At 33.0% G+C, this 72,089-nt stretch overlaps 4 protein-coding genes and 1 pseudogene across 5 annotated transcripts in view; 2 read left to right on the plus strand and 3 right to left on the minus strand.

Moving 5' to 3' along the window:
- Window positions 1-3,454: 3,454 nt before the first annotated feature.
- On the plus strand, window positions 3,455-4,675 carry LOC115985016 (phospholipase A(1) DAD1, chloroplastic-like). The gene has a single exon (XM_031107992.1). It carries the CDS (start codon window positions 3,455-3,457, stop codon window positions 4,673-4,675), a length of 1,221 nt encoding a protein of 406 aa, XP_030963852.1.
- Window positions 4,676-21,501: 16,826 nt separating this feature from the next.
- Window positions 21,502-39,225, minus strand: LOC115986658 (protein VASCULAR ASSOCIATED DEATH 1, chloroplastic). Its single transcript, XM_031109888.1, is given in 19 exon segments — window positions 21,502-21,880; window positions 24,070-24,368; window positions 24,485-24,527; window positions 24,634-24,695; window positions 25,633-25,732; window positions 26,382-26,448; window positions 28,866-28,920; window positions 29,113-29,199; window positions 29,327-29,414; window positions 29,545-29,585; window positions 30,643-30,827; window positions 30,919-31,019; window positions 32,168-32,278; window positions 32,280-32,309; window positions 32,411-32,506; window positions 33,334-33,399; window positions 33,714-33,764; window positions 36,011-36,070; window positions 38,831-39,225. Coding segments are annotated over 19 exon segments (1,980 nt in total). The 5' UTR covers window positions 39,020-39,225; the 3' UTR covers window positions 21,502-21,631.
- Window positions 39,226-47,779: 8,554 nt separating this feature from the next.
- On the minus strand, window positions 47,780-48,409 carry LOC115985017. Its single transcript, XM_031107993.1, has one exon. The coding sequence runs from the start codon at window positions 48,407-48,409 to the stop codon at window positions 47,780-47,782; it is 630 nt and encodes a 209-aa protein (XP_030963853.1).
- An 8,464-nt stretch (window positions 48,410-56,873) lies between these two features.
- LOC115988016 lies at window positions 56,874-58,052 on the minus strand (annotated as a pseudogene).
- Window positions 58,053-71,370: 13,318 nt separating this feature from the next.
- LOC115986515 (serine/threonine-protein kinase D6PKL1) overlaps window positions 71,371-72,089 on the plus strand; it is a 5,374-nt gene continuing 4,655 nt past the window's right edge. The window contains exon 1 of one of the 2 annotated variants that reach the window (XM_031109632.1): window positions 71,371-71,552. The gene's annotated coding sequence lies outside the window, so the exon portion shown is untranslated. Of the gene's footprint in view, window positions 71,553-71,741; window positions 72,019-72,089 lie in introns of those variants that run through there. The other variant, XM_031109633.1, reaches the window with a different exon arrangement.

Here is a 72,089-nt window from a genome sequence, read left to right on the forward strand (position 1 = left end):
CTATGCCTACACCTACACTTGCACCCATTCAAATTTATAAACATATTTGGTTATCCATAGAAATTAGGACAGATTTGAATATATTTTTTGCAATCAAACCCGTTGAAAAAAACAATTATGTGGGGTCAATTATGAGAGGCTTGCTGAAACAATTTAAAAACATATGGACATATTAAATAGAAAAGAACAAAAAACCTTTTATAAAGGTGGCTCCCGCATACAAAACAACAAACCAAATGTCTATATGGTAGTAGCTTCAAAAACTGTTTTTTAGAATGGAAACAAAATGTTTTTTGATATTTTTAAAATAAAATTTGTATTTGGGCAGATTCATTTATTTATTTTTTTTTTTCAGAATAATAACCTAAAAATTTGTTTGATATAAATAATAGTAATTTAAAAAACCCTAAACACTAACACCATTTTGGTTCCATCCTAACACCATTAAAACACTAATCAATATGAATTATCCAAACAATTTTGTCAAAACAAAAACTGAAAATTTTCAAGATACACAAAAACAAAAAGCATTGTCTCATAGAAATTTTTTGATTGACAATAACCAACAATAGAATAGACCCATAAAAACCATCAAACCAAAACCCATTACCTCATAAAACTCATCCCATATCAAAAAATTCATTCAAACCAAATCCCTATCCTTCTCATCACGCAATATCGAAACACTCAAACTGGTGATGCATGGCCAATAACAATATTGACACTGGCGGTTCGATTCACACACAACAAAAAATTCAAAGTCACCCACAGACCTCATAATGAGACTTCTCTAACAACATGTGAGACCCACACATGTGAGATAGATCTCTGATAAGATAATTTGATAAGAAAATTTTCTCGGTAAGAAATGAAGAAAAAATGATAATATGTGTCTTTTACTCCCATTGTTTATCAATGGGTTTGGCTTCAATATTGGCGTTGTTTGTGGCTTCGACTTCAAGATCTCACACCCATCGAATGATGTAAAAAAAAAAAATCAATAAATAAAAAAAGGTGGGCACAGTTGGAGAAACGATGAAGAAGAAGAGAAAATAGTAGGGGGAAAAAAAAAAAGGTAATGGGCGCAACAAGATTCGAAGGCTTGGTGGCTTTTATTTACAATTATGACACCATGTTTTGAGATTTGTGTTCTCTCCATAATAAAAATGGAGTGATTTCATTTTAGAGTTTGGTTTCATTTGAGGGGAAAAAAAAGATTGATTACTTTTTGTTCTTTTTCTTTGATGTGGTGCCACACATATGTTAACACTCCTCATTTGAAATGAATTAATTTCATGGTTGAAATAAAATATTGTAAATTAAAAGTGTATTTAGTATCATGTCATTTAAAATTTAAATGATGTGGTACTACTATATAGATCATCAATAAAACCGTAATTGTGAAGTAAATTCTTTTAACTTTAAGTGAAACGAAAATAGAGATGATTCTATTCTCTCCTATGATAATAAGTGCATTCAAACATCTGGGTTAATTTGATTCACATGTGGTAGAATATGTTGATTACTTATAGTTGCACAAGCTTTTTTATTATTATTATTTTAATAGGAGCAAATTATGATATTAAAGGTTTGTTTGGGATTCGCTTATTTTGTTAAAATTGAAAACTTTTTGTTAAAAATACTATAGATAAAAGTAAAAATTAGCTGAAATAGTACAATGAGACGCATGAATAGTATCAAAAAGTGCAGTGAGACTTATGAATAGTAGCAAAAATAAGCTAAATACTAAAATAAATTGGCAAAATTAAGTCATGCCAAACGGACACTAACTGTCTGTTTAGAAACAGCTTATTTAGTTAAAACTGAAATTTTTTTACTGAAAGTACTATAGATAAAGCTAAAAGGTAGCTAAAATAATACAATGGAACCCATGAATAGTACTAAAAAGTGTAATGGGACTCATAAATAGTAAAAAAAAAAACGCAACCTTAGTGTGCGTTTGGCATTGGCTTAAAAGACTAGTTTATTTTTTACTATTCAGCTTATTTTTGCTATTATTCATGGGTTCTATTACACTTTTTAGTACTATTCATGGGTCCCATAATACTATTTCAGCTACCTTTTAGCTTTTTCTACAGTTTGTTTGGGAATAATTTATTTAGTTGAAACTGAAAACTTTTCGTTGAAAGTACTGTAGAAAAAGTTAAAAGATAGCTGCAATAGTACAGTGATGCCGATGAATAATATCAAAAAGTACAATGAGACCTATGAATAGTAGCAAAAATAAGCTCAAAACTAAAATAAGCTGACTTTTTCAGCTATCCTGAGCACAACCTAAGTGTGCAATTTTTTATTTTTTTTTTATTATATAAACAAATTAAGTGTGCAATTAGCTGTATCTCTTGAATTATTATAAAACCATATTATAATTTTTTTTTAATATACATTTTTTCAGTTTTTTTAATAATTTGATTCAGGAATCAAGATACTCTGAGGTGGCATTTAGATATTGCGTTTCTTGCATTGCGTTTTTTGCGTTTTTTTTTTTTTTGTTTTTTCCTGGACGCATATCTGGCATTGTTCATTGTCCATGAATGACGATTTTAGGCTTATGAACAGTGTCAAACGCATAAACATTAATTTTTTTAATTTTTTTTAATTTTTTAATTTTCAACAAAATAAACCGTATTAACGACCTGAGTTTAGCTAACTGTAGACGAATTAAGTGTGCAATTAGGTGTATCTCTTGAATTATTATAAAACCATATTATAAGATTTTTTTTTTTTAATATACATTTTTTCAGTTTTTTTAATAATTTGAGTCAGGAATCAGGGCACTCTGAGGTGGCGTTTAGATATTGCGTTTTTTTTTTTTTTTTTCTTCTGGACACGCGTCTGGTATTGTTCATTGTTCATAAACAGTGATTTTAGGTTTATAAACAGTATCAAATGCGTGAATAGTAACTTTTTTAAAATTGTTTTCAGGCAAACTAAACGGTGTACAAACGGACCTGAGTTTAGCTGACTGTAGACGCGTTTTGTGAAACGCAAGTGCCACAGCAAGTTCAATTGGTCGGAAAGTCAAATTGGTTAGTACTTTACCTCTTTTATTTTTATTTTTTTTAATAAATTGGGACCCACTAGTCAAATAACCCACTTCTGAGCTCTGGTCCACTGAACTATCTGTGATCTATCTCCCTCTCTTACACTCACATTTTAAAATCCCATAGCCGTTTTTCAGTTATTTCTTTTTCATGTATATAATCTCTCACATCAAACAAAATTACATACATCATACATACAACACCACCGTCCACACCCACACACTCTCTCTATAAAACCCATTCACCACTTCAGTGTCACGATGTGTGAGACAGAGTGTAATAAAACTATAGAGACACCCCACCACACAAAAACAAGCAAAGCTAGGCTCTCTTTAGAGAGAGAGAGAGAGAGAGAGAGAGAGAGAGTAACCCACAAAGAAGAAAAACAAATGACGCTTGTTTTTGGAGCTGTTCGTCCATGCACACCAACTATATCAAAAAACATAGTGGCCACCATGCACTACTACTATGCCATTGCCAACAACAACAATAATAAACGTAGCAGAAGCAGCAGCTTAGAAATCTCTTGCAGCTCACTCAAGCACGGTGCCTTAAAACGAAGCCTCGCAACTCAGTCAGCTAAGCTTGGAAAAAGGTGGATGGAATTTCAAGGACTCAACAACTGGGAAGGCTTGCTCGATCCTCTTGACGATAGCCTACGCAGCGAAATTCTAAGGTACGGCCAGTTTGTTGAGGCAGCCTATCGCTCTTTTGACTTTGACCCGGAATCCCCGACTTATGCCACGTGTCTCCACCCCAGAAGCTCACTTTTTACTCGGACCAGAGTTGGGGAAACCGGATACAAAATCACCAAGAACTTGAGAGCCACTTGTGGGGTCCAATTGCCACGTTGGATCGACCGGGCTCCAGCGTGGCTGTCCACCCAATCTAGCTGGATTGGATACGTGGCAGTATGTCAAGATCAGAGAGAAATACAAAGGCTTGGAAGACGTGACGTGGTGATTTCCTATAGGGGAACCGCCACGTGTCTAGAGTGGGTTGAGAATTTACGTGCCAATTTGACCAATGTGGGTCCCAATCAATTGGGGTCCATGGTTGAGAGTGGGTTTTTGAGTCTATACACTTCGGAGACTGCCATATGTCCAAGCTTGCAAAAAATGGTGAGGGCTGAGATTGAGAGAGTCATAGAAATGTACGGTGATGAGCCACTAAGCTTCACGATCACTGGTCACAGCCTTGGTGCGGCATTGGCTACGCTCACTGCGTATGATATCACCACCACTCGTGAAAATGCACCAATGGTGACTGTGATTTCATTCGGTGGGCCACGTGTGGGTAACAAAGGGTTTAGGTCACAGCTAGAAAAGAGTGGGACTAGGATACTCAGGATTGTGAACTCCGAGGATGTCATTACTAAAGTGCCTGGATTTGTGTTCCGAGATGATGACATGGCGAGCAAAGAGAGTGTCCACGTGGCGGCTGGGATTTCAGGTTGGGTTCAGAAATGCGTGGAAGACATGCAATGGGTTTATGCTGATGTGGGACAAGAGCTTAGACTTAGTAGCAAGGTCTCACCGTACCTCAACAAGAGGGATATGGCCACGTGTCATGACCTCAAGACTTACCTTCACCTTGTGAATGGTTTGTGAGTAAATTAATAGATTGGTGCAACTTTGTATAGGATTTGTACATATACTGAGTTACTAGTGTAAAAAAGTAAGAAAATATACTTGTTAATAATTCATGATTAGAATATAGTTTGTTAAGTTTTGTTGAATGAGGCAATTTTTGACACGTAGAAAATATACTTGTTAATAATTCATGATTAGAATATAGTTTGTTAAGTTTTGTTGAATGAGGCAATTTTTGACACGTCTCTTGATCATATATAAAGCTTGAGTTTGTAGATTATGGTACTATATAGTTTACCTTTTGATAAAGCAGAGAGATATGGCTTTGTGTTTGTGAAACATGTCCATATTCAATACCCTTTTGTGAGCGGAATTGGCCTAGGCCAAGCAAGGTAGAATCATCGGAACAAAAGTCTAATTAGATGTGATAATGTGAAAGCAAAAGGATAGAATCCAAGATTTAGGCTTTGTTAGCTTAGGTTTGATTTGTCAAAAAGCTAGATTTATTTTGTGGTGATTTATAATTTGGTAGGCCATGATAATAAAATAAGTGGTGGTGATGTGGATCCAACTATCAATATAAAGATGACGTAGGTATGAGGCGGATATCTTATCATTTGCACCTACTCTCATTTTGAGGTGATTCTTTTTTTTTTTTTTAATCTCTGCCCAACTCTAACGGATGCTTGCATGTATCAACCCGTTCCATCAAACACAATTTTTTATATATAATTTATTAAAACCTGATTTAAAATATATCATTCAATAAATTAAAACTCTTTAAAAAAAAAAAAACTTATGGCATTGCAAAATCTTATTGAAGAATAACAATACAATAATTTAAAAAAAAATTAAATTAAATCTTAAAACAGAAAACATAAAAATATAATTTTCTTACAAAAAAAACATCAAAAGAACCATAAAATTTATAGCATAATAAACTAATCAAGGACATTATGAATGGAAATAAAGGGATAGCGAAAGACCTTCTCTTGTGCTTTGTTCCATGTATCTAATGAGCCCTTTTTAAGCAATCTTTTTGGAGGCAATATTCACAAGACTAAAATGACTTGAGGCAAGTATCAGCCGTCTTAATTAACCACGAGGGGAAATTTCTTTTGTATCTTCTAACCATTATGGTTGTGAGAGATAGTGATTCCGTTCTTTCATCAAACACTTTGGTTCTTAATTAAGACATAATATAGGGCAATTAACATTCATGATTAGAAGTAAAATGACATAGATCCATTTCAACAAAATCATTTTTAATCAATGATTTCATAATATAGTAATTAACAGTTCTCCAATCTAGGCTTATAGGTGAGATTAATTATTGGAAGAAAAGATAGATGACACGAGTATCACATAAAGAAATTTCGAACATTCCAACAATTGAAACTCTGCCCTACAATTGACAGCAAGGAAATTTATGGGACTTTTAGGCCAAAGTGACAAACAGTGATAAGAAGTGTGTAAAATATGCTTAGATGGGTGCATGGTGGTCTCGTCTGAGAAATCGATGTCATTTTTGTACTTTTTGGACTGACCATTTGTGGGTATTCCGATTCATTGAATATAAGCTCTGCTTCAGCAAAAAGAGTAAAAGCTCTGGTTCTGAATTACCTCTATATGGAACCTCTTGAATCATGTGTTTGTATCTTATAATTAATACCTCGTTTTAACTCCTACTCTGCAAAAGAGTTTGTGCAAACGTAGCAAGCTAGTTCAACTAGGTGCCTGTTTGCATAATAAACAATGGGATTTTATGAGGCCCTACTTTGTAGAAGTAGAACTTTAAACCACCCTCCCAAACATTATATAATTCTGAATTTTGCACGTTGTAAAGAACCAATAGTAATCCTTTTCATCTGAACAATTAAATATTTTTTTCTTTTTTTATTTTAACTAAAATTGGTGAAACTTTTTGAATTTGTCACTATAGACTAGAAAAATTTTTGTTAAAAGAGTCATAATAAAATTTTACCATGCGGTCGGTTTGTTTTCAAATGTAAAATACTTTCAATGAAAACATTTTTAAGTGTTTGATGTGACATGTAAAAATTTTTCAAGTATAAATCACAAAACTTGTTGATCTATTTAGAGCCTCCAATATGGTGGTTTAGTGACCGACTACCATCACCAATCTAATTGGAGCCACAGATTTGATGGCCGAAGTTGGTGGTCTGGTGACTAAACCGCAGACACCGGCAATCCAACCATTAAATGAGAGGGAAAGCTACTATTTATTTTTTGTAAAATATTATATTAAAATTTTTAAAATAAAATGTTTTACAATATTTTATAAAGTATTTTACGTTTAATGGAATTTCTTTTTTCAAATTTAACCAAATTTTACAATAAAACAAATACAATAAAATGATAAAAATATTTTTTCCGTAAAACATTTTATAACAAAATAAACAACTGTAAAAGTAAATCTTGTTATACAATTACACCTTTAAATATATATATATATATATATATTTTGTGAAATCACCTTTAAATAACTTGTGATAGGAATAGAATATATTAGGTTTTTTTTTTTTTTTTTTCTAAATGGTCAAAAATAGAAATGATTGGTACGCATGGACGGTCTAACTATGCGAGTGGAACGCGTTAGCTCCGTGGTGACTTTTTTTGAAGGAAAGGAATTGCTTAGAATGGAAACCAAATGCTTACACTTTTTTTTTTCTCTGATGCCAAAAAATGAAGACCAAGTGCTTGCTCTGATGTTGCACTATTGGGAACGAATTAAAAGTTAAAACTCTCTTCCAATTCTTTACGCAAAATAAGAACAATGTGGAAAATGCCACAATAAGAATGTGGTAGATTTTCATTCCAAAACAAAAAGCCAGCAGCCCTTTTGTTAATGAAGCCCCCACACAATCATTCTTTTTTTCTCATCATCCTCAAGAATCTTTTTTAGCACCAATACCGACAAATATAATGAAGCCAAAAAAAAAATAAAAAAATCATAGAAATTAAACCACCTGCTCTGTTTTTTTTACTTGAATAGAAAAATGCAAGAGCTGTTTGTATAGGAAAATTTAATGGTCTAGGGGTATAAATTTACTTGGTAACTTGAAAGATTATCCCATATCAATTAAAGACACCCCATCTAGCTAGAAAGAAATCAAACCCCACTTTGGTGTTTCCTTTTCTTCTTCTTTTTCATGTGTAAAGCCCTATCTTTTGTGTGAATCTTCAACCTTTTTTACCTTGGTTTTGAGGGAGATGATTTATAATCAGCTTGGTTTGAGGGGAGGGAGACAATGAAAGGTTGTTAAAACTGAGCCTAACCCAACTTGATTGGGTGCCCATGGGTGCTTGATATATAAAGCTATTTTCATGGGTTCTTTCTTAAGAAAAAAATATATTTTTTGTTCATATTATTAATTTATTACTCATTAATTCACATGCTGGTTTTTTTACCTTTTGATGGTAATATTATTATTTCATGTGATTTTCTCCATATTTTATGTGAAGAAAATGCATGAACCATATTTTATATGACACATAAATGACATGTAAGAATGAAAATAAATTTCATCTCCATCAAAAAAAATTAATTAATAAATTATATCTTTATTTTTCCTATTAATTTATGTGATGAAAATTAAATAACCATATATAGTCGAAACTTCAAGCTCCACCCTCCTTTTCATACCCTCTATATATCTCTTTTATTTTCTTTCTATTTATTTGTTCAATTTTCCCTTTTTTCTTTAGGTTGAAAGTTTCTTTCTTTGTAATTGTTCATGGGTTTGGGGAATTGGTTGATTTAGGTTATAAGGGTTTGAAATATGGAATTTGTATTTGGATTTAGGGTTTCAAAAGAAAAATTTTTCGTTTTGGGTTTTGGGGTTTGGTTCAAAATGGGTATCTATGTGTATTAGTTTAAAATGTAGCCTTGTGATGTGTGTGTACATATGAACTAATTGTATAGTGGAACATGGAATGATCTGCTTGTGTTTGATCCACTTTCCATCCTTTTGCTTTTCTTGCTTTTTTGCTATGCCCCTTTATTGTTTGCTTGACATTTTTAGAGAGAAAAATGAAAGAGTGGAGAGAGAAATATCACGTGGGTAAGAGCAACAAGAAGAATACTGTTACCATTTTTAAAAAACATACTTGTGGTTGTGGGTTCCACTTTTTTGAGTTAAACTTGAGTTTTTAAGCTGAAAACTAAAGCCAATATTTGAGCCAAACACATTGTTGAGTGAGTTAAGAGAAAAGTAGAGAATACAATACGAGATATAAGTGATGTTTCTTTTTTCTTTTTCTTTTTTTTCTTTTTTTATTTCTTCTTTACTTGAAAAGAAAAATCCAAGAGCTGTTTGTATGGGAAAATTTAATGGTCCAGGAGTATAAATTTACTTGGTAACTTGAAATTCACCCATCTCAATTGAAGACACACACCATCTAGAAAGAAATCAAACTCCACTTCGGTATTTCCCTTTTTTTTTTCTTTTTTTTTCCTTTCATGTGTAAAGCTCTATCTTTTGTGTGTGAGTATTTAACCTCTTTTTACCTTGGTTTTGAGAGAGATGATTCATAATCAACTTCGTTGGAGGGGAGGGAGATAATGAAAGGTTGTTATAAATTGAGCCTAACCCAAAATTGGGTGCCCATGGGTGCTTTCTTAAGAAAAATATTTTTTTTTTTCATATTATTAATTTATTACTCATTATTCACATGCTGATTTTTTTACCTTTTGATGGTAATATTATTATTTCATGTGATTTTCCCCATAGTTTATGTGACGAAAATGCATGGACCATATTCTATATGACACATAAATGACATGTAAGAATGAAAATAAATTTTATCTTTATTTTTCCTATTAATTTATGAGATGAAAATTAAATAACCATATGCTAGAATCTTCATTACCATGCACGGAAAAACATCATTTCATGTGAAAATTTTCATATTTTTAATGGAACAAATTTTATTTACATTCTAAACATATTGATTCAAAGACCTATGAATCTATTTTAGTCATCTACACAAAGCCCTAAATTAACACATATGCGATCATGACTTAACAAATCTATTTCAAGAGACAAATCTATGACTGTCATAAATCACTTATTAACACATATCATAACTTAAAAGGTCAAAGTTAAGACAAGACATTTTTCATTTTTTTTAAATTTTCAATTAATTAAACTTATCAAAAAATATCTATACAAAAAACATAATGCAGAGTAATAAGGAATTAGGAATAATTACCTATGAACATGCATGGCTCCTCCAACCATTACCTATGAAGCTGAGATGTCCTTCAATCTTAAGCTTCTCAAACAATTTATATGACTCATAACCTTATTAGATATGTTGGTCATATCATAGATTTTTCGGTATGGATATGAAGGATGTTTCTTCACACCTGAATGTTGTAATTCTAGCCGATACTGAATAATGGGTAATGGGCTCGATTATTGGGCCTAAGCTCATTCACGACAAAAAAGAAGTTCAATCAAAGTTTAAATTAGGGTAACTAATGGCCAACCACAAGACATAGAACTTGAATTGTGTTACATGGGTTGGGGCTATCTAAGGGAATGTTTTAAAGGGCCTTTACATGTAGGTAAAGGTTGGCTTTAAGGTCACCCATGAGTTAGGATGTTGTACCTCACAACTTGTGATGCAAGAAGTATCTTGTTGGTTCAAATGATATAATTTTTCCTTCAATATACCTAATCAAGAGGGTCAAAGACTCAAATGATACAATGTAATGATGTGGTAGGCTCACCTTTGCGATTTGTGACTACTACTAGTGGGCTTTCCGGCTAGGCATGCAAAATCAACTCTATTTACAAAATATACATATGCATGCATGAACATACCAACAATGACATTTATGGATGAAATCGATTCACCTCTCTCTCCCTTCGTAGGAGCCTTTTCTCTCCACAGGAGCCCTCCCTCTCGACCATACTCGAGCCCCCTCCCTCCTGTTAAAGGCTCTTCCTCCACCCTATATTCCCAATACCCACACCACCTAAACCCGCATCATCCCAACCATTTCAAAACATCTCTCAGCCTTATACAAGCATGGATCTGACTGTGTTAGAAGATTTGCAACACCTTCGTCTCACAAAGGACAAAGAAGAAGATATTCAAATCTCCTCCATGAACAGATTTGACCTTATTGAGGAGTGTGCTTTAAGTCTTTTTGGTAAACTCCTTACAGACAGACAGCAGAATCAAAGAGCCTTGAAAAGCACCCTTAGAGCTGCCTGGAAGATGGGTTCGAACTTGCGAATAGTAGACATAGGAAAGAACATCTACCAGTTCAAGTTCTCCTCAGAATATCAGTTGGAATGGGTAGAAAAAAAGGGTCCTTGGAACTTTGACAATAACTTGCTTCTTCTCTACAGATGGAGAAAGGGTCTTTCGGTCTCAAACATTACTTTTACTCATGTGCCATTTTGGGTTCAAATTTGGGGCCTTCCTTTTGAAAACCTGTATGAGGATGTTGGAAGAGACTTGGGTAACAGCTTAGGAAGATATTTAGAAACGAATAAGCGCATGTGGCTAACGGAGCAAGCCAAATTCCTAAGAATCCGGGTTGACATCCCACTCAATAAACCACTTCACAAGGGCAGCAATATACTCAACCTTGATGAAGAAAAAACCTGGGTCAATTATAAATATGAGAGGCTGCCTTCCTTTTGTTTTTGGTGTGGCTTTTTGGGTCACGATGAAAAGCATTGCCCAAACCCACCTTGTAATCCCGATTCTCCTAAGCAATACGGAGAATGGCTGAGGGCAAACGGCAACCAGAAAAATGGTGTTAACAAACAAAAGAACTCAAACAGTTGGGGTTTCGACGATGAAAGATCAAGCCGCTCAAGTGGGAGATCCGAACCGGCAATGAAGAATCTGTTAGACTCAAACTCCAATCCAAGGGCACAATCGGAATTTCAAGAAAGTCTCCAAAGCAGAGACGTTATGGAACCCAAGGACCTTGACAAGAAAGAAAAAGTAACCTCACAAACAGCGAATTTCTAGGGAAGTAATAGGCAAGGTACGATTGTCAAGCTTCCCCAGTCAGACTGCCCTTCATGCGACAGAGACAGGTCTAAAGCCGCAGGCAAAAATGCTAGAGACAAAGCTTCAACTGTGGGCTTAACCTCTCATACTCTCCATGAAGCCCAAGAAGTCACTAGACCAATAAAACCCACCACTAATGACCCCAACCCCAAGTAAAAGCTCAACTCACCACCGAATATTACTCTGCCAAAAGGAAAAGGAAACATGAAGAGAATAGCCCGTGAAAAAGGAAAACAGGCCCACGGTGAACAAAAAGCCAGCCTCTTAGGTTCTAAAATGTCTGGTAAGTTAGTTTTCACTAAAGAACTTGATGAAGCCCTCCCACAAAAAAGGTTGTGCGAAACGCACATCCAAAGCACTAATCCTTCCCTTGCATTATCGGCGATGGCCGCTAAGCAGCACCGCCGGGCACAATGAATGTCTTATATTGGAACTGCCGGGGAATTGGGAACCCCCGAACAGTTTATACGCTACGCAATTACGTGTGACAGTGGACTCCCTATCTAGTCTTCCTAGTGGAGACCAAAGCAAAACTAAAACATATGGAGAAAATAAAATTCAACCTTGGCTTCTCTAACAGCCTAATAGTTCCCAGTCAAGGAAGAAGTGGGGGACTTGCTCTATTCTAGTCAAAAGATGTCAAGCTAGAAATCAAATCATACTCTCAAAACCACATTGATGCTACCATCACAGAGCATGAAAGCAACTTCACCTAGAGATTCACAGGGTTTATGGCCATCCAGAGGCTCACTTAAGAAAAGATTCCTGGAAACTCCTCTCTTATCTTAACAACCAATTTTCTTTGCCTTGGTTTTGTTGCGGTGATTTTAACGAAATTCTATCCTTGTCTGAAAAATTAGGTGGCCCTCAAAGAACTCGGCGTCAAATGGATGGCTTTAGGGATGCGGTAAATAACTGTGGTTTTCAGGACCTTGGTTTCTTAGGGCCCCAGTTTACCTGGTGCAACATGCGTGAAGGAAGTGACCGGGTTTACCTTCGCCTGGACCGGGTGTTTGCAAATTCGGATTGGTTTAACAAGTTTAGTAATTGCAAAGTTCACCATGTTGCTGACTCCACCTCCAACCATTGCATTCTGAGAATCACTGACTCAAGGGCCCCACCCCCTCCTCGGAGACACTGTTTTCATTTTGAAGCTCTATGGGCCAAACGTGACGACTGCCATGGCATTGTGGAGGCAGCCTGGAACAGGGGTTGTCTCTCCAACACCCCCTTATGAAAATTTATATGACTCATAACCTTATTAGATATGTTGGTCATATCATAGATTTTTCGGTATGGATATGAAGGATGTTTCTTCACACCTGAATGTTGTAATTCTAGCCGATACTGGCTAAGTTTATTAATAAAGGTTTTCAGCATTTTCTTCAATAATGGGACAATGGGTTCAATTATTGGGCCTAAGCTCGTTCACGACAAAAAAAAAAAGTTCAATCAAAGTTTAAATTAGGGTAACTAATGGCCAACCACAAGACATGGAACTTGAATATTATTACATGGGTTGGGGCTATCTAAGGGAATGTTTTAAAGGGCCTTTACATGTAGGTAAAGGTTGGCTTTAAGGTCACCCACGAGTTAGGATGTTGTACCTCACAACTTGTGATGCAAGAAGTATCTTGTTGGTTCAAATGATATAATTTTTCCTTCAATATACCTAATCAAGAGGGTCAAAGACTCAAATGATACAATGTAATGATGTGGTAGGCTCGCCTTTGCGATTTGTGACTACTACTAGCAAGCTTTCCGGCTAGGCATGCAAAACCAACTCTATTTACAAAATATACATATGCATGCATGACCATACAAACAATGACATTTATGAAAAGAAAATAACATCCAAGTGTAACATAGAAGAATTTTTTGACATTAAATCCTACTTGGACTCTAGCTCTCAACACACCCATAGAGTTGCGATTGTGAGAACTGTGACCCGAAATGCGAGGTCAAATGGGTCTTAAAATGGTTACTCAATATAGATGCCTTACCCTTTATATTCAGGATTTCATAATTTCAAGTTGCCACTTCATTATTTATCCATGATTATTTAAGGATAAAATGAAGGAAAGAAAAGGGAATAAAAATACATCTTTAATTATCCTGATGACCTGTGACTGGTCCCAATAAAAAAGGAAGACAAACCAGCTCTGATTGATTGGTTTTCAAAAGATTATGTAATCTTTCATTAAAAAAAAAAAAAAAAAAAGTCTAAAAATTACATGGTTTTTTTTCTCCAAATTAAAAACTAAAACAATTACACCCCTTTCACTCCTAGTTAATTACATTCCTTTCAAAATGGAAAGACACTACTCTTTTGTTCTGTTTTTTTTTTTTTTTTTTTTTTTGGGTAAATAAGAATTTAATTTAACAAAATTAAGGATTATAAAGTCTCAGGTATGATATACTCCTAGTATCCAAAAATAACTGATACAAAATAAAAAGAGGAAATGCGAAGACAAAATAAAGCTATCATTACTAAAAGATTTCTCTTTAGCTAAAAGGTTCGCACATTAATTCCTTTCACAGTAATGTGGTAAACATGGACTATCTCAAAAAACTTGAGAAAAAATCTATTATCAAAAATTAAGGTAATGAGATGAATCAAATAAAGCATAACATGATGTGAGAATTGTAACAACTATTAGATAGGATTGGAACACTACTCAAGATATAATAATGGAAAGACCCATCTTGCCTTATCCGATAATTGATCTCCTAAAAAGTAATGACCAACTTTAATCTCATCAGATAATCTCATCTTGCCTTATCTGATGTTAATGGAGTTAACTATTGTAGGCTTTCAGCCACGAGTTTAGCCATTTTGGCTTCCTAGTTTGTCTTATTTATGTCCTTTTAACCAAAAAAAAACTCATAAAGTTCATGTCCAATAGAAAATAAAAAACACGTGAGGTATGAATAAAAAGGAAACTGAAGAAACTCATCAAGAAAAGGAAAGAAATGTTGGTTATGATATGACAAATACTATGCCTTTCAATAATGGCAAGAAAAGAGGCCCCTCTCCTCCCTGCTACTTTCTCCTACACTACAGGTCGTCTCAGAATATATAGTGTACTATGATATGATAATATCATAGCTAGCTTGATTGCCCTACTTCATCGTACGCCAGGTACATACAACAACATAGGTCCCAAAAAATTACTGTTGGTATGTTATCATTTTGGACTATTATATTTTGTAATTGTTTTCATTCACAAAGAAAGTGTCAAAATAGAACTCAAAAAAAAAAGTGTCAAAATACTGTAGAAACGGCAACTCTAGAAATCTTTTTCTTAGGAGAATCAATAAAATGATATATTTTAGAGAAGAGATAAATCCTGTCGTGTACGACTATCTTCCCTATAAATTTCTCTATGTAGAGAATAAAAAATAAATTATTGTTTCATAATATTATGAATATACTAATTGTTGATATTAAGATGAAATCTTGGAAATCGTTCATTGCTTTTAAATATAATAAACATATTTATTATTGTTACTAAGAGAATTTTAATTATTATTATTTAAAATTCTTTTATCTATTAGTTTGTCTTTACTTTTTACTATTCTTTTATTTAACAATTCAACTTAATTTTGACAATTATTGTTCTTTGTAATTGTATTAAGCGTGTATTTAGGTCTTGATTATAAGCCAACTTGCTGCTTTTTTTCCCTACTATTTGCAGGTTTCATGTGAGTTTTTATTTCTTTTATATTTTTTTATAAAAAGTTAGATAAGTTGTTCCTATACGCATACTAAGAAATTTTTTGTTGTATTAACATTTGTTTTTGTCTTCACTCAATCACTCTCAGCCTATCCCACACCCCAATCTTCACTCAACAAATAACAATTTAAAAGCATATTCAAATTCAACAACTAATATTTATTTTCAAGGTTTTAGATCAAATTGGTTTGTTATTGGGTTTTTTTCTTCATTTAAAAATGTCAAGATATTGGTAAGAGGATCATGTTCAAGGTTATTATAGTTGTGATTAAAAAAAATTAGGGTCAAAGTGTTCAAAATTTTATTTTAGATAGGTCAAAATATTATATATATATATATATATTTTTTTTTTTTTTTGCCAAGTCAAGAGATTCATTTGAGCCCTTGGGGTATGGCTAGCCCTGCCCCTAACAAGCAGCGACAAAGGTAAAATGTATTAAAGTGAAAAAGTAAAAAGAAAAAAAAAAAATTGAGGCAAAATCTATTACACTCTGTGTAACTAATAACAATCCCTAAAAAAAAGTTTGGATTTAAGAGTTGAGATTGAGAGTAAACTTTTCAAGTTTTTCTCTCATCTATTAAAAGTGGTATTATATAGTGTAATAGTCTTAATTATTGCATAGATGTCAATTTATTTTGCATTCAAAAGAGTATCAATGGGGGCATTAAGATATTTTTGTTCACTTTTACTTGGTTTCTTCGTTTGCCTTTACTATCTATAATAAACACATACACGCAGAGACACACAGCTTCTTCCTTTAATTTTAGTTATTTATTTATTTAAGCTTTTATATATAGGCATGTAAAAGTGATGCTTTATTATTTAAAGTATCATTAATTAATTTTTTTTTAAAATATTTTTATAGTTTCTAAAACCGTTATTAATTATACTCTAATAATACAATCTCTAATTTATTTAACAAAAATGTTTTGATTAAAATATTTGAAGAATATTAATAATAATTAATCTAATTAAAAACATAGATTACAAATTTTATATAGTTGGCATTATTAGTTTATAAACTTTAATATTTAAGATTCAAAGTTATTAAAAAAAATTATGGGCAAGTCATTTATCATTGATGCATATTTAAGTGGGAAAAATAAAATCAAAATCCAAAAGTTATTCTCAATCATTTATATCCCAAGTATTGAAACTTGAGTAATGCTAGAAATATAAACTTTTTTACAAAAATTTTTACAAACTACTGATGTGGTGGTAGTTATTGGTAAATAAAAAAGTGATGTTAATGGTAAGTCTAGATGAAAACCAATAAGAAGCTAGTCACATTAACAGTTTGTAAAAATATTGTAAAATAGTTTGTGACTGTAGTATTGTTCTTAAAATTTATATTCTAATCCCCTAAATTATGGGCCTCGCTCTCACACACACATATATATACACTAACATTCTGTTTGTTTCGCTGGAAAACTATCTATATAGATAGTTTTTCATATTTTCCAGTGTTTGATAGTATAAAAAAAAATATAGTCAACGAAAAATTATCTTTAGTCAATGGAAAATCCTAATAAAAATAAGGCTTATTTTTTATTAGATGTTTTCCAATTTTTTTTTTTTGGAAAACAATCTCTCTCTTACACATCACATCTATAAATATTATATTTTTCTTTACCCTCTATAGCCGTGGGAAAAAAAACTTATTTTGGCGCCTACTCTCTCACAATCTCACAGTAAGGGAGTTGGTGATATAGGTGTAGAAGCATTGGATGACTTGCCTCCGCTAGTTGATGCTGATGTTGATAACGTATCCAAAAAGAAGCAAGTTGATCCCTCACATGTGGCCTCAAATGAAACAAGATCTCAAAGGAATCAAAGTCATGCTACTATGATTGAAGATGTTGTTTACCAAGATTTGTCTAAACAACTTGATAAGGTTGCTTCTGCAATAGAAAAGATTTTTGAAAATCAGCTAAATTTTGGTAGTCTTTATGAAAAAGTTATGAAGATGGATGGGTTTGAAGAAAATATGCTTGCATCTCAATTTGACCATTTGAATGGGGATGAAAAACAAGCAAGGTCATTCATGTTGAAAAATGACAAGCTCTTTAGACAATGGCTACAAAACTTCTTTGACAACTATTTAAGCCAAACACTGGAAAATGAGATAGTTTTTCAAAAAATGTTCTCTAAAAAATGACCAATTTTTCAGAAAATATTAATGCTGAAACAAACAGAGCGTAAATAGTAGAGCGTAAATAGTAGGAGATGAGAAAGTGAGGTTGGAATTATAAACTGAAAATACTACAAAAAAATTTTATTATCACTAAGTTGAACCCGTATGGAGAATGGACCACATATATTATACTTTAATCAATATATTGAAATTTCCGAAGCTTATCTTAGATTTGCGCGCTTTATAGGATTTGCACAAAAGCTGGCAGAGAAGGTGGGAAGTATCTGCAGCAAAAATGGAGCAAAAAATTAAAGCCCTAGTAAGCTGGCCTAATGCATATCTGTGACAGTGAGTAGTGAGAAATCTAAAATATATGACCGACTTTGGTCCCATATTTAGTGATGAGGGATAGCATTAGCATGGTTCTCACCTAATTTATCCACTCAACTTTATTGTGAATTTTCTTCTGAGAAAAAAACGTTATTGTGAATTTGTGATTGCTACAGCCTACAGCCTACTTTCCGACCAATGAGCCGGAGAGAAATTCCAACATGGTAATTAGTGTTGATTTGTGACATCTAATGAAATTTCATGAGCTATAAAGTTTCAAATTTCGAATTCTTGAGATAAATGGACACTATAGTAAAGTTATGTTGCTACATGTGACACGAGCCACCTTTTATTATCTACGTTTTACATAGAAAAAAATAATTACGGAAACGAGAGAACATCAAATCTCAACAAAGAATCACTATGTTTTTTTTTATATATATTTCTTATGGTAATTTTGCATTGCTAGGGGCTTCCCAGCCTTACAACTAGGGATATTCAAGCCACGTGGTAAGCCAACCCACCAATGGCCCACTAGAGTCCAAATTTGAACCGCCCGCCACCCTCAAAATCCAACAACAATGGGTTGGTTGGCAGGTTTCTTCCTCTAAAACCCAAACCATCTGGCGATATTCAACGTGTTTTCAGCGATGAATCAATCGAGATCCATCATATTTTACGAGATCTCCGCTAGATCTAGTGAGATTCACCAAACTTGATGCATAATTTGTCCCGTTCAAATTGAATGCCTTACTGGTTAGTAGTGGGTCTGAAACTCCTTAACCAGATTTGGTTGTATCAGTTGCGAGTCGGACGTAAACCCAATTCGTGAACACCCTTACTCACATGATTTTTTAGTAAATCACGAAAGAAACAACATAAAAAGAAGTGTTCTTTTGTTTGGCTATCCAGATTGGACAAAAATAATTTCAAAAGAGAACTTTTACAAATAATTTTTTTTTTTAAAAAAAATCAAGGAGTGGACGGTTAGAGCGAGAAGGACATTTCCTATATGCTGCGCCGCCATTTTGAATGAATAGTTGGATACCCCCAAAATTTTATGTTGATGTTGAACCATCATCAAGGACTATTAATAGTTTAAAGATAGCTCCAAAAATTCAATCCCTTTTACGCAAAACAAAAAACAATGTGGAACATGCTACAAAAAGAAGTAATCTTTTTTTGAGTCAGAAAATCAGTATTGTACAACGACTTCACTCGCACTGCCGTTTTTTTTTTTTTTTTAATAAATCCATAAATGGATCTCATATTTCTGACCATAACAAGTCTTCATCCCCATCATTGTCAGAATCTTTGAGGACCAATGCAAACATTTCTGTGACCCCAAAAATTGAGTAAAGTGCAAAAGGAGTATAGGCCGTGTGTACTTTGTAGCAAGAAAATTGAGGCTTGGAAGGTCGGTGGTCTTCTCCTAATAATATTAATAGGATATTTGGGAGATACCGGATATCCTCAAATTAAGGTCACCCTTGCATATATTGATAGCTGACTTCTCTCTAACATGTACGTGTCCTCTTCAATCTTGATGCATTCTTTCTTCTAGATACAGCTATTGTTAATTTATCTATAACCTTATCTAATAGGGTCTTATAAGGTGATGGGTTCCGTGATAGAAAAGACAGAGAGTGTGGTCATTATAGAACTTCCACCCTGTGCTTTTTGAGATGGGAAAACATCATCACTATAATGCTGAAATATCAAATGGTTGAGTTACACCTATGAGGGAGTAAGGGTAATGTGCAAAGACATTGTTTTTCATGCGAAATATTATATATAATAACCATACTTTCACATCAAATATTAATATTTTATATTCGATAGAACGAATGTAAACATGATATAAAATAGTGTGGACACTGTTGAATGTGAAACAATCACTACCTTAAATATAGTGGAAAATGTCGGTTATGGTTATGGAATAAATCATTTAAAACTCAAAACTTTTTTTTTCCTGCAATCTTCATTTTCTTTCCATAGGTTTTGAGCATTTAAAAATGTTCATAAAATAAGAAAGATTTTCTTTTTCTTTTTTTCTTTTTAATGAATTTTGAGATATAAAAGATACAATAATGGTAGTGTATTGATTATAAGTATAATAAAAATTAATATGTCAACAAGAAATATAGTATATCCATTCCAAGGTAAAAATTGTGATTGTAAAAGAACCATATGCAAAACCTGGTAAAAACTGATTTGAGTGAATCTTTTTAATAATTTAATAAATAAATAAAAACACTAAAAGCTATCAATAAACTGACTGATTGGCCAAGTTAAACTACTCACTTAAAAATTAAAACCTCCGAACTCAAAATTAAATGAAAAAAAGGTTTTACTACTAAAGACTTCTTGTGGGTTAAAAATAATGTTTTATTTATTTATTAATATATATATATATATATATATATTTTTTTTTTTTTGCATATATTCAAAAATATGAATATTATGTCAATAACAATTCAAGCAAAGGTAAATCAGTTTACTTAAAACCAATCTTACATCGAGTTGATGTTGAATACAATTTTAATAATTATGATAGAGATACAATTTTATATATATATATATATATATATATATTGGTGATTTTTGGTGTGTGTAGAATTCAAACTCAGGACTCTTATTTGACAATAAAAAACTTTATCAATTAAACTAAAATTTACAACAAATTATACTATATAAACCTTAAAAATAGATGTTTCAACTTTTAAACACAAAACAAAAATTTATTTAATGAATTAATTTATTATGGTATTGTTCTAACACTAACCATATTTATTATCATGTCATTTTTTTGTAGTACAATTAGTAATATACTAATATGTTATCATTTTCTTTAAACTTTGATATTAGTAGGTGTTTAGGGCCAAAAAAAGTTGCGAAGTTTGATAGGCTACGGCACACCAATGAGCAGGTCCATCCCAAGCGACCCATCACAACTATTAAAAGCCATGCTCTAGCCTGCACTCACTTTCTTTCTTGGCATCATGGGTAAAGTTTCGTCGACCCACAGTACAATTGCTCGAACTAGATGATCAGTTCAATCCCAACATTCCCCATAAAAGGTCGACCAAAGTACCTACATCCAAAAAACAAGATTGGATGACAAGCCAATCAGAACTCAAAAGCCCTCCTCGGTCTCTCCCAAGGGGGGTGTATGGTGTCCTACCTAACACCTGAATTTTGAAGGATGGGAAATCACATTAAAACTCAACACTGGACTCAGACTTAGGAATGATCTTCATATGCCTCTAACCCTGTCAAAATTTCTACCCATAATTTGCCCCTAACCGGACGTCAATAGTACCACCAAGAAAAAGAGGACGTAGTTCATCTGGAACTCCGAGACTGACTTCCACTTTAATTTTTCTTCCACCTACATTTCTGTAGTTTATGTTTTCGCTGTTTAGGTATTTTAACTAACCAACTAGGCCACGGACCTTGCACTTGTAGAGGCTGTAATTGGCTTTTTCTCTTGAGAGAAAACTGATGCACAAACATGTATTAGGTTTTCCCCTTGAGCGTAGGTTGATGCACAAGGATGTATTAATACTGGTAGTTTTTGAATTTATCACTTGTGATCAATATGGGAACTATTTGCAAATTCAAATGGACAAGTTCCTTGTATGATAAATTTTTTTAATTACAAAATAAAAAACATTTACCATGACAAAAAATAAGGATATACAAAATATCTATGTTTGCTTACTAAGCTTTTCTAGGTCTTTCAGTTGTGATTTCAATAGTGCATGCTCATTTCGCATCCTCTCAAGCCGAGCCTCAACCATGTACATCTCATCTTTAAGATGGTGAACTCGCTTCTCCAACCAAGCAATTGCTTCAGATGATCTTCCACCTACTCCACCGCCCATGCTAGCCATGTAATCAAATTGAGGGTTCACATGGATGTGATGTGGTCTTACTAGTAGCACAACAATGCTCAACTGCAGTAATAAAAAAATATTATATAATAAAATAAACAAACTGTGACCCTGTCTCATGGAGTAGAAAGGTTCATCCTTTTAACCCTTACAATTTTAAAAAAAAGAGTATGGTTGCTACCTAAAATACTATAGAATAATTAATTCAAATTTGGGTGAACGCTGAAAAACCACCAGGTTGATTATTTATAAGTCATACACACACCAATCAATTTTGAACCCACAACCTAACATTAAACCAACCTGAAATAAGAAATTTTAAAAGCCTATTTCAATGCTGGGAAAAATGGTTCAACAATTAAAAATAAATAAATAAATGGTTTCGTGAATGCTATGATATCAAATGCTAATCCAGGCTCTTTCATAATTGATTAAAGATAAATCACTTGCTGTATGCACTGTTAGTAACTGCTTTATTAATAGCAGTGAGATTCTTTTGTTTTCAAGACAAAATGATTTGGACATAATAAGATTGTGCCTCTACAAAGGATAAAGTTGACACAAATTCCAGGAATCAAATATATACTATCAGGGTAAGATCTGGAATGTTATTGCGGCCAAAATATCTGCAACAGCCCCCTTGAGACCCCCTACCGAATGATCTCGATAACATTCAGAAGAATGCTTGACCAAAACATGTTAATTAACTAGTCAGACCAAAATTCATTAATCCCAAAAGAATATTAACATACCACTTTGAGATATGTTTGGTCTGACAAACATTAAAAGGTGATAAACTATAAATAGTCCCAAAAACTGATATGACATGGTGAATTTGATCAATTGACCATTATTTTCTAATACTTCCCCTCACATGTGGGCCCAATAATCACCCTCAATCCAACAAGTAGAATTTTAAATTTTTAAATGGGAGGTAGTCAGGTAGAGTGGAAATAGAGTTTATACTCAAGACTATTTGCTATAATACCATGATAAACTACAAACTTATTCCAAAAGCTTAAACTGATATTAAATGATGAATTTAATCATTTATCCACTGTTTCTAACAAAAGGAAACATATATATAGTGAAAATTCAATCTTTGATGATTCTTCCTTCACACACACACCAAAAAAATAAAAAAATAAATAATAATAGAAGAAGAAGAAGAGACTACATCATTTCTTTTCCTTTTTCAATAAGTCTTTAATATCATACTAGCCTCTGAGAAGGCTCTTCTATTTTTTTGGTAAAAAAAATGAATACGTGGGGTGAGTTTTATAGATGTGAAGAGTTTTAAAACTAACAAAAGAGTGATCTTATTTTGTAGGGAGTTAGTGAGTAGAAGTAGGAATTTAAATTAACGTAAAAGTAGGAGTTTATTAGAAGCAGGAAAACATTTCAACGTAGAAGTAAAAATTTATTATTTTTGTCAATTTACTATTTTAACCCTATTTTTAAGATTTAGGTAGGGGTATTTTTGACAGTAAAAAAAGCAATAACTAATTTTTTTTTGTTAATTTACTATTTTAACCCCATTTTTAAGTTGTTAATTAATTTAGGAGTATTTTTGACAGAAAAAAAAGCAATAACTAACTTTCTGAATCCTCTTGATATATACAGATTAATAGTGTCAAAGAAAATCAAAGTCGTTTAGACTGTCAATTCATTTCATTTTCCAAATATGAAACATTACCACAAATGAGGGTAAGAATTTTTTTTTCCCCACTTATTCCGGTTAGGATTTTCTTCAGAAGCTACTACAGTTGATCAAAAACAGGCCTGCATAATGTAATATATGCACATAAAATTCAACAAAGCACCTCCAGGAAAATTTAAGCTGGAAATCAGGCTTTTCTAGCTGTCCCAGCAAGTCAACCAAGATCAACCATATTTAATCCAAGAAATCCAATAACAAACTTTAAACCTACAAGGGCAGGTGTCTAATAGAAGTTTGCACAAGCTAAAAAACATGTTTAAACTATTGTTAAAATACCCAACAGCATATGTATCAGTTCTTGTAATAATTGGCAATAATCTTGTCATCTGGCATCATCAAATTGCTACAATAGACTACACTCCTAAAGACTATCCCTTACCCATTGATAAGGAGCGTAAAGTGTAAATTGCAAATTCACAGTCCCAAAGGAACCAAATCATATCAAAGTAGTATTTATTTCTTGGAGAAAACTGCTCAAATTAAATTGATCAGATGGATAGCAGAAATGTAACAAGGCTTGAAAAGTACATACCTGCATCAAGAAAATCACTGCAAAGATGATAGCTGCAAGTACTGAAACATGGTTTTGACTTTTCAATGATCTTAACGTCAATATAAATTCTCTTAACCAAGATGCTAGAGGTTTAGCATCAATGAAATTTTCTTGCAAGAGACGTCCAGCTTGTTGGTTAGCATTTGTGGAATCTGATATCTGTTGCGTTCTTATATGGTCACTTGACTCGAATGAACTTTTGGAGGATTCCCCAGTTTCTACTTCATCCTCAATATGAACTTCACCATTCTGAATCACATTAGCAGCAGCACCTCCCTCTGCTCCCATGAAATAAGGAGATGATTAGTTGAAATAAGTATGCATCTCCCCCAGGGCATAAAATTTCATGCATTGGAAAAACTCTTGTATATACAAATATCTTCTAAGGCCCAACCTTCTTTGTTTTCAAGGTTCTTCTGCTTCAACAATTCATGAGCCTGAAAGAATAATGAATATACAAATTCTTAAAGTTGACATTATTGCACTTATTAAACTGCAAAATAAAAAACAAAAAATCTACAAAATAAAACAGAAAGACAATACCATATCAATCCAGATCAAATATGCTTCTCGACATTCTTCAACAGTTGACTGCACTATTCTGCCTGTGACCACATACATCAACATTGCATCAAATCAAGTCAGTATATCATGGTAACACTTCAATCAAGATAATAGCAAGCCTCAACACACACCAAAAAAATATAAGTAAAATTAAAATTTTTAAAATTAAAAAATAAATAATAAATAAACCCACAAACCAAAAAGGAAAAGAGATATATTTTTTTTCCTATTAGTGTTCTAACATAAAGAAGAGAGAGTCTTTTAGCAAGCACATGTTCAAAATCTGCATTTTAACACAAACAAAAAGGCATTGTATTATAAGGTTTGTCAGGTGTACAAAATGAGAAAAACCCAAGACAGATTCAAATGCCTTTAGCATCCATGCTCAAACACCCTGACTAATCCAGCACACACAATGCATTCAGGAACAAGAAAAAGGTTTTTCGCCTTCAGTAAAATGTGTGCACGCTCCTGAGATTTTACTTGACATAAAAGAGAGTACTAATTTCAAGTCACTAACCAATAAAGTAGTTTGCTTAAAATCCTGTAATTGTTTATTCTGAACTTTCAACTGTCATATTTTATATACTCCTGCCTTCAGCTCCAAAATCTTATGTATATTACATCTAGGGTTGCCTTCTAAAAACTATATATAACAGTTTCAAAACAGAAAACCTCTAAGAAAAAGGTAGTTAATTGATCTAAGATTTCATTTCTTTTTTTTTTTCTTTTTTTTTTTTGAAAATTCAACAGTTACAATGGGGGAGGGAGGGCTTGAACCATGTCTCCATTGGAAACACCAAGAGATTTCATTTCAATTTTTAAATATAATTACATTGGTTCAAAACTTAGAATACATAAAAAAATAAAAAATAAATAAAAAAACCTATTTTTTAATGAAATTAAAATAAAATCACTTCTCAGTCAATTTAATTGTAGGGAACTAAATACAACAAACAAAGTATTGGCAGGGCAAACCTCTCCACACAGTTTTCTTGGAAAAGGCCACATTTACATATATACGCAAACTACAGCATTCTTTTGATCCATCAGCATCTCTTTCGACATCCCAAAGTCCCTAATATTGGACCAGGAAAAAAAAAGTAATATAAACTTAGTTACAATGTCAACGGATTATGGAAATCTTTCAGTAGAGCAAACAGATTACAATTAATAAATAAATTCACAAGAAGACGACACAACTGCACAACAATCACTTGATTGGTTGGCAAAAGGAAACCCAAATTAATTTATTAAAGAAGAAAGCTACTTAGATGTTTATAACATAGCTAAATAAGCAAGGTGTTTATATTTAAGCCTTTGGAGATTATTTCCATACAACTAATAGAGGACAGTAATCATTTTCTATGCACAGTATAGACCAGGGCGTACAATATTCTGCCCCATTAATAAACCCACATATGAACTAGAAGCATTAATAGGAACCAAATAGTTTAAAAAGATATTAAATAAAGAAGTAACTTAAATTGCAGTGGCAGTAACTAAGTAAACGAGATATGAATGTATTATATCACAATCTGTTTAATGCTTTTGTACAAGGCTAAAGAATACCTCCTCCATCTTTATACAGACCGACTCTAATATCTTACTCAACTATATATCCAAATATAGGATATGCCTAAAAGATGCAAACTAATACATTACGGGAAAGTAAGTTTCATAAATGTAGGGTAGATATGTCGAAATAAATTAGATATAGCTTATACCTCAACACGGAAATAATCTGAATAAGGCACGTCACTGATTTCTTGTGATGTCTCCATAACCAAATGACTGGAGAAGTAAAAGTGAGAATATCAAGAAAATAATATACAAATTGGTAAGGGCACCATCTTGGACTAGATAAAGTAACCTCAGATAAGTTACACCCATTAATTATAGAAAATAATAGTAATAATAATAATAATAATTTACACCAACATCTAAACACATCAAGGAATGAAAGAACTAATAAATATGGGCAAGTAATAAAAGCAAGTGAAGAGAAATAGTTCACTAGCAATTGCAATCAATCATGTCAGCACAATTAATGCAGTCCCCTACCCAATATTGTTTGGCTGAATTCACAAAAAAGAAATTTAAAAAAAGCTTGGCTGGACGGGGACAGATTAGAAAAAGTAATCAACTTGCTTTATATATACCTTAGCCAAAACAAGACTTCATCAATAATCAAAATGTGGTACTATATTATTATGTTCACATTCTTGCATCAATAATCAATCTCTACTCGATTCTAGTAATAAGTACTCTAGTGAACACACATCATAATAGTCAATGATCAAATCAAGAAAACTTATTTTTTACAAGTTCTCCCTTCTCCCATACAGGAGGACCCTTGAGCCAAAGCTACCAAAACCATTAGGGCACATTTGGTACACTGAATGAAGATTACATTAAGAATAGTAATCTTTATTACTGGAAATAGAAGATATTATAATAGAATAACTATTACCATCCATAAGTTTGGTTGTTACATATGGAAAGCTTGTAAAAGATGATGTATAAAGAAAATTTTATATTTTTTGAAATATATTAATTTTAAAACCTATTATATGCGCCAAGGAATAGTTATTACATCTATTTTAAAGAGGAATAGCTATTATTCAATTTAAAGAATAGTTAATCCTTTGTAATAATTAATCCATGTAATAAAAATGCTATCAAATAACCGAATTGCTATTATACATGAATAGCTATTCCATTACAGGAACTATCACATCATACCAAACATAACATTAGTATTGTTGTCTATATATAAGCCTTCAAATCCTATTCATCAATAGAGAAGAAATATTAATTACTTCTTTAACAAGGAATAGACTTTCCTTCCACACACACAAAAAACCTAAAAAAGTAACCATGTAAACTTTCCTTCCACACCCAGAAAAGAAAGCCATTTATTCTAGCTTCCATACGTAGAGTTTGAGGCATTTGTACTCGAACTCTAATCTCAAACAGTAATCATGAATTTAACTAACAAGTTAACTTGAATTTAGCAACTCCATCTTCAAACTCTCAACCCATATCAATTTGCCCATTTGTAGCTTAAAATATCCTCATATTGCAAAATATAAAGTTCCTAAAAATCAATTACATGATATGTTGCCAATTCAGCTTTCTTGTTTCTGCTTCAGAACAATAAGGATTCAAGATTCAAGGTTATCTCCACCCTCTATCATCTGGAGCTTTTACCAAGATCATAAGTTCTTGCTGAATATCCAAGTGATTTTAGGATTAGCATCAACCAATCCACAATCAAAAATCATTGCTTAGATTTTCTGTACAATTTTGTGGCATAATATGGAATTACGTACTTCTCAAATCCTGTTGTGCCCAGATTTCTGGCTTTCACACTGCAATTTTTTATTATATCTTTGCAGTTAATTGGGCAAAGGCTGATATTCAGCTTCCATTATGCCAACTACAACAAGCATTACTTGTAAAACATGAAATCTGGTCATCATGTTCTTATTGATCCACAATATAAAAATTTATTTGCAATAGTTTGCATCTTCATGCATGTAAACAGGGATCTACTGCCAATTTAATAGTTTGATATTTATCCTCTTCTAGGTGTATTTTATGTTCAAAAATTTTCCATGAATCTATTGTTGCAAAATTTTGTGTCATATATTGCTTCTATGGTATGTAAGACAGTCACAGGCAAATTTGGACTTCCATGGAATTAACACTCATATACTCACAATTTCCCTACTGTATCCACTAATCAACTTTTTTCTCCTGCCATTCTACTACATCAACTTGAATAGGTTTTTCTTTTCAATACAATGATCAAATCAATAGTTCTCCAATTGGGTACTAACTGTGAAGAGGTGCCCTTAAAATAGGGAAACAAATACAGTTTATCTCACCTCTAGTAAAACTCATATAAATACTCTGTTGACTAGGAACTTTCTAAAATATTAGGTGCTCAACTTCCTTCAAAAGTGATCTATTTATTCAGGACCACGTTTGTTACATATGGCTCAATCTCATTCCAAGTATAACAAAGACAACCACAACCACAACTCCAACCCCAACAAAGGAATTATCATGATGACACCATTGATAAAGAAGATGGTACTGACTACTGATATGCAACACAGTAAAAGTAGCAATGAATTACTAATTTAACAACAAATTCAAGGTGTATTTTTTAACTGGAATAATCAACAGAACATGTTGGCTACCTGTTTCTATAAACTCGACATTTCTGGATCTCTTGGCAGCTACCAAACTTTGCACCTTAATGGCAAAACAAAATATTAATACTAAAACACACCGGAATACAAGATAAAGAAAAACTTATGGAACATATTTTGGTGAGGAATAGCCAATGTGTTACAGAAGCATAGTTAACTGAACATTTAAATGAATTATTATAGATTGCTGAGATAAAAATAAAGGGGGGGGGAGGTTAAAAACACACAAGCATACCAAAATAGACTTTTATTGGATGCTGAAATGATACATCACGGGCATGCCCATATACTTCATGAGGATACCAAGAACTGCACCGAAATTCTGAAAAGAAAAACAAAATTCACAACATAAAAAACATGAAAAAATATCTGCCCCATATTCTTCAATAAGGAAACTAAAAAGATCACATTTGAATACGAAAATTTCATAGGAGTTCCAAGAAGGCTACCTTTATCTCCGCATCTTTTATGAAATAATTCAGTACAACTAATAGCATCATCTGAGAAAAAGAAATTAAAGAAGTCCTCAACCTTTATCTGCAATTCATAAATTGGAGTTAACTTCAAACTAACCTAGCTATAATGCCACTGGCAATTGAAGCAAAGCTACTTTTAAGCTTGAAAACATATATTATAATTTCAAAAGAACAAGAAAATATAACAATACCGGAAACTTCGATTCAGCAACCCTTGTATAAAATTCTGGTACTGCAAGTCAAGTAAAAACAGCTCAAATAATCAGGACATAAATTACAACCGTAAGCACAATAGCAACAAAAGTAGAAAAAGATCTATCACTTAATTTTTAAAAAATTTTGCTCATAAACAATACACAAACACAATTGCAATTGTCTGCATACACCACATCTGTGAGCTACTTTTCCATTATATATCTTCCCCTGAAAATATAGATGTTCTGGCGACTTACATTCATAAAACACGTCATTCAAAGACACACAGCAATCCCAAATAGTTTGTACAAATAATGAATTGTCACATCATGGACTTTGGGCCTAGTTAAATTCTAATAATTAGTTTCATTTCAAATTACAAAGATAAAGCAAGCCAGCTCCTTTTGATCCCAATTCATAGACTAAGTTACAAGGTAGTGATGAGCTACTTTCTCTTCTCTGATAAATGTGGCTACATACTAGTACAGGGAGTGTGCAAGAGACTAAAAATTACAACAACAAAGCCTTAGTGCCAATTTTTGGAGTCGGCCACATGAACTCTTTTTTCTTTCATTCTATTCTATCTAAAGTCAAACTCTTTGTTACTTCCCTAATTGACATGTCCTTTTTACTTTTACTAATGTTATTTTTGTTTTCCTCAACCTTTTTTCATTCCCTCGACTTAGTTTAATTTACTCTTTCTTACCGGTACATTAATCACTCTCCTCTGAAAAAAACTAATAGAAGATCTAAAAAAAAAATTGATAAGTTTCTAGAAGATCTAAAAAATTAAGATATAAAATTATGAAGGTCTAGAAATTTCAAAATTGGTGAAGAAGATAAACTACTAGTAACTGTCAGCCAGTCAAGCAACAATCTTAAAAACAGAATTGTTGGCCAAGCAACACAAGGACAAACTTTTAGGCCAGGATATGAGATTGAGGAACTGTAATTCAAACTGAAAAGTGGTAGCAAAAGCTGCAAAACTATCACAATATTAGAATGATAATAGAACTCTAGAAATTAAAAAATGGGCTCAAATCAGGCAAGTGACACACCAAAGCAACAATCCTAGAATTCAAGAATAAACTCACTCTTTGGGGCATCAAAATTTTCCTCCTTCCATGTCCAAGTCTTCTTTGAAGATGAAGATTCAGCATTTGGAAGTGGCTCTGTATCCTTCTCTACATTATCTTGCTGCTCAGAAGCTATTGCTGACACTGTCTCATCTTCAACATTTAGAGGAAGCGAATCATTCATTACAGGAGCATCCTTATTCCTGATTCACATACATGCAGTAGAGCCTAAATGAGACACTCAAAGAAAACAATAATCCACACTGAAGTATCATGATTATTGCTCATGGAAACCTGTCAGTAGAATCCAATTCATTGGCTGAGCTTTTAAAGCTCTTGACCCTTTCAATTAGAACCCCTCCATTCTCTTGGCTGCTTGTTTCAGATATTGATTCCTGAGGTAAAATCAGGACATATGCAAAAAGAATAAGCCTGTTAGAATACTACTGATTAAGTGAGAAAATTCACTATTTCCTATCAACTTAAACTTTTGGGACTAGCAGTAATTTATCATGGTACAGAACAGGTTGGGGTCTTGAGTCCAAACCATGTCTCCATCCTACCTTCCAATTAAAATTAAAAAATTCAAGCCCCAAGGGAGTCTAGGCCCACACATGAGGAGTAGTGTTAGAATAATAATGATCAAGTAATTAAATTCACATTTTCTTATCAGCTTAAGCTTTTAGAACTAGCAATATTTTATCAAAGCCAATGCAACAATATCAAATTAATTGGGGTTCTTAAATCTCATTATTGTATAATACACACAATTTTGGTGTCTTGTTCGTATATTTTAGGTTTAAGTTAGATATATCACAGTATATTGGCATAAATTTGGACGTACAAAGAAGAAATGATAATTAATCAAAACTTCAAGAAGGTAGAGAAATCTCATATACATATAGAGCACATATTGTAGGCAAATAAAAATAGAAGGATCAAATTAAGTAGCATGTAGGTTCTGCTAAGAAGTTAAAAGTGAATGCCTACATAAGTCACAGCTAAGCTATTTGTATGTCCTAGTATACTAGAACTTTTTCATGATATGAAAATTAATGCAACAATCACCTTCCTTTTATATATATATATATATATATATATATATATCCCATATTGACAAATTATGTTACCAAGAAACTAATAAGCAATAGCCACTCTAGCACATACACAAATTATGTTAGTGATCTTGTACAAATATCAAGATTACAAAAATAAAAACATCCTCTAATCCAATCAATTGACAAGTCGCTCATCCAGGAAGTTGTACTGCACATAATCCCCATAGAGAGGAATATCCATTTACAATATTCTCTACACAGAGATGAAAGGGGATAAAAAGATTCTGACTTAATTAAGAGTACAGCATAATTTTTAAAACTTCAATAATTTATTTTAGAAATTTTTTTAAATTCAATAATAAGAAGATAAATTTTGTTTTTCTCATAAAATATTACATTACAGATGTCGCATGTCATCAATGATTTTACATTCTTGACAAAATGAAATTAATCACCACTAATGAACTGTGATATAATTAAAAAACCTGCTGTTCTGTAGCTGCTTTGGTGCCATTACTCTGTTGCAACCATCCATCATTTATGAGCTTGAAAGCTTCATCACGGGAGAGAAAGGATGCGAAGAAGTACTGCCAAATCAACAAGTGGATTAAGACATTGCAGCTGATACTGAAATGACAAAGATTATGAGAAAATGTTCAGGCTATTTTTATAGGCATCATCACTACAAAGCCAAAGAGAAAGAAATGATATTTCACATCTAGAATTACCTTTTTGCCCCCGGAAAAAATTTCTATGGCATTAGGGAAGATGCCTGCAGTCTTTGCCCTTCGTACACTGGTCACTTCTTGGAAAGCAATTATTTTCTGAAGCATATGCTCAAAAGTTCATTGCAATCAAGATCAAGAACAAAAAGGCACTAAAACTCGACGGCAAATGAAAAATCATGAGATACAATTGTGTTCTGAAGTATAAATTCATAACAGAGCACTTGACAGAATCTAGCGTAATGGTCCAAGTTTGAAAAACTTACTAAACCAACATAAAATCTAACCCAACCCTATCCACTATAGCTTGGTGCTCTAAAATTGCATGAGCTTTATTTACTGAAATCTGAGTGAAACTGGTCACTTTCAATATCAAAGCACACCCCCCCCCCCTTTTCCCCCAACCTTCCTTCTCTTTTTTCCTCTTTATATATATACAGAGATTTGAAAACAATACCAACAAATGTAGGTACATTCCCAATGCCTTCCCGCTTATCATATACAATACAGCATAAAAAGTCCTAAGTGAAACACCTTTTATTTCTTTTGGGTAAGTAGACCAAATGTGATACTCAGACTAGCAACTAATCTTCCTTTCCCCATCTTTCCCAAGCACATGAAATTAGAAACACAAACCTCCTGACAAATTTTTAGATTTCCTCTAATCGTATTAGCTCATAAGCCAGTGAGGTTGAGGATGAGCTAAACCTTCTAGGCAAAAAAGAACATGCACAGAGCAAGATGTCTCTGCCCTAAATGGTTTTCAGAATGTTTTTTATTAGTGTGCAACCATTCCAAGTTTGAGGACTTTCTATCATGATAGCAAACTAATACAAAGAAAAAGGGAAATGTGGTAGAGCAGGTGAATATAGTAGTTTGCAAGAATTCATTTGAAATAAAGTTAAATAAGAGATACATCGACTTACCTTCGTCTCAAATCCGAATATGTTAGAGTAAAAGCAAATATAATGAACAAACAGGTACATATGACCCTGCAACCAATACAAATCCAAGGAAATTAGACCCAAAAAATTACAGAAAGTTAAGCATTAAAGCCTACAATCAAGAAGTTCAAATGGATGCGTAAAAACAGAATTGGTAGCAGATAACCAACATGCCACTACTACTACAACTACAACAACAAAGCCTTAGTCCCAAAACACAACCAATATGCCACTGCCAACCAAAAAAGTAAATGATGGTAACTTAACGATGCCTACCAAAAAAATGAGATGAAGGACAAAGGAAATTGTGAAATAAATCATGCACCTCACAAACTCAAACCTTGAATATAGATAAAGATCACCTGAATAAGTATATTCTCCTGGTAAGCACAATTAAAATCTTCAACAAGAACCTATAAAGAAAAAGAAATGTAACAAGGTTAAACATGTCTTCAAATAATAATATGTACATTATGTGCATGTACGTGTGTGTGTGTGTGGAGAGAGAGAGAACAATAATTTCCAAATAATCAGCAGTTTTAACAATTAGAACTACTCTATCAGATTTAACATTAACGTCTATGACATCATATACAACTCAACTCAATTAAACTGTGAACCCAATTAAAGGAGGAGTTGGTGGGATAGGGAAGATCTTAGGTTTGAAATTGAACCAATCAAAAGTAAATTAACCAATTCAATCAGAACTCAACTATAACCTAGTTTTATCCAAAGTAAAAAGGATGTATTAACTCGTTTCAGCCCAATTGTAATTCTTTAAACTACTTCGTGTCTATTTTCATGAGGTAGTCTCATTTCAATAAAATTATTCTTACCTATCAAAAAAAAAAAAAAAAACTCATTTTAGCTTACCCTGCTCTCTTAACTGCTCAGACATGGGCTTTTTTCATAAGTGATAAATTTTATTGAGATACAGGAAGTACTTTTATGCAAACAGGAGGTGTACACAAAGTATTCCTAAAAGACAAGCTCAGACACGGACGTGACTCTATTATGGGGATTTTGACATCCGTTCGTTCTATAATAAGCTACGAGGTTCTTCTTCTGTTGTCTTTCCTTGGACAGTAATTTGGAAAGTTAAAGCTCCTCAGCGTGTTTCCTTCTTTGTTTGGATTGTAGCTTGGAATAAGATTCTTACAGGTGATAATTTGAGACTTGGGGGCTTTGAATTTGTTGATTGGTGTATTATGTGTTGTTGTTGTGGGGAGACTATGGGTCATTTATTGCTTCATTGTGAAAAGGCTCATCGGTTGTGGAGTTTTGTTCTTAAATCTTTTGGGATTTTGTGAGTCTTACCAAGAACGGTTCCTAATCTGCTTTTTGGTTGGTGGAATTGGTTGGGAAGCACTCGTCTAACATTTGGAATTTAGTTATGTTGTGCTTATTGTGGTGTCTTTGGAAAGAGTGCAATCAACAGACTTTTGATGACTTTGATAGCTCCGAAGATCAGTTGCTTGCTTCTTTTAGTGGATCTCTATTCGACTGGTCTCGGCTTAGGGACTCACATCTAGTGATTCTCTCCCTTCATTCCTTTGTTCTCTCATTTTTTGTACTTAGTTTTCTTCTTTGTTTTTTCTCTTCTTTGTTACTTTTTCTTCTTTGTAAATGTTGGTCTGCTTTGTGCTTTTATTGCATAAAGTAGCTTTTTGAATATACATCTTTCTTACTAATCAAAAAAAAAAAAAAAAAGACTACAAAAACAAATCTTGACAATTTGTTCCCTTGCATTAATAGAGATTCCTATGTCCTTTGGTGTTTTTTTAATTTATATTTCTTTGAAATGATAAAATTTCAGAATTTATGTGAAAACAATACAACCAGTTACAAAAGTAGCTATGCCCTGTAGTAGGGAATTCCATACAAGCAAGGAACAAAACGCTAATAGAGTAAAGACAACCAAAATGAGGATGCAAGTGAATAAGATAGGGGGAAAAGAAAAATATGAATCGAAGAAAAATTCACGTCGGCAAATGGCCTTTGGGCTTGATGGCACTTCCATGTTGGGTGGTGGGTAAGATCACAGGTTGATGTCCTGTTGGGTGCACTAATCAAAAAAAAAAAACATACAGGAGAGACTAGAGCAGCAATGCCTTCTAAAGAGGAGGAGGTGAGAGTGCAGAGAATAAAAGAATGGACCTTATCTATAGGTTCTAGAATTTTTTTGCAGCAAGCAAAACTTCACAAAACAATCAAACCTGTAAAGAAATTTATAGGGCTCAATTTTCCTGATATAGAAAGAGTCCAAATAACTACAAACAGCACCGTTTATAGGCATGTTAGAAAAGAAATAGAACCTTCTTACCATAGAAACTCTCAAGTATTACTTCATAAATGTGTGAATCAACTTATTTCCTAGAATTCCCCTAGGCTAATATAATAATAAAAAAAATATTTAAAAGAAAAAAAAAAACAGCTCTAACAACTACAATAAAAAAAAAATTACGAAATTCCCAAACAAAGTTTCTAAGATGCAACCCCACATCAGAATTTTCACATCAAACATCATAAACTACTGACACCTTACAAGCTAAAGAGAATATCAACTACAAAACACTGAAAGAATTTATATATATATATATATATATATTGCAAGAATCTTAACTCCAAATAGATATTACAAAACCCTAAAGTCACTCACTTCATCTGGTGGAAGCCGAAACAACTGACGATACTCTTCGCTCTTCAATGACGTTGGAGACTGTAATAGAAAAGTAGAAGAGCTAAATAATGTTAGAACATAACATTCAAAACATATCTCCTTATCAACAAAACTGAACTCTGTCCTTCATTTGTTACATATTTCATATTCCCATCTATGAGCTATGTCCTTTATCTGTGACATGTTAAGTATTGCAAAGTGTGTTTGGGTTAATCAATTTACCCTAACACACGCTTAGCATTTATACTAACAACTTTAGTACATTATTACACATTTACCTCTTAACCTAAGAAGCATGGACACAAACACGGCACAAGACATAGTGACACAACAATTCTGAAAAAAAATAGCACAAGACACAACAGTAACATAGCAATTAATTAATTAATATTTTGTGTATTTTATATTTTTAAACAAGTTTAATGTTAGGCTTTTGTTAATGAGTGCTCTAAGAGCAAAAGCTTTTTTTTTTTTTTTTTTTTTTGATAAATAAAAATTTTAATAAATAATTAAAAATAAGCACCGCTAAAGGAAGGGCTTGAACCTTCAACATTGTGGTTAACAGCCACATGCTCTAAGCTCTAAGAGCAAAAGTTAAGGTGCATTTAATACTCCATTAAATGTTATTTTTATACTTTTTCAAAAATTAGAGTCAAACTATGCACAAATATTTAGAAAATCATATATAACCACATTAAATTTGTACATACAAAGTGATATTAATCAAAATAGTGTAACGAAACTTAGTAATAATAATTAATTATAATAATTATAAAACTTATAATAATATAATGCAAAAAATAGTAACAACAATAGTTCCCTATTTTCCATTCAGCTTGTTTTACTACAAAAAGCCTTATTCCCAAATTTTGGGATTGGCTACAAATCCTCAACAAATTAGTTAGCATCGGCCACATGTATTTGTTTTGATCACAGCTTGTTTAATGGAGGGAAAATTTGATAAGCCCGGTCTTCAAAAAGAAAATAATCCAAAGCCTCTTCCAAAAGCCACTGACTCTCAAACCATCCAAAGCAACCAAAAAGAAAATGAAAGAAGAAGAAGAAGGCAGAACATATGAAGGCAACTAATGGCAAGAATGCTGATGCAATGAGAGCAGCACTGAAGGTCTAAGACCACAGCCAATGGGCTGAGATCAGTGCTGGCCAGGTCAAAAATCCCACTCTCTTTTCCTTTTTTTTTTTTTTAAACTGATTTCATCTCTGTGTTGCAATTATGTCCCAAACATGTCTTGATTGTGTCCAAAAAAAATCTTGGGACACCGCATCAACACATAAGCAACCGTCTCTAAGGCATGTCTATATCAAACATGGACACGCTAAGCTTTTTAAATTGTTCGTGCTTCCTTACTCTTAACATGTAAATACTACTCATAACACTCACCCTCAAACTGGGACATGCATATCATATAATCCCAGCTGGCCATATAGTAAATCCAATCTAATCTTGCATAAAGGTTTAGTAAACATATCTGCATATTGAGCTCCTATAGAAACATATGGCATGACAATCACTCTATTTTCCACTTTTTCCTAACAAGATGGCAATCCACATATATGTGATTACCCTGCATATGAAATACAAGATTCAAAGCAATATGAATAGCTACCTGATTATCACAATACATACTCAAAAATAACCACACATTAAGCCTTAATTCCTCAGGTAGGTGCTTAATCAATATAAACTCACATAATGTATGATTCATGGATCTATACTAAGCTTATGCATCAGAGTGAAACACAACACTCTACTTCTTACTTTCCCATGTAATCAAGTTTCCTCCAAGAAAGGTTCAATATCTAGTTGTTGATCTTCTGCTTGAGGATGATAATGTCCAATTTGATTTTGTAAACATTTCTTCCTATAAGTGACCATTAGCCCTGTATAAAAGTCCATGAATAGCATGGGCCTTCAAATACTTCACAATCCAAAATAACTACCTCAAGTGGATAACAAGGAATTGTCATATACTAATTCACAACAAGCACAGCAAAGGATATGACTAGATGAGTAATAGTGAGATGATTCAACTTGAAAACCAGGTGACGATATCTCTCAGGATTAAACAACAACTCCACTTGATCCAAGTACAATTTAACATTGGGATCTACAAGACTCTGTACAAGTTTATAGTCTAATATACCAATTTCTCCCAAACTATCCAACACCTATTTCCACGGTGACAATCGACAAACTAATTTTCTCTTTTAGATCAAGCAACCTCAACCTCCAAGAAGCAACATACCTCTACTTTCCTAAATTCCTAGTTTGAAACGAACTCTGGAGGAACTCTGTTAACTCCTCAATCCCCCTTCTTGCCATCAACCGCGATAATAAGTGAAGACTGAGTCTGAATCATCAGATTAGCAGCAGTGAAGACCGAACCTGACCACCGCTTCACTAAATTTACCAAACCAAGTTCTAAGAGACTGTTTAAGCAACAAATCGTAGCGGTTGCTCCATGTAATTTCCACACCTTATACATATACAAGCATATATACATATAAAAATCTTCAATTCATGCATACTTGACCTATTTCATTTCTGAATTCAGCAATGGAGCAATAAACGAGTAATGGAGAATCCCTAAAAGCGAAATCCGCTCAACTACTACTAACTATAGAGCTGTTTCACTGACTCTAAGCTAAAGTTTTCAATTCAAACTCACGGAACCTCCAAATTAGCGTATAAGAGAGTACAATTACAACAACTACTACATCTAACAGTAACAAATTCCCGATAACTCAAAATTGAAAGAAAATTGCAAAAATTCAGACCTGAGGATCGCCATCTCTGGGAGAGGAATTGGCGGAGTCGTTGCGATCAGGCGAGTCGGCGGAGAATGAAGGCCGAGCAACGGACGAGGCTTCGGAGGCCAAGTCAGCGGCGGCCAATCTCGAAGGAGACGACGAGTCCATTGGCTGAGACACATCGACTCTCTCCGCGGTTTCCGATGCTACCGCCATAGCCAAAAACGTAGAGAGCGAGCGAGAGCGATAGAGAGATCTAGGGCTTGAGTTCAACAATGGTGGACTTGGAATTGGAAATGGAGAGAGAGAGAGAGTGGTAGTTGAGGGGTATATATAGTTTTACGGTTTTGAGAAGAAAGAAACGTTAACGGACAGAGGAAGAAGCGTATTTTGGTGGAGCTTCTAATTAAGTTGCAGCAGCTCCACGTCACCTCTCAAATGCCGACCTTCTCACATGTGCCTCGTCAAAAACATTTCCTTTTCTAAATTTATTTTTAAGATAATAATAATCTGATAAGGCTCCTTTTTTTTTTCTTTTTTTTTTTAGTTTAATATAGTTTTTCAATTTGAATTTATCTATCCTTAGATAGGTTACCTAGGAAGGGATTTTTAAGAAACTAAACTTTAAAATTTGAAATAAAATAAACAATTGAGTTTAGTGTGCATTAGATTTTAGGAAAAAAAATCTATTAAACGAGTATGAGATAGATTTAAATAGAGAGTGTGCTTTTATCAAAAAAATAAAGTGTGCTAATATTTAGGAAAAAAATTTGGATTATCTAATTAGATTAGGAGTATTTTTGATATTTTTTAAAACCATAACTAACTTTTTAAATCCTCTTAATATAAAGAGAATTGATAAACATATCCACTTATTTCAAAATAAATGAATTCAAGTGGATAATTTTTTATTAAGACTATGTTTCCAAACTTAGAGATTAGATTATTGTTGTTAAGCAAGATTAGACTTTCTACAATTCTTCAACATACGATGAAAGCAATGTTGATTATTACTAATTTTTTTTTTGTTTGAGTGATTGATGATATTACAAAATTTTATTCATTTATTTTGAAATAAATAGATAAGAAACAAAAGGCCGAACAATAATCTAACTCGCAAGCCTACAAGATAAGAGTTATAATAACATAAACTACCTTTAATTGGAACAGCATATCTGGAAGTGGCATGAGCTATTGAGTTTAACAAATAATCTCCTAACCCAATAGAACTCACACTTAACAAAAAATAAATACTAGTATTAATGAAAATTCTTAGTTTACATTGTATTAGTAATGTAAATTTACATTGTAGACATACAAAATGCGTACAATATTGTACACACTAGCAATGTCAATGTATTGTACATTGTTCACTTTTTTTATGTCTATAATGTAAATTTGCATTGCTAATACTAGGGCTGTCCAACACTCGAACCCGAAGAATCTGACCGACCCGACACTCTCCAACCCGATAACCACCTGACCTAAGCACTGGTTCGATCGGCTGCGGGTCGCCGGTGCAAAGACCCGATGCCATCGGTTTGAGTCTCGATTTGCCTGTCTGAGAAACCGAAGCACCCGACCCGCCCGATGCCTTTCTCTCTTCCAATCGCAGATCTTGTTTTTCGGCGGAAAACTGGTAAGCCTAAACTCAAAACTCCGTCAATATAAAGAGATCTCAGTTGGATCTCAACAAATATTGCAACATCTCGGCCAGATCTGTCAAAATCCGACATTTTTCGGGCAAAATCTAGCCAGATCTGTCGAGATCCGGCAAGATTTTGTCCAAAATCTGACCAGATTTCGACCCCTGTAGCGAACCTAAAACCGACCGAGATGCACCCGAAACCAACAAGACCCGATCCGGCCGATTCGAAGCTCCATACGGGTCGGTTACAGGTACAATTTCTCCCACCCGAGTCTATTGGGTCGAGTCTGAGTTGGGCACAAACCCGACCCGGACTGAACCGTGGACACCCCTAGCTAGTACAATGTAAACTAAGAATTTTCAATAGTAGTATTTCTTTCGTTAAGTGTGAGTTCTACCAGGTTAAGAGACTATTAAACTCAAAAACTCATACTGTTGCAAATGTGTCTAACATCATACACATTTTGTGTGTCTACAATGTAAGTTTACATTGCTAGTATAACGTAAACCTATAAAATTCCAACTACTAAATTCCAAAATATTACTAATGATTGTAGCAATGAACCAATCAACTTGAGGATTACAAATAAACAACCACCATCTAAAGAGGATTACAAATAAACTTGTCGTATAGTACACAACAACTTCATAATCACTTGGTTTTATAAACATGCAAATAAGATTACGCAAGATAACTTTAAAACTCTTCACAAGCAAAGCAAATAGAAATACACATGAAAGATGAATGACACATTAACTCTCATAATCAATCGACTTATCATTTGACCCATCATTGAGCTCTTCACCATCTTCATTCTCATCATCAGTAGACTCATCATTGGACTCATACACATCATTAATGAACTCTTCATCATCTATGTTGTCATCTTCAACCAATTCACGCTCAATAAATAAACAGTGTTTCATAAATGGTCCTTTCTACATCTCTACAAGTTCATGCAAGGTTATCATTTACAACATCTACATTATCAATAGTTATATTATAAGGAACATTCTCACAAAAGTTATCTATAACATCATCAGATGAAGCACCAGTTCCAACATCAAAAACATCCTTCGCTTTTGTTTTAACAACAACCATCCAATCTTTATGTCTTGGATCTTCCACATAAAAGACTTCTGAAGCTTGAAAAGTTAAGACATACGGCTCATCAATCAATCGATCGCCCTTATGTATCAATCTTGTAAAATTGACAAGAGGAAAACCAAACTGTGTGTCTTATATCCCCTTCCACTCTCCATATCAACCCATTCACATTTGAATAATACATATCGTAACTTCGCAGAATAGTTCAACTCAATAATGTCAATTAAAACACCATAGTAAGCAACGCCACCTTTAGTGGCGACACTAACTCCACTGTTCTGAGTTTTCCTATTTGCCTCAGAATCTTCGGTGTGAAACTTCAATCCATTTAGAATATAACACTTGAACCATTTAACTTCATTATTTGGATATCGAATAAGCCATATAATTTTTTCAGGAAATTTCTCCCTCTCATCAACATCCATTGACAACACCTAATATAAACGATAAGTTCTATTAAAAGTATAATCTCAAGAAAGTTACAACAAAAAATACTTTTATATGTCATACACTTACATGGTACTTAAACCAATGACAAAATCTCTCCATGTGTTGCTTTTCAATAACATCATTAGCTACATTTGGGTGAAGTTCCTTTAAATAATCTCTGAACACACTGTGTAGGAAAATGTGTGTTAGTATCATAAACTTGAGTTATGTTATGACATTAAGCGATACCGAATGATGTCTTAATTACTTACGTGCAAAATGGGGTAATTTCATCACAACTGAATAGTACATAACGATGTGCTTGGGTCCATGATTTTGAATCTAGGGTGATGCTCAACACCGCACCTGTAGATTCTTCAACATTTCGTATGGGCCGAGTTAAGGCAATTTCGACATTTTTGAAATATCGTGAACAGAATGGTAAGCACTCTTCTGCCAAGTACCCTTTTGTAATACAACCTTCTAAACAAGCATTTTTTTTCAAACATAGGACTTCAATCATGACAAGTACCTATGTGAATAAAGAAGATCAACAATGGAACATTGAATTTGAATGAAAACAAATGGATTGACTTACTATATATGTCTTACCGCTCTATGGGATACATCCAACGATAATAAACTAGGCCAACAATCTTAGCTTCATCAGTCAAATGAATGAGTAAATGTACCTTAACTGTAAAGAAAGAGGGAGATAATATCCTTTCCAATTTGCACAACGTCACTGTAATTCTCTTCTGAAAATTTTCAAAATCTTCCAAACTTAAATACTTTGGAACATATTTCCCTAAAGAAATAAGATAATTCAATCAAATGCTTGCTCACTTCATCCGACAAAGATCCACGTATAGCTATTGGAAAAAGTTGTTGCATCAAGTTATGACTATCATGGCTCTTCATCCTAGAAGTTTTGCATTCTTTAAGTTTAGCACAACAAGATACATTTGAAGCATAGCCATCTGGCACACTTACACCCTTCAAAACTTGCAAAAAACTATATTTTTTACTAATAGTCATTTCAAAACAGGCAGGTAGCTTATATGTCTTATCACTACCAAGCTCCTCAAGATAAAGTTCACTTTTTATATCCATATCTTCTAAGTCAATGCATGCCTTCAAATTATCCTTCGTCTTTCAATCCATGTTCAACACTGTGCCAATTACATTATTAACCACATTTTTTTCTATATGCATCACGTTAAAATTGTGATACAACATGTGGTTCTTCCAATAAGGTAAGCTAAAAAATATACTTCTCTTCTTCTATATACACAAGGCTTCTTCCCCTCTTTCTCTTATTCATCAAATTAATTTTTTTCTTCCTAAATTCAAGAATTATGCAACTCCATTTCTATATTCCACAAATGTCCTATCTCTAATGTCCATCCAACACTTGTCTATAGCTATCGAACAAATTTACACAATAAATACCTATAGCACAATATCATGAAAGCATAAACCAACCATTAGTCCATATTTCAATTACTCTAACAAAACAAACCTATGCTTCTAAGAAACAAGGCAAAATTTTCAAATTTGAGAAAATGACTTGCAAGTCACATCAAGGTTCTAAATGTAGGCATAAGGAATCAAAATTCATAAATAATTTATTAATACATTTAGTAACTAATCAATATCTCTTGATAATTGCCATTTAGTTTGCATGTTCGACATGTGAAAAAAATGAAATAATCAAACTACAATATATTACAAAACAATTATCAATGTAAGTCACTCGCTTGTTACAACTAAACAATCCACCACAAAACAATTATCAATATAACAATATAGAATGCTTACAAGTATTGAAGTCTAAAACGTAATTAACGACCATAACTCAACAACATCCAAAATTTCAAAAAATAATAAACACTCCCAATATGAATGTAAACCGCCTTATAAAACCATATAAGTCACCCGCTTGCTCTAGCACAACAATCCTCCCAATACAATTGTCGTAATCACAATATAGAATGCTTACAAGTATTAAAGTTCAAAAAGTAATCAACAAATATAACTCAAAAAATATCCATCCAAATTTTCAAAATATAGTAAACACTTCCAATATGAATGTAAATCGCCTTATAGCACCATGCAAACTACCTGCTTGCTCCAACTCAACAATTCACCACAACGCAATTATCATAATCACAAATATAAAATGCTTACAAATATTGAAGTTCAAAAAGTAATCAACAAATATAACCCAACCATATACATCCAAATTTCCAAATTTAATAAACACTTTTAATATCAATTGTAACAACCTTATAATACCATGCAAGTTACCTGCTTGTTCCAACATAACAATCCACACAATACAATTATCAATATAATAATATAAAATGCTTACAAGTATTGAAGTCCAAAAAGTAATCAACAAGCATAACTTAATATCATCCAAATTTTTTAAAAATAATAAGCACTTCCAATATGAATATAAACTATCTTATAGTACTATGCAAGCCACTCGCTTGCTCCTACTCAACAATCCACCCCAACGCTATCATAATCACAAATATAGAATGCTTACAAGTATTGAAGTTCAAAAAGTAATCAACAAATATAATTCAACCATATCTATCCAAATTTCCAAATGTAATAAACACTCCCAACATCAATTGCAATGACCTTATAACACCATGCAAGCCACCTATTTGTTTCAACACAACAATTCACCCAATACAATTATCAATATAATAATATAGAATGCTTATAAGTATTGAAGTCCAAAAAGTAATTAACAAATACAACTCAACAACATCCAAATTTTCAAAAAGAAGTAAACACTTCCAATATGAATGTAAACTACTTTATAGCACCATGCAAGCCACCCACTTACTCCAACTCAACAATCCACCCTAACACAATCATTAACATTTCAAGTACAATGTTTTAAGCAAAAATTACTTACTCTGCTAAAGCCAAGCAAACACCTTTCTAAAAAGAGGTCAAAACTTATTACAATAAATGAGTACTTAACCTACAAAATAAAAGAGGACAATTAAATGATGTGGAAGGTAAATAAAGGTGCCATTGTAGAAAATTTTTATGAGTTAGGACTTGGAACAATTAGGCAAAAAAATTAAGGACCACTTTACAGAAAATATTTGAAGTTTAATTGTATCCAAACTTTGTCATTTGGTACACATAAGGAAACTTACTCATTATGCCTAAATGTCTCAACTGAAAAAAGTGCTCCAAATCATCCAAATTTTGCATATGAGAATGCTATTGTAGAAAATTTTAATGAGTCATGTGCATGAAAATTTAGTAACAATATAAATATATGTATGTATATTTATATATATATATATATATATAAAGAGCATTTAGTTGAGATTATTTACTCACGACAAGAGTGATACCCCAACACTTAGGCCAATAACACCAAATGAAACCTGCAAAAAAAAAAAGCCACAACTTTCTTAATCTTCCAAGATTATAAGGAAATTAATATTATTTCATATAAAGTAATAATTGTAATTTCTAATATAATAACATGCACACACACAAACATAGCTTAATACATAGAATATAAAATCTTATCAAAATATATAAATAAACATGAACACCACATGGCACCACATTGTTGGCTGAACTATTCTTTAATCTAATCAACAATGAATTATGCTAGGAACACAACTTTGTGTCACAACTCGTCACATGGCGAGTTGTGATTGGTAAAGGTATGTTAGTGGACCATGTAGGGATACATCCATAGTAACTAACATATTTATGTTTCAATTTCTATTCACCAAAGAGCTTTTGCAGGCCAGCCAACAAGGACAAAGCCAAAATTTGAATCTAAGGGGGGCAAGTTTAATATGAACTCACGTTCATTAACATCAATATCTCATATTTGCAGATACAATTTCGAATTACGCATCATATATATATATATATATATATAATTAGAATTTCAAAATAGTTATACAAAAAAATTTAATAATATAACAACGTAAATGTCTGTTTATTTTTCCATAAATATACACCAACTTGTAGTAATATATTTTTTTAATAATATATGTCAAAATCCAAAGACAAATTTCTTTAGCAACTTTTACCTCACATGACAAAAACTCTTACTATCTGTTGTCCTTGTAAATTGAAGAGAAATTACGTGAAATAATATTATCTAACATTAACAGTAGTAATGATTATAATCCAATGGATCATTGTGTATGAATCCAACGGCTCATTGTGTATGAATCCAACAGTTCCTAATCTAATCATAACACATTGAAGATATAATTTTTAAGTAGAAATCCTCATCTAATGGAAAAATCTCCTTGTACACATTAATGGGCAGTGGGCTTTTTAAAAAAATTAATCTCAAGCTAGCTAAACCACAAAACTAATAACAAAAAAAAATTCAAAATCTACACACTATAGAAAAATTAAGTAGAAAAAAAAAATACAAGATTTACGAACTTGTACATAAACTTACAATGATTCAGCCTTTAATGCTCAGGTCTTTTTGCTCAAAAATCCAAATTTGAATAAGAGCATCTCCATCTAGTTTTAATATCTCATCTTATTTTACCATCTCAAAAAGCTACTTTATCAATTATACCATACTATTTTACAATACACCCAACATCCTAAAACTCTATTATTTTACCATTTTATTAAAATATTATTTTTTAAATTTCTTTATTATTTCTTTCCAACGTCATTTCTTTTTCAAATTCAACTGTTCCAACTTTTTCAAATTCAACTATTCCAACGGTCAATTTTCAACAACCTGCCAGTTTTTTTTTTTTTTTTTCAATTTCTTTCCAACTATTTCAACAACCTGGGTGTATTTTTTTTTTTTTTTCAATTTCTTATCAACTATTTCAACAACCTGCCAATTTTTTTTTCAATTTCTTTCCAACTATTTCAACAACTTGTCAAATTTTTTTTTTAGAAAGAACCTGCCAAATATCAATGTAAAATCCACATACATATTTATAGATGCATCCTGTCAAATATTAATGTATTCAACTTGCCAATTTTAATGATCCACACACACACACACACACATATAGAACCTGCCAATTTTTCTTTCTTTTTTTTTTCTTTTTTTTTGAGAAAGAACCTGTCAAATATCAATTTACTCAAACTTGCTAACTTTAAAAATCCACATACATACATATATATACAACCTACCAAATATCAATGTACTCAACCTGCCAACTTAAAAAATCCACATACATATATATACATACAACCTGTCAAATATCAATGTATTCAACCTGCCAATTTTTAAAATCCACATACATATATATACATGCAACCTACCAAATATCAATGTACTCAACCTACCAACTTTTATAATCCACATACAAATATATATAGATACAATCCACATACATAACTATCAATGTTGTCTTTAGAAGATTCGTACATATATCAAATTACAATAAAACCCCACATGCATAACTTACACACTTAAGTTCTTACAACTCCCCTTGTAATTTCCATAAATGCTCAATGAGGTCGAATTGGAGTTGATCATGAATTTCACGGTCTCAAATACATTGATGAGTTTCAATGAACTCCGTAAATTCATTTGTGTGCTCTCGAGACAGTTGTATAGTAGGATTGTCATCAATTTGCTCATAATCTACTTCCTCTGCTTCATTTACATTTCGCTCATTCTCAACAATCATGTTATGAAAAATTACATATGCTTTCATGATGTCTTGGAGCGTTTCACTATAGAAAAATCTTACAGGTCCACGCACAATTGCGAATCTTGTTTGAAGCACTCTAAATGCACACTCTACATCTTTTCTATTTGCCTCTTGGGCTTTTTGCAAATAATTTTTTTTTTATGTCCTCGTGGAGATGGAATTGTTTTAACAAATGTTGACCACTTTGGATATATGCCATCAGCAAGGTTGTATCCCATTGTATTCTCATGCCCATTGATTGAGTAATTAACTGCAGGAGCACGTCTTTGTTCGAGCTCAAAAAATATAGGAGACTGTTCTAATATATTAATGTCATTCTTTAACCCACGTAACCCAAAAAATGCATGCCATATCCAAAGATCAAATGATGCCACTGCTTCCAAAACAATGGTTGGCTCACGAATGTGACCAGAGTACTGACCTTTCCATGTAGTCGGACAATTTTTCCATTTCCAATGCATGCAATCAATGCTCCCTAAAATCCTTGGAAATCCACGTCTTTCCCCATTGACTAAAAGTCTAGCAATGTCTTCGTTGTTTGGGGACCTCAAGTATTCCTTGGAGAAAATATCAACCACCGCTTTAACAAATTTTTTCAGACTTTCTATTGCAGTGGATTCTTCAATCCGCACATACTCATCCATAAAATCAGCTGCCACTCCATGCGCAAGCATCCTATGTGCAGCTGTTATCTTTTGAAGAGAAGATAAACCGAGCATCTGGGCATAATCTCTTTTATGAATAAAGTAAGGTTCATAAATTTCTACCTTGGATTGAATACGGAGAAAAAGAGACCGACTCATCCGAAATCTCCTTCGAAATAAATGAGGAGGATATACTAGTGTGTTGGTAAAATAGTCGAGATAAAGTCTTTTATGGCCTGCCAAACGATCACTTCTGATATACTGATGACGCTTACGTTGTGATGTTGAACCCTTAAGAACTCACCTCATTATCTCATCCTAGTTTGAGCCGTCAAAAAGCAATTTGCGAAGCCTAGAGCAACCCATAGTGACAACCTTAAAGATAACAGTGTTAGGAAATTATCACTATTATTGTAAAGCAAGTAGAGATTACATTATGAAAAGGGAACAAGTAGATATATTATTCGATAAACAAAGCTTAAAATCTGTCAAAGCAAAAGTCCCCCCAGTAAAGATTGATAAGAAATAAAGCATATAGAAGATGCCATGACTAGCACTTTACACCCCAGGACTTTCAACATCATACTAGACAATGACGCTTTAAACTATTACTCATTATTAAATTAATATCTACAAAAACAATAATGGTCCCAACCAGAGGATTTAATTCTCTCAACTCTATTCTTTGTAATGCATATCTCCATCTCTGCTTGTTCGTGTGTTTGTGTTGTGGGCTTAGTGACTCTTCTAGCTTAGAGAGTAATTGATCTTAGGATTCTAAGGGAAGCTATGTATGCGTAGATTTAGTGTAGAGTCTGATGGTCTAGAGGTGATATTATGCTTTCAAGCAACCCAATATTGACAAATAATGTATAAAGTTTTTGGTACTCTTCTTTTTTTTTTTTTTTTTGCTTGGTGAGATTGAATCTAAGACCTTGCCTAACCCATCCAACCTACTGCCAACTGCCAAGCCAGTGCCCTAGGGACTGGAAGTTCAATTTTCATGAGTCTATATGTACAAAGTTTTATTGTTGATTTGAAATGTAACATATTTGTAGCACATCAGTCTAAAGTTTCCAGAATTTTGATTCTATTAGCAATGCTAAAATCTATTTGTTTGAAAAGATGATATTTGGCTGAGTTTCATTCTTCATTTATTAAATAAATGTAGCACACTAACACCATACTAACACCTTAATGGCTTCAGCTTGGATAACATTGCTGGCCCTAGATTTCTTTAATCTTTTACTACTTTAAAGTTTGAACACCACAATTTCAACATACAATATAGACTTAAGATTTTCAAAAATTTATTAGAATTCTTATACATTTCTTGACCTACTTCACGTGGGAAGTCCATTGAACTGCAAGTGAAGTTGCTCGCTATGACATGATACATTCAAAAGATAGACTAGAATCAAACATTTGTATGCAATAAACTATGATCCCATGTTTCCCATCTCGTTAAGAAAGAGGTCAAGGGCTAAAAGGCATTTATTAAATGGCTAATATCTCTAGCTTTAATTCAAGTATTAAGCTTTTGTTCACATTATAGTAAAGCCTAAATATTCATTCATGTACTAAAGTATTAATCAAGAAATTGAAACACTAGCTTGTCATTCAATTTTACCATTAAATAAGCCAGAAATAGGGAAAGGGCATAAAGTTCAATTTTAATGGTAGGGACATAAATAGGGAAAGGGCATAAAAAAGTTGTCACTTTCCATTAATTGTGACCATCTAGTTTAGTTAATCAATCTTATTATAAGCAAAAATACATCATCAAACATAGAAAGGACATAAGTTTTTCATATAAGCAAAAATGATGTGATTACATAAGTGGCACAACCTATTGTCAATTGATCAAGTTGGAACAATACATCATCTACATGTTCCAAACCTACGCTTAAAATAAGCCACTACCAAAACAATGTTGAAACAAAATATCACCTACATATGCCAAACCCCAACCCATATATAATTTACTACCAAAATATTGTTATGACAAGACATCATCTCCTTGGGTCAAACCCAACTATTTACTCTAAGTGTTGCCTTGCAAGGATTTGATCCTTGAGATTTTCAAAATAAAGTCTTTCTTTGTCATTCATGCCACTTATATCCATGGTCATTATTCTTCCCTCCTCCCTAATAGTTTCAAGACGAAGCCTTTCCTTTTCAATATCAGCTCTTTGTGCATCCATTCGAACCCTATTCGCTTTGATGCGAAAAGCCTCTCTATCTTGTTCATGTGATTCCTGAAGATAAGATATTGTAATTTTTTCGCCAAATAATCATCAAAACCCTTATCACCATCTGTTCTCTTTCTCATTGCCTTTTTCGGCTTTTTTGCCAATTGGTCTCTCTACCTCTATTGTGTCATCATCATTACTACCAACTTGATCAATTGAACTAGGAGTTTGAGGGAGCCCTTTTAATCTTTCCTTAGGCATACTCCACTTTGGTTGGTTCTTCAACACAACCCAACAATGTTCAAATGCAAAAACTGTTTTTTTGTTGGTTGTTGGAGCTGGTAAAGCTTTATATAGATTCTTTGCATATTTTAACTAGAATTTTTTTAAAAAAAATAAATAAATAATTAGTGTCTTGAAACTATTCAGAAATTAATATTGTAACACTATTACAATATAATTTATACCTTGTCCTCGTCAGTCCCACCACTTTTATTTCAGGTTTCAATTTTAGTCATGAACCCAGCAAACCTACTTGTCTCCCTATTAATATTTCCCTATCGACTCTGGAAGGAAGAAGCAGAACGTGTGGTTCCGTAAGTATTATTCTCACAAAAGTATTGCCAAATTTTCTCCCAAAATTTTTCAACCCTTTGGTCAGTACTTTGCACGGCATCCATGCTAATGTTAAGCCATGCAGAGACGAGGAGGTTGTCCTCATCTACACTGAAGTTGCTACCACATTTTGTTGGATTAAAGGTGACAATTTCAACTTCCGGACAAGACTCTTGGATGGACATTGAAGCATTTTGAGACCCACTTAAAAATGGTGCCAGAAAATCATCATCATCCATTTGTGAGATATTAACATATCGTGTTATCTCTTCTTGTGTACCCATCCCTTTTAAATAAGGAACTTAAAACAGTTAGTGTATGAAGTCAATTAGAGCCAATTCACAAAGTCCAAGAGTTCAAGTATTTGTGGTAAGTGATTACTACAATTAGAAATACAAACTTAACCAAATCTACAAGAGTTCAAAGCCTTCACATATTATGATTGGTGGCAGCTTCTCACATATAGCAACATCCTACAATGTATGTTGACAACTCCTAGTCAAAACAATATATATTGATAGCTCCTACTCAATCAATTTTGACTATATATACAACAATAATTTTTTGTTACAAAAATACAAGCCCTTTACACAGCCAAATATTAATAGAATACAGCAGCAAATATAACTCAAAATATACTCTCTGCAAACACAGCCCATACATGGCCAACATGTACAAATAGAAATCAAATAAAACCATAGAGTTGAACATAACAAAAACCGTTGATAGAACCTTTGCATACAACATATTAATTTGTTGAAGAAAAAATCAATAAACAAGAACACCGATTATCTAATAAAATTGGGATTTTGGTAACTGAAGTTGAACCTGAGCAAACTTTCTGAAGATGCTAATCCGACAGCGAGCGAAAACCCCTTATGATGAAGCTGAATCCCACCTTTGCAAACATCAACAGCAATTCTTAGATCAAAACCCAAACACAAACATAAGTTGAATCCCCCTTTTTCTTGCAAAAAGAGAAAAGAAACACAAACACAAAAACTCGAACATGGATCAAAACCCACCTAGTAAATTGCTTTGATTTTAATTTTGATTTGATTTGATTTGAGAGACGAGCGGAGCTTCGTTTGAGATTTTGCAAACAAAATTTTAATCCAAACCCACAAACCCTTGAGAATCTCGGTTTGAAGAAAGAGTAATGGAGTGAAAAGTTAAATGGGTATCTATAGTGTTGGGTTTATGAGATGAGTGAATCGGTAAAACGGATTTGGAGATGGGTGAGGGTGAATCGGCATTCAACAGAGGCTTGGTGACAGCGGCTTGGTGATTCGAAGAGAAAAGCGAGGCTTGGTGATGGGTGAGGGTAATGGAGTGAAAAGTTAAATGGGCATCTAGAGTGTTGGATTTATGAGATGAGTGAATCGGTAAACAGATTTGGATATGGGTGAGGGTGAATCGGCATTCGACAAAGGCTTGGTGATTCGAAGAGAAAAGCGAGGCTTGGTGATAGTGGCTTGGTGATCGGAGAGAAAAGCGAGGCTTGGTGACAGTGGCTTGGTGATCGGAGAGAAAGAGAGAAGCTTGACAATGGCGAGAGAGAGAGAGAGAGAGAGAGAGAGAGAGAGAGAGAGAGAGAGAGCAACCCGGTACTATAGCAAGAGAGAGAGGGGCTTGCAACGGATTAAAATACACTAAATTGTTTTGGCATAGCGCTACAGTACCATCTCACATATGAGATGGTACTGTAGCGCTATGCCAAAAAAATTTGGCCTCGATGGTTTTAGCCATCCAATCGCTGAGCGTATTTTGGGCCTGTATGCCAAATGTACTTTACATTTGGCATTTGACAGGCCCATTGTTAATGCTTTTAGAGTTTTTTGTACCAAAATTCAAGCAAACAACAAAAATTAGCACAAAAGTTCCATGACCCATTAAAGAAAAAACCAAATCAAAGCAAACCCGTAAGCCAAAACACAAAGACTCCATAACCCATTAAAGAAAAAACAAATCAAAGCAAACCCATAAGCTAAAACACAATGACTTACACTTTAAAGAAACTTGAACACCAAAAAAGAAGGAAAAAAGTATGGTGGTGGCAATGGGTGGTAGTGGAGGTCGATGATGGCCGCGGTGGCTATGTTGGTGGCAATGGGTGGTGGCTAGAGAGGGAAGAGATTGTAGATCGGTGGGTCGGCGGCAGCAAGGGCGGCGGCGATGGTTGGCAGTGGCTAAGTGTGAAGAAGTGATTTGGGGGGGGGGGGGGGGGAGAGAGAGAGAGAGAGAATATAGAAGTGGGATGAAGGGAAATTGTTTGTTTGGAAAAAAAAATGACAAGAAAGAAAAGAATGAAAAAACGTGTAAGGAAAAAAAAGGGGGAAAAGGAGGGACAAAATCGTGGGAACTGAAACTTAACGAAATTTTGTGTGGGAAAAAGACAAAAATTTCGAGGAAACATATAGCGTTGCTATAAACAAAACATACGCAACTAAAACTGTACTTTTTGTGGCGTTTTAAGAAATGCTGCTATTATTTTGGGTTACAATGACGTTTTTCAAAAAATGTTGCGAAAGGCTCACTCTTTAGCAACTTTTTTTAAAAATGTCACAATATACTACTTATAGTGGCAGATTTAAAAACGTCTCTAAAAAAAAGCCGCCTAAACCCATATTTCTTGTAGTGGTATGGGTTAGGTTGACTTCTAAACTTGATTATAATGTCTCACCATTCACTACCATGTTAAAACGGCAAAAAACCAAATAATACGAGATCAATTGTAATCAATGTAAATTATGATAACCTAGGGGTGATCAAATTACACCAATTCAAATCAGCCCCATTTGATCCAACCATAACGGTGGCAGATGGTATGATTATAAATTTATAATCAAGTGTAGCTGTTTAAAAATTTTCAAGTGGTGTGGGTTCCAGTTAGCTCAATCGATAAAATCTCTGATGGTTGTATAAGAGATCTAGGGTTCAAACTTGACCAACACCAAAAACTAATTGGCGTCTTGGTCTGATGATAAAGAGCTATCATCAAGAATGAACGCCATAGGTTGAAACTCTCTCAAAAAAATAATATTTCAAGTGGTCAGACAAATGGCAAGTTTGATAAGATCTCACCCAACAAAAAAATAATATTTATAGGCCTTTTTTACATATTTAGAGCATTCTCATTAAGCATTCTAAAAAATTTAGCATTTACCCTCTCAAAACCTAATTTTATAACATATAACACACCACTTTATAATCTTCTTTACATCAAAACTTCTAATTTTTTTAACACTTCATTTAAATATTCTATCTTTATTCTTTTTTATTCTTTTTTTATTCTTCCTCTCTCTTTCTCTGTCTCTCTCTCCTCTGTCTCTCTTTCACAACCCAGCACCACCGGCCACCATATCCACCCACCCATATCAAAACCACCACATCCACCCACCATCGCCACAACCACAAACAACAACAGGGAAAAAAAAAGAAAAAAAAAGAAAAAAAAAACCTCCACATCCAAAGCCACAAAATCAAAGAATCATCCAAATCAAAGAATCACAAAACCACCCCGAACAACCCACACCCAGCGCCCAAAACCACCCCGATCAACCCATAAACCCAGCCACGAAATCAAGAACCCACCAAAATCAATCAAAACCATTGAAATTAAAACTCACCGACATCAAAATTGCAAAACCCACTCACCGAACCACCGCAGAAACCCACCACGAACCACCGTATAGACCCACAATCCATGAAAAACCACCGCAGCCCAACCACACCCAGCATCGCATCCCGGCCACACCCAAGACCCACGAACTCGAGATGCAGAGATAAAGGGAAAAAGAGAGGCGGAGAGAAAATGAAAGAAAGAGTAAGAAGGATTGGATGGAGAGCACGAGATCGACGGCGGCATGTGGGTATGGAGATAGCGCAGAGATCGGAGGGTAATCGGATGGTGGAGGAACCGTATTCGAATCGGACAGTGGGGATGGAGATAACGGCGATGATGATGACGAGGAGAGAGCATGTGGGTTTGGAGAATAACGGCGGCGGCATGTTTTGGCGAGCTATGGAGGGCATGCCAGAGAGAGAGACGCCAGAGAGAGAGACACCAGAAGGAGAGAGGGACGGAGAGCACGAGAGAGAGTGACAAAGGAGAAGTGAGAGAGGAGAGAGAAGAGACTTGGAAAGAGACAAACACGGAAGCGAGAGAGAGAAAGAAATTAATAAAAAATTATAGCATAGTGCTACAGTGCGGTCTTATTTTTGAGACCGCACTGTAGCAGTATTGCAAAATTTTTAAGATATACAATCTTTGATGGAGCACGTTTTTGGGTTATAAATGCTAAAAAAGAGCATCTTTTAACATATACACTGCTTGATAAGAATGCTCTTATACACCTTATCATATATATCCAACTTATTCTCTCTCTTTTTTTCTTTTTTCTTTTTTTTTTTAATTTTTTTTCGATCTCTTTCTCACTTTCTGCAATAGAGGACATCATTTTCATGAACAAGGACCTCAATGATAATGGCAACTCATTGAAGACGAGATCGAGCTCTCTTTGAGCGATTATAGACAACAAAGACGATATTCGAGCTCTTGGGTTATTTTTCATGCACCAACTTGTAGTTCATATGGGTTTTTTTTTTTTTCATATGGCTTGGTAGTAGATTTGTGATTTTTGTTGGAGATGTAAATTTATGTAAATGTGGCTTCTTATAAATTTATATTATGTTTTCAGTTGGTTATACATGATGTCCCCTCTTGACTACATAAGGCCCCTAAAGATAGGACACATATGGCTTTGTCCAATCCATCAATTAGCAAAGGTGAGAGAGTTCTCCACCCAAATCAACTGGGTTGAGTGATGATTTGACCTTACCCAAACTTAACCAACCCATGACCACTTGTAACAACAAATTAAATTCTTGCCACTTGGATTTTGGTTTGGGGTAAGTATGATGTTCTAAATTTTAAGTATAATTTTATGATGCACACTTCTTTTATGTGTATGTATCATAGCTCTAATATTGACCTCTTTATGTAATAGCTTTTGCATTATGTGGGAGGTGATTATACATTGGTTGGCCAAGTGGTAAGTGCTTGGACCAACATGCCTTGGAGCATGGATTCAAGTTCCCCCACTAATAACGTGTTGCGACTCTCTATACCCCACTTGCAGGTTGTTCACCTAGCTCATCATCGACTGTGTGGTGGGATCTTAATCCGAGAGCAGTTAGAGTGCTATTATAAGGAAGACACACTAGTCGCCCCCTCTAACCATTTTTTAATTACCAAAAAAATTATAAAAATAATTTTTTTTTTTTAAATCCTGACTGATAGAGCATCAAAATCCAAGTTCATATAGAGGTTGGAAATTGTGCATTGGAAATCTTATACTCATGAGATGCACACATCATCAAACAAGCATATTTCAAGTTCGATATTTGGCAACAAAACTTTTTTCTAGTAATCTATCTAAATCTAAGAGCATCTCCAATAGAGTAGGTAAAGCCAAAATATAGAGAATGAAACCAAAAAAAAAAAAGGAGGAAAAATGAGCTCCAACAACTTCTTTAAAACTCAACAAGTTTTTTGCTAATGAACAACCATTCTCCAAACCTGATGTGCTATTGTTCATTAGCAAAAGAATAAAACATAATAAAATATTAGAAAAGAAAGGAGTGGGGATGGGGGTATGGGGATACATGTGTTAAAAAATGAATAAATAATGAATAAAGAAATAATATTTAAATAAGATAGAGAAAAAATAGAGAATTTGTTAAAAGATGTATTTGAAAAAGTAGATAGGTAAAAGGTAAATGTCATTGTTCACTGTCCAAACAATATAAAAATATTGAGAAGTTGCTAGAGATGCTCTAAAGGAATCCTTTTTCTGCATTAATTTCGAGTGTAAATCATAGATGAATAGAGGTTGGAGTGCTTTAGCTCTTTGGTTACATTGAAATATTCAAGCACCTTTGACCATTGATCCCACCTTTTCAATCGATGAACAGCCACAGTTTCTGGTATAAGCTCATGTGAGCACCTCCCATTTGTTCCCGGGTAATCATACATGGCTGGCTTGTTAGAAAATCGATTCTTGGCCTTATTTCCCATCTTTAACCATTTTCCAACCAGTTTATCCTCGGGACCATTCGTGTTATTTTCAGGGATATTAGAATTTCCAATCCATTCAACAATGTCCCAAGACAACAAAACCCCATCCCTGACATATAATCCACATGGGGGTTCATGCTAGTGCATGGAATTACAAATCCATAGTACAAGTCTAGCCTAGGCAATGGCTCAAGGGACAATGCCAATGGTGCAAGCCTGATAAAAACATCATCATCAGCCTTCATGACATAGTCATAAGACCTTGAAAGGATACGTGGGAGAGAAGAAAAGTATGTGTAGGTCTTACCACTGTTCATGTTCTCTGTACAATGGAGGGTGATAATGTCATTGAAACGTAGGATTTCTAAAGCTATCAATACTCTTTGCTCAGGCTTTGTGAGGTTGCAAAAGACAAACTTCACGTCTATGTGAGCTAGGGGAGATGATTGGATTCCATAGACAAGGCGAAGGAAATGGCGACGATTATAGTTGTCTGGACGGGTTAAGATTCCAATCAAGAGGCTAAATTGTTTGTGCTGCAAGGGGGTTTCACAAATTGTAATGGCATTTTTGGATTTAGCTATCAAGGTGGATTTTACATGGACATTGAATAAGATGAAGGAGTAGAGGAAAAAGAAGAAGAGGAAGAGAGAGGACAATGCAACTAGAAATAGCTGCCTCCTCCGCATTATACCTCGTGTAATTGATCTTATGTTTGTTTTCCTTAGACTTTTTTTGGTAATAGATTAGGCTAAAGAATTACAAGTTGATAATATAATGGTGGTGCAAGTGGGTAGCGAGGTTCATGCTTTTGCTCAATCATGGTTAAAGTTGTCAGCCCCTATTTTGAGAAACCGTCACTCATAAAGTACTAGTCATGCTTTATGTGTATATACTTATGGGTTATGGCTTTATTCATGTTGCCTTTGCAGAGAGTTGCTCAATCTACGTGAAGTATTTTAAGCATGATCAATGAAAGAAAGAGATTCATTTATCTACCATATCATGTATACTTACTTAACTCATCCTTGGTTCATCAAGAATTAATGACAAAAGCGAAATTAATTATCTATAAAGTGCTCTTATAAAGTCTTAACCAACTTGCCACTTTACTTAGTTGTTGTTCATGAGGTGGTATACCATATATTTGGTGTATGTATTCTCCCTCTTACATGGAGGCCGAACTAGATTAGCATGCCTAAAGAGTGATCGACGAAAAAATACATCTTGTTATCTGAAGTTGTATAGCTAACTTTTCACAAATCCTTCCCATAAACTAAGTTATCTCTTTACTCTAACCCAATTTTATTGCCATTAGAAGTACATTTTTGTTAGAGAGAGAGAGAGAGAGAGTTAATTTTACTAAAGCCTTACTCTTACAGTTAAAAGACTTCTAAAAAGAAAAATCCCTTTATCTCTTTGCTCTTACAAATTTTATGGCTATTGGAAGTCCAGTTTTGTACATGATAAACTAATGGGATTATCTATGAAAAAGGCAAAGCTCTATGCTTGTACGCCTTGGTATATCAGATGAGATTCAACATGAAACTATGAAATATATAAAATTTACAGGTCCTTGAATATATAAACAATGTTTTTAGTGATTTTTTAAAATATATATTGGTCCGTAAATTTTTAAGTTTCTTGCTTATAATAAAAATATATATAAAAATGGGTTTAAGGCTATTGACACATTAAGGAAAAAGCAGTAGTCAATTTAATATTCTCCTCATAATGTAGATAAGGTAATACCACTAAACTATAAGATTCTTGATATATTAAAAAGAGTAATGTTTATTACACACTCTCTGTTATACATAAAGTTGTGTGTACAACTTCAAACTTTGTGTATAACTGTATGTTTGCACTAGTCATTTTCCTTATGCATTAAGCACTAGCTACATACTCCTACAAAAATGGAACCTTATAAACTGAAAATAATATATATATATATATATATATATATATTTATGGTAATTGGATCCAAATGTGAATATTTGAGGCAAGATTGATAATCAGCAGCCCAGCCCAAAAAAAAATTCGACGCTCTCAACCCATTCCAAATCATCCAAATTATGGGCCCAAAGACCATCTTCAACTTTTCTTTTTCTTTTTTGATGGGGACCATCTTCAACTTATAGTTGAGTCACGCCGGTCCATAGATTTAAGCATAGCACCTTTAACTATTATAACTTTCATATCATTTTCTCAAAAAAAAAAACTTTCATATCAAAAGGGAAAGGGGTTGAAGTGAATTTGATGGCAATAATGGTATCCTTGGCACTATTTTATACAAGAGCATAGCCACATATATGGTTGGGAGCCACAAAAACTGTTTTTCAAAAAAACAATAATTTTTTTTTTCCAGTTAGCCCAATTATGCTCTTAAAAAAATAAAGGAATTTGTCAATTGGTCTATTGATTAGAGAGATAATGCAGTTTTTTTTTTCTTCTAAATTTCATTTTTATTGTAAAATTTACACTTGAATTCATTAAAGTTTTAGATCATTCATATTTTTGAAGTCTTTCAAGATTTCATTGAATTATTTTATTCACTTTGGTAGACAATTTTTTAATTTTTATTAAAATTAAAATTTTAAGAATTTACTATAAAAATGTAAAAATGGTAAAAGATGAAATTTTTTTCTGTGAAATATCTTCATTGAGCACAAAGTTTATAGGAGATACTAAGTTTTTTGTTGTTGATATTTTTGTACATGTCTAATATCAAACTAGACAACTTTTAATATTAGAGTTTAAAAGATGATAAGTTCAACGTTGATAATTTTATATACAATATATTTATGACTTATTCTAGTATTAAATATTAAAGTGTATATGTGTGTGTTTCAGAGTTTGTCTTAGCTAATATATAAGTACCACAATTTCGCCCCCTAAACATAAAATCCTAAATTTATATGTTAATAAACGTACTAAATCTGTTACCAGAGAAACTCTTCCAAATCGAAATATGGGCTTTAAAGATTTTGGTATTGCGCTATATTAATTGATGTATTACATTTTTCAAATTACAATTATACTTTTACACAATAAACAAAAATAAGTTTATTTAAATGTAGACAAAATAAAATTTGAGCAGTAGCACAAATGATAAGGATCTTCTTTTCTTTATTGAATGTAAGAATTGATAACCTTTCTTGTGCTTGTGGGGCAAGGTGATACATTTTGCCTGGACCAAGTGATATATATATGCCATTTTAAGCTAGTTTGGTTTAAATGAGTAATGAGGGTCCATCCAATTTGTTATCTAGTCTGGCAAATGAGTAAATGAGTAATTAAGCTAGTTTGGTATTTTAGTTCTGAAACAAGTGTTGGGCCTCCCACCATAAGTTGTTTAATAAAACACAGCCCAGTCTCTCTTTCTCTCTCTCTCTTTCCCTTGTTGGACCTTTTGTAGTGAACAACAAAAGTGAGGCAAGTGCTGACCAAAAACAAAAAAACAACAAAACTGATGTACATTAGCTGGAAGTGGCAGAAACTGTTCCTTTTTCAATTTTTTTCTCTCTTTTTCTATCTCTTCAGGGACATCAATGGACCATGATCAATCATAACTTTATAAGGTCGACACAGAAGTTCTTTCTACATACTAGTTTTTGTCACCACATTAACAATACGGGATTTTCTTTTCCTTTTTTCCTTTTCTTTTTTATCAGAACAACAATGGTTTTTTTAGTTCTTCTAATTGTTGTTTTATGCATTTTCAAGATTATCACATAAACAAGTCTTTGTTTCTCATTGCATGACAAGTACAAAAACTTAGAAAAAGGATAAACCCATCAACATAAACAAGTCTTTGTTTCTTCTTCTTCTTCTTGCTGTGCACTTACTCCAGTTGATCAGGAAACTAGTAACACCTAGTCGACTTCTCCTTATGTATCTATTGGCAATGGAAGCATACACCATCTCAGAAAGAAATAGTGTATGCAAGGTGGCAGAGATTAGAGCCTTTGTTTTTAAAAAAAAAAGATTATGTTGAAAATTGACTCAAACGAATTTGGACTTCATTACCACTTAACTATTCTTAGTGTAAAAGAAAAATAAATATATTTCTTGTTAAATAAGTAATTTAGTTTCATTTTTCAACAGCACTAATGTAAAAGATTTGGTGACTTTACTCAAAGAAGTCATGTATGGGGAGTGAAGAAGGTTCATATAAGAATGAGTTTCTTCCAAAAGTAGCTTGATAGTTATTTTGGGTTTAAAGATTTCTTTTGTGTGAGTTGATAGTTTACTTGTTTTGATAACATGAGAGTACCATTAAGTCTATTGGGGTTTTAGAACTATTAAGAGTGTCAAATTTGTATTGAGTGAGAGTTTGCTTTAGGTGGATTATGATTTGAGTTAGTTTGTGCCTTTGAGAATGGTGAGATTTATGAGATTTTGTTGAGTATGATTGTAATCATCATTGTTAATAATGGATTTTGATTGGTATAGTCTATGAAAGTTGACCAAATCATGTTAAATATATTTATCTTGTGAATATGTTTTTAACTTTATTTGTGTGAATAGGATTCCATTAATCTAAGACGACAAGTTGATAATGTGCATGTCACCCAAAAATCCTAAAAAAGAAAGGTAAAGGGGCAAATAATAGTAGACCATTTATAGATAACTGTGAACTTCATTTTTTTAGTACGGGAATGGAATTTCTGGGATGAATTCTATTTGCAGTAGGCATAGAAGAAGAAGAAACTCCTTTTGAATGGCAAATTTGCTTGTAGGAAAGAGCAAAAAATGATCTTTGATTTGAATTTTTGGTTGTTTATCTTTTAATAAGCAAAACATGGACTCAAAAGGATTAATTACAAATGCATTAGTGCAAGATTTTGAAGATTTAAATAAAAGTAAAGACAATTGAGATTACTATATTCAAAATCCTACCATTTCTGTTTCCAAAACCTAAAAGAAATTTGGTACTTCCAAAAATTAGGATCCCTATTCCTCTTAGTTATGAATTTAAAATTCCAATTCTAGTGAGCTCAAAAACCTTTCCAACTTTCTATAGTAAGAGTAGTGAGTACTGCATGTATGATAATATAATGAAGTTACTCATTCTCCTCTCTCTCTCTCTCTCCTTTTTCCCTCTCACTCTCATCAAGAAGAACAAAAAAAGAGGTGGACCTATGCTCCTTATTTAGTGCATCATTCACAGCTAATAACTTAGAACACTCACTGAAAAAGCCTTTAATAAGTGGACCAAACACAAGTGAGAAAGAAATCATGAAAGAACCCACCTTTGAATGCCTTATTACACTTTTCCTAATTCCAATAACCAAAATCCCACACTTTCAAACCTCTTATTTGCCCAACTTTTCAAAAAGCAAAGGGAACAAGTGCAAGGCCCACAACAAAAGATAGCAAAATACTTCTTTTTTGGAAATGTGGGTATGAGTTTTTAGCAATTTTGAGTGGGTAAAGATTTTGAGCTCTATAATAATCATTCTAATCACCAACTATGTAAAAGCTTTTCATGGGATTTGAGATTTCCACATGACAACTTGTCCAATTGATCGTGACCATCCGCCACAAAAGATTAGCCAATCATGATCCCCATCATCCATCTAGATTCTTGCCACATCAGCACATTTTCACAATTTTTTTTATATTAAAAATGATTTTTTTCATGTGCCATTGGATTCGACTTTCTACGCATGTCCTATTATATGTTTTACCATGACCTCGAAATTAGGGCTTGAAAATTTTACTAAACTCAGTTAAGTCACATTATGATAACAGTGCATTTTGGAATTCAATGAGTGCGGCTCAAATTGGTGATTAAAATTTGGACTGAGTTGGATTTCAATTATAAAACCTATGCTTTGACTAAGTACTTTGGTCAATTTTTGTTAGGTTACTACTTACTTTAGTTGTTATGTTCTTCCTTATTTTATTAATCTCTCTCTTTCACTGTTATGTATATAGTTTTTAATTTCATGAACGAAAAAGCTCAAGCTATGCTAATGGACTTTTTCCACCCCCTCAATCAATCCTTTATTTCTTTTATATGTTTTCTTGCAAACGACAAACGTTTTTGTAAGATCTATAGAGAAAGATAGAGAGATTGAAGGAGTGGCTTAGTTCGGTCTAATGGTCTAAACTAACTATACATCTTCACTCTACTTAATTTCATATAATGATGAACCGAATGTGGAATAATTATAGGAGGCTAGACTAACCATACATTAACCATGGTTAATAGATTTATATTACGGGTAGAATACTTTATTTGCACGTTAAGAGTAAGGTCATTGATGGGTTCATAATTGAGGATGTTGCGTGAGATAGAAAAATATTTCTTGTCGTTTTAGGTGTGGTCCCTAATCTTTGTATTTGCAAGTGAGAGCTACAAGAGTGTATTTAGGATTTGGTTTTGTGAGAGTGCCTCTACACTATACTTCCATCTCTAAATTTGTTAGTGGAAATTTTTTATTTGTCGTTGCTCATGGACGTAAGCCAAAGGCCGAATAACATAAGTGTTCTCTTTTGCATGTGATTGTCAATGTTTTGAGTCTTCCTTATTCCAATTATTTGTTTTGGAGATCTTTCTCAAGTCCATAAATTCCTAACTGTACACATACTCCTAACCATACTATGCTAACCTAGGGCTAGTCTACTGTATATATTATTTGACTGATCCATTGTAATGCACATGGTTCAACACTTAAAGATATAGCCGTTAAAGAATTTATGTTATAAGTGAATATACCACTAAGAACGAACCAAATTAATTCATAGCGTCTCTTTCTTTTTAACAGCGAAAAAAGAAAGAGGAAATATGCATTTGGGTTGCTTGAAAAGCTATAGGTTTTACAATGCTACACTTAAACAAATTATTATTTCATTTACTGTTAACTAATTTGTATTTTTTTTTTTTAATGCATGTTCTTTTCACTCCCATCCTTTTCAATGGAATAATTGAGCAAGAGATGAAAGCAGTTTTGTTTATAAAACACAAAACTTGAACCTCAACTCTAAAGTAAACTTTGATTAGTTTGAGAATTGAGACTCCAAGCTACCCTAAAGCCAAGTTTATAATTTTTGTTTTGTTTTGTTAACTAATATAAAGACAAGAAACAACGTATGAGCCACATCATTAAAAGCATAATCAAGTTAATTTCTATTATTTATTAAAATAGGGATCGTAGAAATAGACGACCAGTCAACCAATATCATAGACATCTCTATTAAAAATGCACGTAGATATCCTACACAACATGGAAAGTCGTTTTCATTTTAATTCAAGAAAGTGTAGCTATGTTTTCTTGAATGTGACATATCATAAATGGTGGCTCCATTATGCCTGGACATAAAATAAGATCGACAATGACTCATGCATGCATCTATGCACCATACATGGAAAGTCGTTTTCATTTTAATTCAAGAAAGTGTAGCTATGGAATGTGACATATCATAAATGGTGGCTCCATTATGCCTGGACATAAAATAAGATTGACTCATGCATGCATCTATGCATTACCAAGTTGTGGTTTGTAAATATAATTGATAGTTACATAGTTTGTAAATACCGAATCCAATAAGTTTTTTTTTTTTTTTTTTTAAATTTCTTAAAGTAAATTTACAAGTTTTTTTTTTTTAATAATTCAATAGTTACAATAGAGGTGAGAGGATTTGAATCGTGAATATTTTTATTGGAAACACAAAAATGTATCAACAAAGTTCTTATTAAAATAACTTTATATATAATTGAGTTCTTAGAATTCTAATCATCTACAATTAAACTAATAGTCCATATTTTTCCCCTTTAGTAATATTTAAATAAACATTGATTAATATTTTTTGTATCTAATTAAGATATTAATTACTGACATTGTTATAATTATTCATTTAATCATAGATTATTATAATTTTAATAATTCCATAGTGAATTATCCTAAGGATTCCAAAGAATCATAATACAAAAAAGGATTTTCCTTTAGGATTTGCATCCACTCAAAGACTCAAAACTATGGTGACTTGAGCTTTCTTTGAACTCGGTATAACAACTAACAAGTGCAAAAAAATATTGAATTATCACTCATCAATTAAGTGATAATTAGGTCAAATTAAAATTGAAACTTATAAATTTAGCATATTTTCATTTTCATCCTTATAGTTTTAATTTTTTTTTTAATTGAATCTTTAACCTTTCAATCTGTTTCTAATGTTGTCCTTCCATTCACCTTCGTCCATTTATCACGTTTAAGTGCAACAAAACAACGTAGTTTTATTAATTTTTAACTTCCAAACCAATAAAAAATTCAAGGAATTAATTTTAAATTATAACATTCAATGAAAATAAAAATTTTCCCCTAATCCAGGTTTATTTCATGGGTGGAGCCAAATACAAGATTGGGAGCCATGGTCCTCCCAAAACTTAAAAATTGCTTTATAATGTATAATTTTGATGAGAATGTTATGTTCATTTTCAAATATTTTAATATATTTTATAACAAATTAAATTACTTTTATATGCTCATTAAAGCTTAGTAAGATGGTAATTTTCTTTTTCCAAAATACAATATATCTATGAATTATGAATTCCTACAGCATTAAAAAGTAAAGATTTATATTTATCTTTCATGCACACACACACACAATGTTATTATGTATGTATGCTTTGAATTTATCTTAAATATTGGTATATCAATACTAAAATTTGGTTAGCTAAAATATTATTTTTGTCCCTAAAAAATTTCATTTTTTGTTCATAAATTATTGAAAGTGTTACACTAATTAATTTTCAATTTAAAAAGCTCGTTTTTCATCTCTAAACTATTGTAAAAATTTCTTTTTTGTCCTTAAACTATTGAAAATTTTTTTTAAATAATTTATGAATGTAAAACAAACTTTTTAAAGTGTAGGAACAAAAAGGGAAATTCACACAAACTTTAAAAATGAAAGCAATATTTTAGCCTAATACGATCTCTTAAACACAAATCCCTAACTTGGCCACATATGGTTTTATTTAGTTCATAAAAACATAAAAGTATTTTTCTTCCATCCTTCAATTCCTTAAAACTGTTTATAGTTACCCGATGTTGTTGACCCCTGAGAGATTGGAAACTGAAACTTTCCTATTCCCCAATTCCTTTACCACCAAATAAAGGCCAAAATGCATCTCTCCAATGAACCTAAATTGTGATTAGCATATCCATTTTTATTTCATGAATAATGTCAAAACTCCAAAGCATATATTATTACAATTACTATTAGTATATAGGCCAAAATGTATCTCTCAAATGAACCTTCTTTTTTTTCTTTTTTTTTGAGAAGAAGAAGAAAAAAAAAAAGAACCTTTGTGATTAGCATATCCATCTTTATTTCATGAATAATGTCCAAATTAAGCATTATTACAATTACCATAAAAGTATTACTATACATGTTATAAAAGGAATAAATGCCTTAAGGGAATCAGGAAAGATTGTCTTAAGCGGCTACACAATGGACCAGCCATAGCAGTGAAAAACACACAGAAGCTGACCTATCACACTGACTTTCTTTCTATTGAGTCTCTCATTAGTCACAATCCGCTAACCGTTCTTACTACTATCCCTTTTTTTGTCAATTATTGACTGCCAATCTGCCATGCTATAGACACTGATTGACCATGCACGCTCACAGTACTCATCATTTTCTTTGAAATTGTCCGATTGACCATTTTTTTTTATTCTCTGGAGTGAGGCTTAGGTCAGGTGCATCTTGTGCATCGAATCCGATGAAATGTTGTCATGTGGTAATTTTTAGACATGTGACAGCATCTTATTGAATCTGGTGCATAGGACACTAGACTCAAACTGCAGTGTCTACAGGACCCGATGAAATTCTGTCACGTGGTAATTTTTAGACATATGGCAGCATCCTATCGAGTTTGGTGCATAGGACACTAGACCCAAGTTGCAGTGTCTCCAAGTGTAACAATCGTCCAATGTTAAAAATAAAAGAGTCTCCAAATGTAGGAGCACAAGACAATGCATGCATGATCATTCTTCTGTTTGTAATGAAATCGATTGTCCTAGTGTCATAGATCATGCGTTTTTTCATTCTTGAAATATGAATAATTTTAGGGATATGAACCAATTCTATACACAATTTCACAATATGCTAATGTATGTTTATGAGTGGTGGACACTTTACACTCACTCCTATTTTTATAGACTCACAACTTTTGATTGATCACTCACAATCATATAAATCAACAAGTTGTAAAATTGAGTGTGAAAATACGTGTGTCTGTAAGCAAACGGTTGAAATGTTGATTAGGAACTTCCAGTTATATACGAACAGTTCACATTGAAGTAGACAATCTAGAAAAACCTTTTTTTATCCCTTACATTTTCTCTTATTAGTATGGTTAACCATTTTGTAATAAAGTGGTATCTCTAATATTTTTTTGGTAAAGAAAATGTTCTTTAATTTACCCATAAAAAGGAGAACAATTATCTTCCAATTTTGAATGTGAGTAGAATCAAAGTACAAAGCCTCCATAATTTGTGGAGGAGAATCTTCTATCTAAATAATTTAGGATGCACAGACATGGGTATGGGTATAAGTACAATATGGCGATATGAGCAATTTTTGAAAAATTATAACATGATATAACAAATAAGATACTGTTACGACACAAGTACGGTACCTCAAATGAAGTGCCCGTGCATCCTGAAATAACATCATCAATGACAAATCTAGCATGCCTAGCCAATGGATGAGCTACAGAGTTTGCACTTCGTTTAATAGAACTCACTGTCTTCCATCTCATACTATGGATAAGGAGTTGAACATCATGTAATACATGACCCATCCGAGACAAGTGAGGGCCAGTCGAAGTTAAAGACTTCATGACAGTGGCATTATCACCCTCAATGACTATCAAATTCCAGAGCACTCTTATTTTTTTGATGAATCCGAGCACTCTTTTAGTCTTATTAATCATTATGTGCCCTATAATTACTATAAAGAAAAAAAATTGTGGTTATAAGTTTTTAAAGAATTTCATGTTTTTCAGTAATATTAAAGTTATTTAGCTATATAATTAGAACAATTAACATAATCAAGTTAAGTACATTCTATGTCCATTATGATGTCTATCAATTACGAGACTTGAAATGGCAAGTTATTGTCTAAAAAACCAAAAATCATTGATCAAGCATTAGATTGTCCATCAAGGAAGTGATGCTAAGCTAGAGTGGTTTTAAGTTTTAACCTCCCAATCACGTTTTCATCTCAAATACTGATTGATTAATACATGAAAGAATAGAACAACTGGGATCCAGAAGCTACTCCTGTTTTCATTTGTCATTTTTGGATTTTAATTCTTCACCTAATTGACATTTCAATTTTGTGCTACAAAACATAAAGCATAGTTTTTGGCTTTTATTTATTTATTTTGGTGCTGCATGGTTCTCTGGATGACAATCATTCTTGATTTGTAGATAAAGAATGCTACACATTTGTAGGGTTCAAGTAAGTTCAACAGGCAGATCATTTGTTGTTGAATAATGGACCTGTGATCGAATTCCCTCAACATTTTAAAAAAAATTATTATTATTATTATTTGTGTCTTGACTTGATGATATTGAGCAATCGTTATAAAGTGGATATTATAATTAAATTCAAATATTATTTTATCTATCAAATAATTACATCCGTAAAAGAAACTATATTATATATAGATCGATGAGGATTGTGGTCATAATCGTTTTTTTTTTTTGGGTAAACTATAGTGAATATTCTTAAGGTTTGAACTAATGTCATCTAGGTCCAAAACTTTTCAAAACTAACTTAATCTCTAAACCTAACTTGTGCCCTAAAACGTTACTCATTTTTCTTCTCTCTCATAGTAATTAGAGATCAAGTTGGTCAATTTTAAATCTAACTGACATTAACCCAAACTTTTAAGTTGTTAACTATATATTTTTCTTTTGTTCCTTTTAGGTAAATAGGGGAGGGGATATAAGATTCAAACCCCAAACACAGAGTAGGACATAAGGTACTTTTTTTTTTCTTTTTTGGCTAAACACTCAGAAGGTACTGTTATTAGTGGACTCTTATTGGAATCCCATGGTCATAATATTGTATGAAACTGAGTAACTTTTAAAGTAAGGTATGAACATTAGTCTGTCGTCGAAGGAGTTTACAATTTGCCTCATATCTTTTTTCTTGATCAGCTCTTCTTTAATCTTTTGACGTTTGTCATAATTTAGGTTCTTTCTTACAGATTACTCTTAAGTCTTTTCGTTTTCATAGCCACATCACGCAGCAGAGTACGTCTTGGCCTAGCACCCACACTTCTATCCAAAAATACTACATAATACCTACGGTGGTTGTTCAAGATTATATATAAAAGTAATGGAAATTCTATGCTAAAGTAAGTCCACCTTGCCTACTTTGTGGACCCTATCTTTTTTATTTTTTTTATTTTGTGTTTTAACATTATATATGGTGCACCTAGTCATCATTCTCAAATCCACACATATCAATCTCTTTTTTAATTGAACTTCTATTAATTAACAATAAGTTAGCATTTGTTTAATAGAATAAAACAAGAAAGAGAGAGAAGAAAATTGGAAAGAGCTTCTAATCATTTCAGGACTCATTACTTTATAGGTAACCTTAAGGGATTGATCTAGTGGTTTTTAGACCTTATGTGATCCAGGAGATCGTAGATCAAGTCTTTTAACTATGATTATTCAGATGCTATTTTTAAGAACTTTTTTTTCTTTAATTATTCAAATGCTCAAATATTCATAGCTGACTGTGTCTTCACATTTGTAATAATCATAGAGACACTCAATGCAAACAAAGGGAGGGTTGGAGAGCTTCTAGATGCTATAACTTGTGGAGTGTGGAAATTTTTTTTTTCTTTCCTTTCTTGTATTCAAAGGAATCTTGGAGTTCCATAAGTGAAAATACATTCAAACAGGAAAAAAATTCCACTCTTCCATTTTATTTTTCTTTTTTAAAATAGTGTAACTGTCCATCATTATAACTTTGACAAGAGTTCCATAAATATCTCATGCCTTATAAGTCTTAAGCAAAAATGATCTTGGATATTTTCATTACAAACATGGGGAGGAACTAATTGAACTACAAAAATTTTGGCAAATCATTTAATTTCAAATATGTTTATTTACAATAATAAAAAAATAAAAAAAAAATCTAATCTTTGTTCTTCTACCATCACAACATAATCTCACAACAAGTTAAGGTGTTACCTCACCATAAGTTGAAAAAAAAAAAAAAATACTAGAACCCATTACAACTTAAAATAAAAATGTTATGAAAATGTCATGAGACTATGTGACTACAAGCTTTTCAGTTCGCCTATGAACACACCCATTTTCACACCCAAATATGCACCCTACTTATGTGTTAACTCGTGATTGGATTTCAGTTCTTTCATTTGAGTTCATCACAGGTATTTAACATGTCAACTTATGTATCAATTAGAAAACAAAAACATTTCTTTTAGGCTACTATATTCGTGTCATATCTATGTTGTATCCTTGTCATACCAATTGTTTTATTACCATGTATTATTTCAAAAAATTTCTTGGTTTAACTTTTACATAATTAAAAAAAAAAACAAACAAACAGAACAACAAACAATAAAAACAAAACAAAAGAAGACAGTGGGAGGGATCCAAAATCCAGAATCCAAACCCGATCAGGGAAAACGGTCGGAGGAATCATCACTTCACAGGTTGATGAGATAGAAAGAATGACAGAAACACACACAAAGTCGCAAATGAACAACGCCTTGAAAAAGAAGTATAGAGTGTAGCTCAAAGAAGGAACACAACTGGTCCCACCCTCTATCACATTACATTGGGCTCCACTCGTTGGACCCCACCTTTTACCATCATGTCCCCACAACCAACCAAGTTAAATAAACACAAACAAAGAAAATCTGTCTCTCTCTCTCTCTCTCATGCACAGTCACACTTTACTGTTACACATGAGGCTCGCTGCAAAAAGTGCACATTTTGCAGCAACACAAACCAAAATAAAGCAAAAGCAACAAATACAATAACCCACATCAACAACAACATTTAACATTAAGCCAAACACAGAGTTGTTGTTGTTATTATAGTTTTATAGTGAGAGAGAGAGAGAGAGAGTGGTATCTTTGTTTATATAACCAAAAAAAAAAAAAAAAAAAACAGTGATATTATAGAAGAAGAGAGAGCTCGAGCAATTCTCACAGCTCGGGCTCTTCATATTTTTATATGCACTAAGTTCTGTAAAGAAGAAGAAGAAGAAGAAAATCCCTTGTACAGATTCAAATTCTTGGTTTCAGCTTCAAATTCCAGTGGTGGGTACTTTTTATCTCTCTCTGTTTTCTTCGACAACGTATATTTGATCCCTTTTTTCCTTTTGCTTTTTCATTTTTTGTTTTTTTGGACTTCGAGATCTCTCTCTGTTTCTCACTTTTTTTGAATTCCAGATTCTTTCTCTCACTTTCAAGTTTCTGGGTGTGTGGAAATTGTTTTAAGTGGAAATAAGGGGATCATTATTATTATTAGTACTTGGGAAATGTAAATTTCGAAATTTTTGGTGTTATAGCTGGTGGGTGTTGCTTTTTCAGTGATTTTAGTTAAAAATAAACATGGGTTATTTTTTTTTAGTATTATGTTTTTGTATAATATAGTTGATTGTGAGTGAAGTAAGGGAGTTTATTGGTTTTGTGAGTTGCTTGATCTGGTGGGTCTTCTGAGAATCTTGCAAATTGGGGTTTTTCTGCTCAAGAGTTTTGCAGTTCAAGTCCCTGAAAATAAAGGGTCTGTGTGGATTTTTTGGAATTTTATATACTATGATGCATCTACAAGCTCTCATTCACATTCCAAATTTG

Source organism: Quercus lobata, chromosome 4, assembly GCF_001633185.2.
Source record: "Quercus lobata isolate SW786 chromosome 4, ValleyOak3.0 Primary Assembly, whole genome shotgun sequence".
Taxonomy (NCBI): Eukaryota; Viridiplantae; Streptophyta; class Magnoliopsida; order Fagales; family Fagaceae; genus Quercus; species Quercus lobata.

Coding starts and splice junctions, on each gene's coding strand:
- LOC115985016 (XM_031107992.1), top strand. CDS start 3,455: ATGACGCTTGTTTTTGGAGCTGTTCGTCCATGCACACCAACTATATCA.
- LOC115985017 (XM_031107993.1), bottom strand. CDS start 48,409: ATGCTCGGTTTATCTTCTCTTCAAAAGATAACAGCTGCACATAGGATG.